At 45.3% G+C, this 72,089-nt stretch overlaps 1 long non-coding RNA gene and 1 pseudogene across 1 annotated transcript; one reads left to right on the top strand and one right to left on the bottom strand.

The window, feature by feature from the left end:
• Window positions 1-16,328: 16,328 nt before the first annotated feature.
• Window positions 16,329-22,023, bottom strand: LOC120976790 (uncharacterized). Its single transcript, XR_005773184.3, has 5 exons — window positions 21,801-22,023; window positions 19,926-20,005; window positions 18,967-19,273; window positions 18,685-18,834; window positions 16,329-18,488 (listed from the first exon to the last, which is right to left on the bottom strand). It is a non-coding gene; the product is annotated as an uncharacterized lncRNA (long non-coding RNA).
• Window positions 22,024-32,519: 10,496 nt separating this feature from the next.
• On the top strand, window positions 32,520-44,483 carry LOC109775635 (subtilisin-like protease SBT5.6; annotated as a pseudogene).
• The last annotated feature ends 27,606 nt before the right edge of the window (window positions 44,484-72,089 follow it).

The raw sequence follows: 72,089 nt of genomic DNA, 5'->3' as shown, positions 1-72,089 counted from the left end.
ATCGGAGAGTAGGATTCTTTTTACTCCTCAGTCCCTTCGTCGCTCTGGTGAGGTCTCCTGACGTAGAAGTTTTGACTATTCTCTCCTCAAATTTCACTAAAAAAATTTTAGGATCACGCGGGTATCTTGGAATCGTTCCGATGGTTTTGTGACGAGAACATTGTTCTTGGTGATTCCTGACATTTAGGGGTTGTGGCAGTGTCCCGGGGAGTTGAGCTCCGAGGTGTTGTCGTCACAATTTTATCGTTGGAGTTCTGGAATACCTGAGTTTCGCCGACATCGAAATCTCTTTTATGCAGTTGTTGGTGAGATCACCTCGACGCCACCCAGTACTGGGGCGGGAGTTCGGGAGTATTGCCATAACTTGTATAACGGATGTTTTTCGAAGGTTGAGGTAAACGATTTCCGAAGATTTATTGGTTATATGTTGACGGATGGATACAGCTGGATCTAGGGATTGCTAGTTTGGGTGATATATTTTGTGTCCCCTGTATCCCCAACACCAGATTGCATAACCGGAAAGTTTTGGGAGTTTATAAGTGGGAATTCAAGTAGCCTTAGGATATCTTTCCGACAGACGCATGATATGAGATTGGGGTTCGACGTCTAGTGGTCCGCCTGTACACGGTTGATTTTAAAGTGGTCTCGTAGTGTCTTAAAGAGTCCATGGCTATGCCGACTCGGGGACGCTTCGTATGTCATGTGCACAGCCTTGTACATGATGGTGCTGTACGATTGAGCCCGTGTGGGCCCCACCATGAAAACTTCGGACAAAACCTCTATCATATGTTTGTTCCGGCTTATTCTGCAAGCCAATACTTTGTGTTGTTTTGAATTGTGGTATTCGAGTTCCTTCGAAGTCATATGTTGATTCCATATCTTTTTCAAGTGGCTTCTCAACTTATGGAAGTGTGATGATTTACTACGGAATTCATTCGTTCATCCTCGTTCGAATGTTTATTGTGAAGACTATATGTTGCAATTTCTATCCGTTGATTCTACTTATCTATTTATCTATCAAGATGCTAACGGATGTCACCCTCTTCAGGATGGCTCCGCCAACGCGTCAGAATCCAGATCACAATGAAGGGAGTCAAGTGAACCCTCCGCCACCACCTCCGCCTCCGGAGGCATGGCAAGCTATCATGGCAGCCACCAACGCCAATGCTCAGATGATTCTGCAACTCTTGCAAGAACATACTCAAGGGCAAGGCAATCAAGGTCAAGGCAACAATCAGTTTCACTTCGCTACACTCAACCAGTTTCTCGCAAATCAGCCCAAGTCTTTCAGCTACTATGCCGAGGCCACGGATGCCGATGATTGGCTCGTGGACATCAACAAGCATTTTGAATGTAACAATGTCAGGCCTGACGACTATGTCAAGTTCGCTTCTTTCCAGCTCAAGGACCAAGCTGCTGATTGGTTTCAGCAATACAAAGATTCCAGAGGAGGTCGTGTGATCACTTGGACTGACTTTTGTCGGGACTTCAAAGCGCACCACATTCCACAAAGTGTTGTTGAGAGCAAGCGTGAGGAGTTCCGCAATCTCAAGCAAGGAAACATGTCTGTGTATCAATACAACATCCAGTTTCAGAAACTTGCTCGCTTCGCTAAACAAGACGTTCCTGATGAAAAGAGCATGATCTATCACTTCAGAGGTGGCCTTAAAGAGGATCTGTAGTTAGCTCTTGTTCTTGTTGAGCCTACTCAGTTTGATCAATTCTACAATATGGCACTGAAGCAAGAGGCTGCTCAGCTCAAGTGTGAGGCTTCTAAGAAGAAAGTCAGAGACACAGTTCAGTCTTCTTCTTCCTCACTTGTGACAGCTAAGCAACAGAAGTTCTGGTTGCCTCCTCCTCCTCCGTTTCGTCAGCCTTATCAGCAGAAGAACAAAGGTGGCCATGGTTCTTCCAACTCTTCCAACTCTGGCTATCAGAACAAGTCTCAGAATCAAGCTCCAAAGTCCAATGCTCCTTATCACCGTCCACTCTCAGAGGTGACTTGCAACAAATGTCAGCAGAAAGGTCATTATGCTAACAAGTGCTTCAACCAAAGGCGCCTGCCTCCTCCTCCTGTCAGATCTTCCAGCAATGCAGTGGTCAAGCATAATCCAAAGTCTGCAAAGGTGAACATGATGAATGCAGCTCAAGCGGAGGAATCTACTGATGTGATAATGGGTAATCTCTCAGTTAATGATATTCCTGCAAAAGTTCTTTTTGATACTGGTGCATCGCATTCTTTCTTGTCATACCCTTTTGCATCGAAGCACAATGTTGACACAGAGATCTTATCCAAAGTTATGCAAGTTGTTTCTCCGGGAAAGCTTTTGTCTTCTAGTTTGGTTGCTCCCGATGTTTCCATCAAGATGGGCGACTATAAATTTCAGTCTTCTCCAATTGTTCTTGGTGACTCGGATATTGATCTAATTCTCGGGATGGACTGACTTTCTAAGCACAAGGCTCAACTTGATTGTGCAACCAGGGAAATTCAATTGACACACTCGTCTGAGGATGTGATTATTTATGCCGCTCGTGATGAAACCATTCGGTTTTTCTCTCTCAATGAGAAGGGCGAATTGAATGCCATCTCTCAAATTCCAGTCGTTTGTGAGTATCAAGATGTCTTTCCAGAAGAGCTTCCGGGTATGCCTCCTCATCGGCAAGTTGAGTTCGTTATCGAACTAGAGCCTGGCACTGAACCCGTTTGCAAGCGTCCATACAAGCTTGGACCAAACGAGCTAAAGGAATTGAAGAAACAGCTCGATGAACAAGAGCGTCTGGGTTTGATCAGACCGAGTTCTTCTCCATGGGGTTGTGGTGTTCTTTTTGTCAAGAAGAAGGATGGCACGGACCGACTTTGTGTCGACTACCGTCCATTGAACAAGAAGACAATCAAGAACAAGTATCCACTTCCCAACATCAATGAGCTATTTGAGCAACTCAAAGGTGCTAAAGTATTCTCGAAGCTTGATCTTCGTATGGGTTATCATCAGATTCGCATTCGTGAAGAAGATATTTCCAAGACAGCATTCAGAACAAGCTTTGGTTCTTATGAATATACTGTCGTGTCTTTCGGCCTTGTCAATGCTCCTCCAGTATTCTCTCGGATGATAAATTTCATCTTCAACCCCTATACCAATGAAGTCGTCCTGGTGTATCTCGATGATATCTTGGTCTTCTCCAAGAATAAGCAGGATCATGCCAAACATTTGCGATTGGTGCTCGACAAGCTCAGAGAGTATCAATTCTATGCGAAGTTCTCCAAATGTGAGTTTTGGCTCGATGAAGTTCTTTTCCTTGGTCACATCATCTCTGCCAAGGGCATCGCTATTAATCCCGAGAAGGTGTCCGCAATTGTGAATTGGGAACCTCCTCAGAATGTCAAGCAGCTCCGCAGTTTTCTTGGTCTTGCAAGCTATTGACGAAGATTCGTTGAGAATTTCTCCAAGATTGCAAAGCCTCTTTCCAACCTCCTCCAGAAGCATGTGAAGTATGTCTGGTCTCCAGAGTGTGACGTTGCTTTCAACACTCTCAAAGAGAAACTAGTCACAGCTCCTGTCTTGACTCCTCCTGATGAATCCAAGCCGTTTGAAGTTTTCTGTGATGCTTCTCTCCAAGGTCTCGGTGCTGTGTTAATGCAAGAGAAGAAAGTTGTGGCCTATACCTCTCGTCAGTTGAAGCCCAACGAGAAGAACTACCCCACTCACGATCTTGAGTTGGCGGCAGTTGTCCATGCATTAATAACATGGAGACATCTCTTGTTGGGAAGACAAGTGGACATTTTCACTGATCACAAGAGTCTCAAGTATATCTTCACTCAGCCTAACCTCAACCTCAGGCAGACTCGATGGGTCGAAATGATTCAAGAGTACAATCCGAGTATTGAATATACTCCAGGCAAAGCAAATGTCATTGCAGATGCTTTAAGCAGGAAGGCTTATTGCAATAGCTTAATTCTCAAGCCTTTCCAACCGGATCTTTGTGAAGCTTTCCGCAAGCTGAATCTCCAAGTTGTTCCTCAAGGCTTTCTTGCCAACCTCATAGTATCTCCTACTTTGGAAGATCAAATTCGTGAGGCACAACTCCTTGATGCCATGGTGAAGAAGGTGAAACGTGGTATCAAAAAGGGTCTTTCCAAATACAAGTGCTATCGCATTGATGACAGAGACACTTTATTCTTCGAGGACCGGATTGTGGTTCCTAAAGGTGATCTAAGGAAAGTCATTATGAACGAGGCGCACAATTCTCTCCTTTCCATTCATCCTGGAAGTACGAAGATGTATCATGACCTCAAGCAGTCGTATTGGTGGACTCGAATGAAGCGAGAAATTGCTCAATTCGTAATCGAACGTGATGTCTGTCGAAGAGTGAAAGCAGAACACCAACGACCAGCTGGTCTCCTCCAACCTCTTGCTATCCCAGAATGGAAGTTTGATCATATCGAAATGGACTTCGTGACTGGATTTCCAAAGTCCAAGCGCGGAAATGATGCTATCTTCGTTGTCATTGACAAGCTTTCTAAAGTGGCTCATTTCCTTCCAATCAAAGAATCCATCACAGCAGCTCAGCTGGCAGAGCTATACACCTCCAGAATTGTCTCCTTGCACGGCATTCCACAATTGATTTCTTCTGATCATGGAAGCATCTTCACCTCTAAGTTCTGGGACTCCTTCCAGAAGGCCATGGGCACAAACATTCGCTTCAGCACAGCTTTCCATCCTCAAACTAGTGGACAAGTCGAGCGAGTCAATCAAATTCTTGAAGATATGCTCAGGGCTTGTGTCATTTCCTTTGGCATGAAATGGGAAGATTGTCTTCCTTATGCTGAATTCTCCTACAACAACAGCTTCCAAGCGAGTTCGGGCAAGGCCCCATTCGAGATTCTCTATGGCAGAAAGTGCCGTACTCCTCTCAATTGGTCAGAGACTGGTGAACGCCAACTTCTTGGCAATGACTTAATCACTGAAGCTGAAGAAATGTGTAAAGTCATCCGTGATAATCTCAAAGCCGCGCAATCGCGCCAGAAGAGTTACTATGATAGTAAGCACCGTGATTTGGCTTTCGAGATCGGAGACCGTGTCTACCTCCGCGTCTCTCCAATGAAAGGCACTCGTCGCTTTGGTATCAAAGGGAAGCTTGCCCCTAGATACGTGGGTCCTTTCAAGATCATTGGCAAAAGAGGCGACCTCGCCTATCAACTTGAACTTCCTTCCAACTTCGCGAACGTGCATGATGTGTTCCACGTGTCACAGCTCCGCAAGTGCTTCAAGACGCCTGAGCGCACTATCAACTTCGAAGAGATTGACCTCCAAGAAGATTTTTCTTATCATGAGCACCCCGTTGCTATTCTTGAAGAAACTGAGCGCAAGACTCACAACAAGTCAATCAAATTCCTGAAAGTGAAATGGTCGCACCATTCCGACCGGGAAGCCACCTGGGAACGCGAGGACCATCTCCGTTCCGAATATCCGGAGTTCTTTCAGTCCTAGATCTCGGGACGAGATCCTCTCGTAGTGGTGGAGTGTTGTAACACCCCGTTTGTAACTTGCCATATTTGTAACTCCGACTCTTGCCATTTCCGGCTATGTGTTATGATATTCCCTCCGTGGTCGGGTTTTGTCTTTCGTTTTATTTTTTGTCATGTCTTGCATTTTCATATCATGTCATCATGTGCATTGCATTTGCATACGTGTTTGTCTCTTGCATCCGAGCATTTTCCCTGTTGTCTGTTTTGCAATCCGGTGCTCCTATCTCCTCCGGCGCATCCCTCTTGTTTTCTTTCATGTGCAGGTGTCAAACTTTCTCGGAATGGACCGAGGCTTGTCAAGTGGCCTTAATATACCACCCGGAGACCACCGGTCAAGTTTCGTTCCATTTGGAGGTCGTTTGGTACTCCAACGGTTAACCGGGCATCCGCAAAGTCCATTTGAGTGTCCAGCAAAAAACCCCTCAAAATCAGCCCAAAACCCCTCCAAGTCATCTCCATGCTCTAGGTCGTTCGATCACGATCGTGTGGGCGAAAATCGCACCTCATTTGGAGCCTCCTAGCTCCCTCTACCTATAAATATGTGGGCATCCCGAAATTACATTCGCAGTCTCCCGTAACCCTAAAATCCCCTCTCCGCGGGCGGACGCGTCCAGAGCCCGCCGGACATCCGCGTCGCCGCCCCGAGCCAGTGGCGAGCCGCCACGTGGCACCCGTCCGCCGCCGCCGCCGCGGCCCGCCTAGCCCGCAGCTGGCCCGCGCGGCCCGCACGCCCGCCGCCGCTGCCTCCCGTGCCCGCGCCCGCCGGCTTCCTCCGCCGCCGTGCAAGCCTGCCGGCCCCGCCGCCCTCGCCGTCCGCCCCGCCGCCGTGCTCGCCGGCCAGTGCCCGCCGTCGTCGCGCCGCCCGGAGCCGTGCCCCCTCGCCGCCGCCGCCGTGCTCCACCGCCGCGCCCTCCGGCCTCCCCTCCTCCTCCAGTGTCGGTCGCCATCGCCGGCCACCTCTCCTCCTCCGGCCGTCGCCGGCGAGGCCGAGCACGAGCCGCGGGCTCGATCCAGATCCGGAGCCGTACGGTTGACTTTTCCCCCGAGCCCCTCAAAATTTCCTAAGTTTTTGCATTTTTCTAATATTATGTGCACTTGTTCCTCGTTGCATAACTCCTTGCTTGTAGCTTCGATTCGCGCGTGTAATATGTCAAATTGTTCGTCTCGTGATGCTCTATATTTTGTCCAATTGCAGCATGTTCATTACGGGTCATCTGGATGCCCAAATCTCTGTTGGAAGAGGGCTAGTTGCTGTTATCTGCTGGTTCTTAGCAGAACTTGGGGATTTGTCATTTTTGTATCATTTATTCTGTGCATCTTACGAGTATGAGATCTACATGTGTTTTGAATTATGCCATGCCATCTTTCCAAGGGTGTATGCCATGTATTTTTGTGATCTATGTGGTGACTAGCATAAGCATGCAAAGTAGGCTCCATAATGTTTCTGATTTCAGGGACAGTGATTTCTCCAAGTCCTTGTCTGCTGTTATTTTGTTGCCATGTAAACTTGATTCTACAGAGGGATCCATGCATATTTTGGAGATGTTCAGTAAGGATGTTTTGTAGCTATAGTTGTAATTGATCCATTACTGCCATTTTTTGCAATTATGGAGTGCCATAGCATGAATCATTCTTGCTCTACTTTTACTATAAAATATTTCTGGCAGATTCTTAACATGATATACAATTTTGCCAAGCTTATTGTAGTTGATCCATACATGCTATGCTATTGTTCTTGCCATTGTTAGCTTCATAAACATGCCATCTTGCTGTAGGTATGATTGGTTTGTCATGCATTGCTCTGTAGTGAGTGCATGAAGCTCACAAAGAGGCCTATATATTATTATTTCTGCCATGCTCTGTTTTCTGCCAAGTCTGAAACCTGATAACGAAACTTGCTATGTTTACGTGCTTGCCATCATATCTTCTGTTCCTTTTCGGCTTATGGTCAGTAAGGGACTTTTGTCATATGCATTTAGTAGAACACTACCATGGCTTGTTTTGCTATGTTAAATTCCTGTAGCATGTTGATTTCGTGCTCTGAACATTGCTACCTGATGCTATTTTCTGCTATGTCCAGTTTTTCACTAAGTCTGTGATCCTGTTATCTTTTGCACTTTTGCCATGCTTGTTTGAGCTTCATATGTTGTGATCTAGCCGTAGCTCAGTGTTCATCTTTTGTCAATAACCTCCTGTAGATTACTCCCATGTGCTTTGTTGCTATGTTGGGGTGCTGTAGCATTGTTGTTTGTTCCATTTTAAGTGCTATCATGCTGTTAATCGCAGATTCGTGTCATTCTTGTTTTGCTTGCCATTTGCAAACCGTGCATCCGTTTCCGGTGATCTTTATATCGATTTCGACCGAAATCATCTCATCTTCCCAGTGGCATGATTGGTTTGCCAAGTTACTGCCTTGTTCATCTTTTTCCTTCCGGAGGACGCATATGCATCACACATCATATCTTGCATATCATACATGTTTTGCATCATGTTGCTTGTGCATTTCTCGTGGTTGATTATGGTTCCGTTTGTTTGTGTTCTTGTCTTGGGTAGAGCCGGGAGACGAGTTCGTGAACGAGGAACCTATTGAGTACGCTTACGAGGATCAAGCTTTCGACAACTCTGAGAACCTTGCATGCAAGATGACCACCCCTCGAAATCACTTCTATCTTTGCTTTGCTAGTTGTTCGCTCTATTGCCATGCTACGCTACCTATCACTTGCTATATCATGTCTCCCATTTTGCCATGTCAGCCTCTAACCATCCTTTCCTAGCAAACCGTTGTTTGGCTATGTTACCGCTTTTGCTCAGCCCCTCTTATAGCGTTGCTAGTTGCAGGTGAAGTTGAAGTTTGTTCCATGTCGGAACATGGATATGTTGGGATATCACAATATCTCTTATTTAATTAATGCATCTATATATTTTGGTAAAGGGTGGAAGGCTCGGCCTTATGCCTGGTGTTTTGTTCCACTCTTGCCGCCCTAGTTACTGATATACCGGGATTATGTTCCTTGAGTTTGCGTTCCTTACGCGGTCGGGTGATTTATGGGACCCCCTTGACAGTTCACCTTGAATAAAACTCCTCCAGCAAGGCCCAACCTTGGTTTTACCATTTGCCACCTAAGCCTTTTCCCCCGGGTTTTCGCGAGCCCGAGGGTCATCTTTATTTTAACCCCCCCCCCCCCCCCCGGGCCAGTGCTCCTTCGAGTGTTGGTCCGAACTGAGTAGACTGCGGGGCCCCCTCCTGGAAACTCGAGGTCTGGTTTTACTCGTAGGATGTCTGATCCGGTGTGTCCTGAGAACGAGATATGTGCAGCTCCTATCGGGATTTGTCGGCACATTCGGGTGGCTTTGCTGGTCTTGTTTTACCATTGTCGAAATGTCTTGTAAACCGGGATTCCGAGACTGATCGGGTCTTTCCGGGAGAAGGTTTATCCTTCGTTGATCGTGAGAGCTTATGATGGGCTAAGTTGGGACACCCCTGCAGGGTATTATCTTTCGAAAGCCGTGCCCGCGGTTATGAGGCAGATGGGAATTTGTTAATGTCCGGTTGTAGAGAACTTGTCACTTGACCCAATTAAAATACATCAACTGCGTGTGTTGCCGTGATGGTCTCTTCTCGGCGGAGTCCGGGAAGTGAACACGGTTGAGTTATGTATGACGTAAGTAGGAGTTCAGGATCACTTCTTGGTCATTGTTAGATGACGTCCGTTCCGTTGCTTCTCTTCTCGCTCTCATTTGCGCAAGTTAGCCACCATATATGATTATTGCCACTGCAGCTCACCGCATTACACCACCCTTTCCTATAAGCTTAAATAGTCTTGATCTCGCGGGTGTGAGATTGCTGAGTCCCTGTGACTCACAGATTCTACCAAAACAGTTGCAGGTGCCGACGATGCCAGTGCAGATGATGGGGTCGATCTCAAGTGGGAGTTCGACGAGGAACGTGGTCGTTACTATGTGTCTTTTCCTGATGATCAGTAGTGGAGCCCAGTTGGGACGATCGGGGATCTAGCATTTGGGGTTGTCTTATTTTCATCTGGATCTTGACTGTAGTCGGTCTATATGTTTGTATTTTGGATGATGTATGATTAATATTTATGTATTGTGTGAAGTGGCGATTGTAAGCCAACTCTTTATCCCATTCTTGTTCATTACATGGGATTCTGTGAAGATGACCCTTCTTGTGACTAAACCACTATGCGGTTATGCCTCTAAGTCGTGCCTCGACACGTGGGAGATATAGCCGCATCGTGGGCGTTACAGCTGTACAAGTCAGATCCTGAGGAAAGTTATGGCCAGCGCAAGACCCGAATCCAATGGATTCGAAGATACTGGGCTGAACAGTGGTTCAAGTATAACTTTGTCACTGCCAAAAATGCAGAGAAGAATGCTATCAAGCGCCCATGGGGAGATATTCTGTACAGAAGTCTGCAACCCAAGTCCAAGTCTGAAGCCATTGCTCAAGGCTTCTACCCATGCATGGTCCGAGGACGACAGCCTGAGAATGCTTATCCGACATCAATGCTATGGTGTCGCGAAGACAATCTCTTCAAGCGCAATTTAAGAACAAGAAGGCATTCGGGCTCGACTTCAACCCTGGTCCGTCTGCTCCGAGGGCTGATGGCACCCATGATGCAAATCCCAATATCACTGGCCCCTTTGACAACTTTGATGGCCTTCCCTCTCATATCGCTGCTCAGAGGGCCACGGTGGATCAATCTGCTGATGACGCAGACTCTGAAGATGCGCCAGCACCACGAAAACAGAAGAAGAAGTCAAAAGCTTCAAAGCCCTCTGCTGCTCCAACCGCTTCAACTGTGAAGCCATTGCGGACTGCACCTCCTGAATCCAGTGTGCATTCTGAAGATCTACCACGGGTCTCCAAGTGCACCAAGAAGACAAAGAAGTCCATGAAGAGTTCTGGGCATGAACTAACTCATGCTGCTGTTCTGCGCAATGAAGAGGAAGCCATTGATCTGTCAAGTGATGAAGATCTTGGTGATGAAGCCCTTGAGATGCTTATTAAGAGAAAGCAAGAGGCGAAGATCTTCAACGATCTGCCCCTCTTTGATGTGGACATTTTGAACAATTTCATTGATGAGTGGTTTGATGACCAGAGCATCAGCATTGATGATCTACAGCTGCCTGTGGACATCAGCGTCACTTTTCATGGAGCCATTGCTAATGAGTTGGCCTTGGCCCAGAAGATAGTCGAGCTCAAGAACAAAATTGATTGTGAGAAGGCTCACTTCAAGAAGAACATGGCCAAGCTCAGCGTGGCAGATGTTCAGATCTTCAAGAAGATGTTGCATGATCTCAAGGAACAGTTTCACAAGAAGCGTGAAGAAGCCAAGGGCTCTCGAGAACGCATGAAGTACTTTGCGCAGAAATGTGTTCAAGCACATAATGAAGCTGAAAAGCGAAAGGCTCTTGGGCGTCCTGGCATCGACCCCAAGATGGCTGCCAAACAAAAGAAGTCTACTGTGACACAAACTGAAGCACCAAGGCAGGAAGAACCTCGCATTGTCTTCCCTGCCAGCATGCCAGGCTCGAAGCCTAAGGTCACCTCAGCAGGTTCAGAGCTAAAGAACACAAGGGCAGCTGAAGCCGAAGCCAGGAAACGCAAGCACAAGGATGCTTCTGATGATGTCCCATCCTAGAAGAAGCTGAAGACAAAGTCTTCAAAGAAAGAGTGTGCTGGCGCCACTGAACCCCTCAATGTTGAACCCATCTTTGTTGCCCTTCCAGCTTCAACCAATCAAGAGCGCCAGCTTGTGATCCATGAGCCTGCTTCCACAGAGGCTCATGAAGATGAAGAAGTTCCAGCTGTTAACCCCATCACAGCCGAAGACATTGGTCATGATGACAATGTTGAAGATGATGAAGTCCTTCCTCAGCTCGAGCCCCAGTCGGTATCATCGCCTGCTCCAACGAGCAGTGAACTTATCAGCGTTTGTCGTCCATTGACGCCAATTGCTCAGGATGACTCATTGGCCAAGCACCCCCAGCAAGACACCCCCATTCATGATGAGACACCCAGAACTCCACCACCTCAAGTCACCACTCCGGTGCTTGACGACGACAACTACATGGTGCAGACCACTTCCTCACCAAAGGCGTTGCCCGCATTTCGCAGGCTTCGCAAAGGCCCCAGGCCACAGGTCACCATGTCGAGCATTCCGGAAGGGGAAGCGCACCAAAGCTTAGTAGCACGTCAAGTGTTTCCTGAAGCCACCCCTATAGCGAATGTCTCTGAGTCTAAAGCTAAAGCTGTTGAAGACATTCCGGCTGCATCAGCCGATGAAAATCAAGGAGAAAGAGAAGAAGAAAGAGTTGCCACACCCCCTACTGTTGATCTAGTCATTCTCGAGGAGAATGTGATCGTGCCCGACCCTCCTGTTATTGAAGAAACAGAGGTTGAAAACACTGAGGCTGCCACAACCAATGCTACTGAAGCCAATGACATTGTCATGGCCGAAGACAATGTGGAGCCTGAAGCTGATGTGGTGCCTGAAGCTCATGTACAGCCTGAAGAAAATGTGAATACTGAAGCCACTATTCCACCTCCAAGGCCTCACACCATTGAACAGGCCCTTGATCATGGACAGGTGGTCACTGTAAAATGGCCTATAATGGTCCCTCCCACTACTCCCGGACCACAGTATGACTACCATGTGGAGCACAGGCCTCAAGTTCAGAAGCCCAACCCACGGCTGCCAAGGCTTCCAGGTGCTGCAACAACGCCCGGTTCTTTCAGTGTGAACAGCTTTAGAGCCCACAAGACCTTCTTCGATAGCGCCAAGAATCCCTACTCGAAGCCAAAGATCTCTTCTGATCGATTCTGGAGCCATCAACAGCGCAGCTACTACTCCTGCATTCTATATAATCAAGAGCGAATCTTTCCTCATATGCGTCTGGATTGTGAAGCTATTGCTGGGCTACCTTGCCTTGAAGAAGCGCTGGTCTGCTTTCGGGATGTTGGTCTTCTACCATTCGTTACGGACAAAGAGCATTGGAATGAAGAGCTCCTGCTGCAGTTCTACGCTACACTTCATATTCGTGGCTACAACAGGGATACGAAGACATGGATCCTTGAGTGGATGACAGGAGATGTGCATCATGAAGCCAAACCTCAAGACATCATCGAGCTTACTTCCCTGCCCACTCCAGGTGAGCTGTATGAACCTGGTTGTCAGCTTCACAGAAATGAACTGCAGAGTATTTTTCAGAGGTCTGAGCCCAATATGAGTGAGATGCTCAGCATGATGAAGCCACTGCCCCCGGATGCTGAATACCCCAAAGAGTTCTTCGTGAAAGACCTCGAGTACTTGCCCCGCACAGTTTATCACATTCTGAGGCGTACTCTATGGCCAATCAAGGGACACTCTTCTGAAGCCAACTTGAAGGAGCCATGAAGACTTTGGTATTTTATATCATCAATGGCATCAGATTCAATACCCAGGATTTCTTCATCACACAACTTGCTGCATCTGGGATTGATCTGTTGGGCTTGAAGTTTTATGCTCCATGGGTGATGCACCTGATCAAACTTCATTCTTCTGTTGACTATCAGCTCTCAGCGCGCAACCATCTTGTCTTTCTGCCTAAGGTTGATCTGTCCGTTGTAGCCATCTACTCCGAGCCTGCCAAGGAGCCGCTATATCTTCATAATGTTGATCACCAAAGCTTCACGCAACCCATCGAAGGCATTCATGTTCCCAATGTTGTAACTCCCTCTTATCCACTTGCTGGCAATATGCATGGGCCCCATCGTGCAAACACCAAAGCCACTAACAGCACTATGGCCCAAAGGCCTCGGAAGCGTTCCTGTGTACTCAATGACCGAGAACTTCTTGTGGCCTTACATCAGAAGCATGATAAGCATCTTGACTGGCTCAAGCGTCAGATGCAGAGTATCTTGGTGGACGTCAATCACATTAGAAACTTGGCCACCAAGAACTCGTTTGTAGCCCATGAAGCCTGTCGGCGGTCTTGGAAGAGTCTCACGCTACTATGTCCTTAAGACGATCTTCGCGAAGATGGCTTCACTGAGGGCTTCAAATTTGATTCCAGACCTCCACGCAATGCAAGCTGGCGCCTCACTCCTTCAATTGAAGATTTTGAGCGTTCATCTTCGGCTGCAACTGTTGTTGCGAGAGTCATCGATGAAGAAGACGATACCACTTCACCAACCATGGCTTCACTACATCTCGACACTGCACCAGGCCCCTCTGCACCACCGAACTCCAACGTCGACCCTGCTCCTTCATCTACTCCTGATAGGAACGAGTAGATACTCTATGTCTTCAAACCTTTTTGGTCATTACTGACTAAAGGGGGAGAAGCTTATGAGTTGATAGTCTTCAAGCGGGTCCTTATGGGTGGTTGCATTATTTTTGCCAAGTATTTACAACTCTCGTCTTTTGATACATTTGGTTCTTTGAGTTGTAACACTTAAACTTGATGGTCGTCTGCTACTTTTTCTGCTACCTTGTGATGCGATGATAAATTCCGCATGAAGCCATTCTGCAGACGTCCATTTTTCATTATGCATGTCATTATCTTCGTTATATCTTTATATGCATGATGAATTGTCTTCATAAGTTGAAGAGGATCTCCACAAAGTAAAACCTGCCATGTGCATTTGCATTCAAAATCAAACTACCTATATGCACATCTTCAGGGGGAGCCTTTTGCTTCTTATGAAGACAATGCCTGAATCCTTAACTTTCACATACTTTTATCCCTGTTGAAAACTTCAATCAGTTTGTCATCAATCACCAAAAAGGGGGAGATTGTAAGTGCATCTAGTGCCACCCCTAGTTGGTTTTGGAGTATTGACGACAAACTTGGTTGAGGGACTAATGTGTTTGTGAGAATTGCAGGATAACACAGGTAGTAGTCCCATATTGATTCGGTTTACCTACCAGAGATGCCCCCTAAAAATGTGTGAAGACATTGAAGACAATGGTGGTCTATGAAGATATTCACATTGAAGATTATGACATGAGAAGACATTCACGTGAAGACTATGGAGTGTGAAGACATAGTTGTTTCATTGTTTCCTCTTCTTATTTGTTGAGTCATAGGAACCACTATACTGTTAAGTGTGGTCCAAGTGAACAAAGTTAGAGTGACTGATGTGATGCTCAACCAAATCCTATGTCTTCGAGCAAAGACAATGAGAGAAAATCTTATCCAGAGCTGGATAAGTCAGCTTTACTTGTAGCCCAAGTCAAGCGGCCGCGTGTGTTTGAAATCTGACCGTTGGACACGTGTTAGTTCCTTAGTGACCTAGGGTCATTTCGGACAAATCAGGTCGGGTTGCCTCCTGGTTATAAATAGCCCACCCCTACACCATAAATTGGCGGCTGCTCAGAGTTAGTGCACAGCTTTTGTCGTTTGAGAGCAACCCACCTCCGAAGCATTTGAGAGAGAGGTCCTTGCGAGGACAAAGCCCAAAACACCCAGAGCCAAAGAGTGTTAGGCATCACTGAAGTCTTTCTGTCCGTGTGATCTGAAGACTTGTTACACTTGAGGACTGTGAATCCTCCAGCAGGTTAGGCGTTGCGTTCTGAGCATCCAAGAGTCATTGTGGATTGCCGGTGAACAAAGTCTGTGAAGGTTTGGAAGTCTACCTTGAAGACTTACCAGAGTGATTGGGCGAGGGCTGTGTGTTCTTAGCTCAAGGGGAATAAGGTGAAGACGCGGTCTTCTGAGTTGAATCTCAGCCTCCCTAACCAGACGTACAGTTGTCACAGCAACTGGAACTGGTCCAACAAATCCTTGTCCTCTCCAAGCAACTGGTTCTATCCTTTACCTCTCTTTACTTACAGTTTGTCTTTGTGAAGTCATAACCTGCCTGCATGATCTGATTGTCTTCACTGTGTGAAGACTGTTGTTGTTTGGCTTCATACTATCTTCCATCCTGATCCATACTACCTAGCTGCTAATAGTCTTCGTGCTTTCACTTCATTGCTTACTTGACTATGGCCTGTCTAGTGTAGTCTACCTTCCGCTGCATATTAATAGGTTTATTTCTACTATTTGTCTTCAAAGCCCCCGTGTTTTGAAGACCTTCCTAAAAATCGCCTATTCACCCCCCCCCCTCTAGTCGATAACTAGCACTTCTCAACCAGTATGTATGTACACGTTCACGACAAGACAGACAACGCTACGTACGCTTCGATCGGGTGGGTCCCAGCTACCAGGGATGATAAGGACGCACTTCCTTGCATGAGAAGATATAGCTGCTGGGTCCCAGCTGTCAGGGGGAGGAATCATTTTTCCCCATAATAAGGACGCACTTCCTTGCATGCGAAGATGTAGCTGGTGCGTCCCAGCTGTCAGGGGGGAGAAAAAATTATTTTTCAGGGTAAAAAGGATGCAGTTGCATGCATGCGTCCATGGGCATGGTGCGTCCCCACTGTCAGCTTCTCACGTACAGTCATCTTTCGATAACTCTCGTTTGTTGACCATGTTGACCACACCGTGCTGAGCGCACCAAAGCCGGTGGATGACGGCGAGGCCCCAGACTGGAACGACCCAGAGATGGGGAAGACGCGGCAGTGGAGTCGCATGGAGAGGAGTGGGAAACTTGACTGGTTCAGGTGCGCGGCAGCACTGCCGCCCACGGGAGACAGGAGCAAGAACAGAGGTTGAAGAAGCAGCACGGCTGTTGGACTGGCGGCATCACAGCCGGCCACGGGAGGAGGGAGCAGGCAGTCCCACCGGCGCTGGTTTGGGCGGCTGGAGCAGGAAGATCAGAGATTGAAGAACCACGGCGGCCGTTGGATGGACAACCAACAATCACTGCTCTGTGTTGACTAAGTTGACAAAGCCTTGTGTACGCGCCAAAAAAAATTTAGGCAGTGTCATCGTCAACCTAGTAGGCCCAGAAGTCAGCCTCCAAATCTGTGGAAATCAGCATACAACCCATTTACCATTATTTTCAATAATTTACAGCCCATTTGCTAATTCTTAAGGGTATTTTGAAGCCCATATTCTTTTTATTAGCATTACAGACCATATTCTGGCCACTTCTAAAAAATTCAACGAAGTTTTGCATATTTCGGTGGGGTCCGAACTCTTTTAATCACGAAATTTCTAGTCACGTTAAAAATAAATTTTAAAAATTATATCAAAATAAAATACAAAAAATCTCCGCAAAAAAATGAATGAAATTTAAAATATTGAAACCCAGAAAAACAAAATTTGAATGTAATTGCCGGTTGGCTTTGGTTTAAAATTTTACAGCCCATTTCTTACTACTTATAGCCCATTTTCTGGGGAAGCCAAATACATCCCTCCATTTTACATACCATTCACTACCAAAAGAATATTTTTTCATCCAAAGTATAGAGTGCATGAAAATTTAGTCATTTTAAGTATAGATGGACAACATACATTATAGCTCAAAGTATAGAGTGCATGAAAATTCAGTCATTTTAAGTATTCGAGCGATTGGGCAAGAATTATCAGTAATATGGAGGCTATAAACTAGGTCGTTGGACCAATATTAAGTGATAAGAGTAAGATTTTTTTCCATTTAAGCATTGTCGGGATTGGTTTATCTATTTAAGTTTCTTTTGTTTCTTAAATCTCAGTCACATTTTTATAATAACATTTCACCAAAATATCAAACCTACAAAGGACCAAGCAAAGTGGATCACCTTTTTCTAGGGCTTTTTCGCCTCTCCCGGCTTCTGATTGAGAATCAGTGGCCACATAAAAACAGTGCCCATGTTAATGAATGTCTACAGTAACCATGCTACAATGTCAATCCACGAAGTGCTTCCTACAACCATTGATTTGGGAAGTCCAATTTCGATCCAAATGGAAAGTTACGTCGTGGATCTCTGTCCGAGTTTGAAATAGGTATGTTAACCAGTCAAATTGAGAATAAAGCAAGCTCCACCAAGTTAGGACACATAAGGCCTCAATTGTTAATCGTGCGTTCTTTAACTCATCATCAGAAACTTAAGTATAAATTACAAATGCTTGGACTGGCCTTCATGCTGCTCAAGGCAGCGTAAAGTTATGTTGAGACAAAGCAAAAGTGAAATGTTGCAGCAATTGTGATGGTCATATACGCCTTAGATGGAAAGCGAATACAAAGTTTAAGTAGGATTATTCAATATAAGACAAAAAAATATTACCAAAAACATAAAATCCTTGATAAATATTTTGGCCATAGTATAGTTATGTAGTGGTGAATTAACTGGGTATGAGTAGCAGGCCACACGGGGCAGGAAAAATAGCACAAACACTCTAATATAGGAATACACTACAAGGTTTTTTGTTGTTTCTAGAAATCATTATTTTTAAAATTAAGTTGAATAGCGGCAAATGTGTGGGCAACAAATTGTTTGAGAAAACAACAAAATTCCATAAGTAATTTTGTTATTAAGTTTTCTATAATCGAAATTATCTATCTAATAGCACAATAACATATTAAAGTATGTATCACAAACAAGAATAACAATTAATAAATCTAGTCGCGCAAATGTGCGTGTCACCCTGCTAGTTCATACATAACTAAGCATCTGAACATAATTCCAAAGGAAGACCATACATAATTGCATATAACTAACATAGTTTGCCCCCAAAAGATCAAGCTCGGAACCACCAACAGTCATTCCTACCACTATCACTTGCATCAAGGTCAGAAGCATAGCATTTGCACATAGATGATCTGTTGCAACACAATGGACACCGGTCTGTAAATGGGTTCTTTGAATGTGATGAGAACAACATTGCCTTCAATAAGAGAAGCGGCTGAGAAGAACTCGTTGAAAGTGTTCTTCTAAATCCCCATCCTCCCATCTTGCTTGCAAATAGAAAATGACGAAGGAGTGATTACATGCACACCCTCATCCATAGCTTCTAGAGTGACAAACGCATTCATAGGCACATCAACAAATGTCTTCAATCTTCAAACAACAGCCTTGGGGAATTTCTAAAAATAAATAAAAAATAATATAATATAAGGTTAAATTGATCTCTAAAGATTCATAAAATAATTAAATAGCAAGATGGACACTGAAAAATATAGACTAATCAGGCACTCATGCTCAACTAGAAAATCAAAAAGTTCAACTAATCAGATAACCCTAAAAAACTAACAACAAAATCATTCACAGCAACTTACCCACCATGATATGCTTGTTGATGTTGGTGACAGTAATGAGATGCACAAATGGGCGGCAACGTAGGAAATTGTCTTGAAAGAGACACCGAAGAAAGAAGCGAGCCTCATGATAGTTAAACTCTATTTGCCGAGAGAAGACAGCAGAGCCAACATACTGTAATTATCATTAGACAAATTTTCAAAAGCTACGAAACAAAACCAAAAAAGTTATACACATATCACAGATAATATTAAGCATGAAAATTTAAAACCCCACTAAATTAATTTGAAAAATTCAAAAACTTACCAACACAAAGAATAGGAAGCAGCCTTTCTGCACCCTGATAAGTGTCCACTTTCAGATCAAAGGTCATATGGTCCAGAGAGAACACTATCCGTTCTCCAGCATGAAGACCATAGTCATGAGTTAACTCAAACCAAGCATTGCCATAAAACTTGGTAAAATTGGGTCAATGCTTAAACAAAGCAAGGTAAGACCTTCCTTCATAAGTAAGAAGAGCAGGCTCAACCTTCTTGTACTGTAACATCGTAGCAGCATCCCTCTGCTCATCAATGTAATAAGCTACAAAAGCTCTAAAATTGCAGGGAATGTACTGCAATATAAAATAAATATAAAAATACAATAAGATACTCAATTACCTAAAAAATGCAAAACAATACTAAAGAAATTGCACAATAACAAATTCAGCAAGCCATAAATTGAAATGAAGCAAATAATTACCAATATCACTCTCGTATTAAACTTCTAATTGAAGAACTAATTATGTTATAAGATGAATAAAAATTCAACTAACAATGATGTCACCTATAAGATTGAATTTACCTAAAGAATGCAAAACATTACTGGATAAATTGCACAAACCCGAAATAGAGCAAGCTCTAAAAATGGGAAATGAAGCAAAGTATTAATGATAACAACCTCATATTAAACTTCTAACTGAATAGCTAATTAATTTATAGGTTGAATACCAGCTGAACTCACAATGACATCACCTATAAGATACTAAAATACCTCAAACATGCAAAACATTACTTCACAAATTGCACAATACCAAATTCAGCAAGCTATAAGCAGAATGAAGCAAAAAATTAGTAATATCAACCTCGTATTAAAATTCTAATTGAATAACTAATTAATTTATTAGTTGAATTTCATATTAATTAAACTCACAATTACATCACCGGTAACATACTAAAACAATAAGAAATTGAAAAATGTTACACTTATCAATAAAATCAACTCACCATGTGCCTAAACTCCTGGAGAACTAGATCACCTGGCTCACAGGGTCCATCCGGATTATGGCAGATAGGGCAAACCATGCCTACATAAAGGAAAAAAAGAAGCCTTAATATAAAAAGGAACTCATCAAAGGGAAAACCACAAAATAGGTTAAAAGGGTAGCATCTAGGTAAATTTATAGCAGCAACAACAATAAAAACTACCTAAAACTAAACAACATCACAAAGCTCATAGAAAAAATAGCAAACAACAAGCAATGCAACTAGCTCTCACCAACTACAGCAACTATCCCACAATAATAGAATTAACTATCACTAGTCAAACTATCAAAATATTAGAAAAACTAATGGAACTATCAAACCATTCAACTGCACAAGAAGGGTTAAGAACTTACACAACATCATTATCAGCAACAACATCTACAGACTGGAGCAAAGCATATTCAAAAGAAAGAGAGCAACAGATTAGTAGGAGTCTTGGCCGAGAACCATTGTTGGTGCAATTGCAGACATTTGGAATACCATAGAAAAAATATTTTGCATATCATGGGATCCAACCATTGCTACCACGGAGTATAAGATATACTAGCAACAAAGGTAAGTATATTCTAATTTACAGCAGTTAAAACACTACCACATCAAGCATACAAAAAATATGCACAAAAAAGACCTAAGCATCCATTCCTACTCTATGTTGCTCTCCTTCTTTAGGTGCAAAAACACCCACCCCTACTATAGGTTGCACATATTGTAACTACATTATTCAGAAAGTACTAGTTGAACATGGTATTCCCAATGTTTACAATATTCATAAAGTACTATCTGTCTTTAGTTGCACATGAAGGGTTCACAAAATACACAACACCAACAAGCTGCGGCAAAGCATATTCTAAAAACACAAAGAGAAAACAATGTGGTAGGTGTCTTGGCTGAGAGCCATTCTTGGAGCAATTCGCAGACATTGGGAATACCATATCATATATTTTGAATATCATGGGATCCAACAATTGCTACTATGACTTACTGCGATGTCATGATAATTATTACAGATTTACACATGCGGGCTGCACAATTTGCACACAAATAAAATCAGCAAGAACAAAATCAACATGGAGTAAAAGGTATATTAGCAACAAAGGTAAGTACATTCTAATTTACAACAGTTGAAAACTGCCAGAAGAATATAGTTTTTTCATGCACAAAAATAAAACTCAATAAATAAATATACATGACTAGTAATTCACTTAGGATTACTGTAAGTACAGGGATACTCGAAAGATTATAAAGCTCCTACAAAACACTCTGAATAAAGAATTTGATGAGCAAGCTAAGCCTACGAAGTTGAATATAGTAACGTTAAGCCTATGAGCATTTAGAAACACAAATTAAAGGGGATTAAGTTTAAAAAAAGAGGACCTTTAACAGAACTCTCGACAAAAGGTCCGGAAAAAAGCTCACTTTAAGAACCACAAAGACCTAGATTTAACATTAGATTAACCATACACACATTAGATTTAACATTTCAAGACCTAGAAACTCACTTCCTAATCTTCAATCACACCAAATCAACAAAAGATCCAGAAGAAATCTAATAAATCTATAGCACAAGCCTACTCAAGCAATAAAAAACCAAACCCTAAAAATCAAACTACCGCACATCTATTCCACAGATATCATAGCAACTTATTCTAAAAGAAAAAAAGGGAAGAGAAGACACAAATCCTAACCAAAAGAGCAAGATTGAAGCAAAAAAGGAAGATTACGAAAACCCTAACCAAAGCATGCTAAACAAGAACCCTAACCATACATCTCATTCTACCACGAAACACTACAAAAGACATAGAAAGACAAAAAGAAAGATTGAGCGGGTAAAAATACCCAAACAAGCAGATGGAGCACAAAGATCCCTAACCCAAGAAATCCCCGAGAGCAAATCCTGCATATAGAACAACAAAAGGTACAAAACTAACATCTGAATAACCATAAAAGTAGAGCAGATCTGACGAGAAAATGAGAGGGGGGACACAAAGGAGAGGAAAACTCGATGAACCCTAGCTCTGGATCAGAAGAGGAGAGCAACTGAGAGTAGGGGAAGTAACAGACAGGCAAACTGGGGAACGCACCGAAGAGATAAGGCGAAGGCAACAAGGCGATGCAGGCTGGGCTCAGCCTAGTAACGGGCGGCGGGAGCCAAAATGGCGCAACCACAAAATAGAGAACGAGCCCAATACGCAATTCGACTGACCAAAAAAGGGGTCAATTGATTCCACACAGCCCAACTCACCACTGAAACGACACAGAGAACCAAACAGCACAAATCTCAAAGCAGAATCGGACGGCCACAAAATCGACTGATCCAAAAAGAATTTTCAGCCGACTCACATGTAGCTAAAGTGCTAGTGGATTATTCTCCAAAATAAGAAACTAGTGGATGCGATATGAGTGTCAGACTAGCTTTTTTGTTGTTGGTGAAAATGCCAAGAGTGAAGAGTATATGTATCGAATCCAGACCAAAATATCCAAGTTAATTAACTCATCACAGCTTCAAGTTGAAGCTAGGGAAGATTCTTCCGCCAAAAGGAAAAAGGAATACAGGGAAGAGAGCAGGAAATTACAAATAATAAAATACAAGAAGCAAAAGATAGTATCGGAGAGTCAAACTATTCCGCCGATGTCCCTTTTGCCCTCTCCATCGCCTCGCCACAGAACCTGTGTCTGTATAGTGGACATATAAACAGCCTCCAAGCCGTCGAAGCACAGAGCGAGCTACGGCGTACCGATGAAGACGACAGGAGGAGGCAGCGGACAACCAGCCATGTCCGGACTTGTGTTCTTCCTCTTCCTCTTTTCCCTCTTCACTGCCTCTGCCTCGACGACCAAGCAAAGCCAGGTCATCCTCTCGATCAATCCATTTTTCGTTGTTGATCAACAGATTTCTCACGGGTTCAGTTTGATTAGATCATGGCCAGCTCCGTCCTGCCGTTCATGATGCTTTTGTATCGTTTAATTTTGTGTGAGCTGCATGCTTTGCGGAAGGGACGGATACTAAACTTTCGTATCGCCGTTGTGGGCAGGTCTATATAGTGTATCTGGGCGAGCATGCCGGAGCCAAGTCGAAGGGAACCGTCCTTGATGATCACCATGCCCTCCTCCTCTCCGTCAAGGGCAGGTCCGTACGCATCCATTAATGAAGGAACGTATGCATCCATACCATGATCGTACATGGCGGCGCGCACGTCCTCTACATTTGCCGTGCGATTCTTGCTGATAATGGACACTAGCTAGTCCGGCTTCGTGTACAAGTCGCAACTAGTCATTCACACGCTCTCTCTGTGGTTCACCAGCGAGGTGGAGGCACGGGCGTCGCTGCTGTACAGCTACAAGCACAGCCTGAATGGCTTCGCGGCCCTTCTCTCGGACGACCAAGCCACAAAGCTTTCAGGTAGTGTCCTACCGACAGGACTGAGGTAGTGTCTACGGTGACACTAGGGTTTTCTCAAAAATCCATACACGATAAATAATACTCTCTCCGTTCCACAATACATGCCTTTCATTTGTCAAAATGTAGATGTATCTAGACATGTTTTAGTATATAGGTACATCCATTTTTGAACAAACGAAAGTCAAGTATTTTGGAAGGGAGGGAGTAATACTGCGATTAATCCACCACTGTTGCCTCTATGTCTTTGTGCGTTCGTTTGGCTGATGCATGTGGCGTGTCCTGCAGAGAGGACTGAGGTAGTGTCTGCCTTTCGGAGCGACGGGAAGTGGTCCCCCCACACCACGAGGTCTTGGGAGTTTGTGGGCTTGGAGGAAGGGCTCAGCAAGGGCTGGCTGCCGTCTGGCGCTCACGCCGGCGAGAATGTCATCGTAGGCACGCTGGACTCCGGTGAGAAGGCTCTGCTGAATTCTACTGAACTGCTTTGGCAAACAGGGGAAATGAAACTGAACTGCTTTGACAAGAAGCGACTGTTTGACGCTACAGGGATCTGGCCGGAGTCGAGGAGCTTCGGCGACGAAGGGCTAGGGCCAGTGCCCGCGCGGTGGAAGGGAGTGTGTCAAGGAGGAGATTCCTTCAATTCCTCCTCCTGCAACAGGTCAGCTGTGTGGCAAGCTTTTTGTTGGTATAATCAGCTATTAGTAGTGTATTCGTGCGCACTGCATCGTGCATTTTGGTATCGTTGGAAGATTGGTTGGTCGGTTTGTTCGGGCTAGTATATACTAGATCGGTATCGCGCCTTGGCGCGAGGGTGCCGGTCCCGACGTTTTTCTCAAGCAGGGATAACGAAAAAAATATTCACATATAATAGGAGCAAGAGATCATCAATGGATACCGAATGATAGTACCAACACATCTCCATAGCGACCAGAACTATAGTAAACATATTTAAAGGATGCAAATGTTCGTACATGGTAAATTAAAGAATGCAATGTTGGTACAAGGTAGATATTGAGTACAAAAGGATGGATAGACGTGCCAAAGAGGCCGTGTTCACAAAAGAAGAGGGAGATCACACGGTAGTTTACACGGTACATCACAAGAGCTGGTGGCATCATGTATCATCGGGTACTTGCCAGAAGTTAGAATAGGTGATCGGTGACGTCCATCGATGATCAAAGCCATGGCCTTGGTGTGAAGAAAACAATTGGTGCAAACACCTCATGCTCTTGTGCCTGAGACGCCAAATGATTAGATAGGCATAATATATTTGGAAACAGAATGTGCCAGGCCTGCGAGCTCAAAAATAAGAATAACACGATAAGTAAAAATTCAACAGTAGCATAAGCTAATCTGCAAGTTGGTGATATTTAGATTGGTAAATAGATTCATTAGGTGAGTATTCGTACTAAATAAAAATAAATGCCACAACTAAATCACAATCAATAGATCTGGAGTATTCTCTCCGAAAAGGGTATTCACTAGTACAAAACAGGGCTTTCGTCACAGGGCAATATTCACATTAGTCCCGGTTCAGTCACGAACCGGGACTAATGTGAGCATTGGTCCCGGTTCGTGCGGCTAAGGCATTAGTCCCGGTTCACCTGGGCCCTTTAGTCCCGGTTGGTGCCACGAACCGGGACTAAAGGGTGCGATGCCCATTAGTACCGGTTGGTGGCACCAACCGGTACTAAAGGCTTTGAGGCATTAGTACCGGTTCATGGCACGAACCGGTACTAAAGGGCCCATTTTCAAATCTAACCCCCCCCCCCACCGGACCGCCTTTTCAGTTTTAGAAAAAACAAAAGAAAATGATGGAAATGTCAAAAAAATAAAATAAAATAAGTTTCCCATGTGATATGTGGTCTAGTTGTTGGGAAAATTAACAAATATGAATTTTGACTTTATTTGCAAAATCTCTCTGGAATTTCTTAAAATGGGCATAACTTTTGCATACGAACTCGGATGAAAAAGTTTTTTATATGAAAAATCATCTACTCGAAAAGTTACATCCGAATTTAATCGGGGGAACCCCGTTAAACATTTTCAAAATCCTCAAAAACCTAACAGAAAAAAAGATACGGGGCTTTTAAGATCTGGAGAGGCAAAAAAATTCAAAAAAAATCAAATTGTGGTCAAACAATGGTCAAACTAATTATTCTAGAATATTAGTGTTACTAAATAATTATTTCAATTTTTTTTGAATTTTGGTCAAATCTGGTCAAACTGTGGTCAAACAGTGGTCAAACTAATTATTCCAGAAATATTAGTGTTACTAAATAATTATTGTTTTTAAAACAATAGTTTCAAACTCAAACAGTGAAATGTGTCACTTCATGCTCAAGCTAAATTCCTGAGGGTTAATAGAATTGACATCTTACTATTGTCAGAAAGCCAACAAGTGCAGACTTGGAAACGAGGGAGAATAGAACCCAGAAGTTAAGCGTGCTCAGGCTGGAGTAGTGAGAGGATGGGTGACCGTCCGGGAAGTTAGATGATTTGGAATGATAAGGGGTGATTAGAGATTAGAGGATAAATTGAGCAGTGATGAGGGGTGGTGATTAGAGATTAGAGGTTAAAATAATTCAGAAATTTGAAAATTAAAAAAAAATTAAAAAAAATTCGCAAAAAAATTTTCAAAAAAAAAATATCATAAAATTTCCTTTAGTCCCGGTTGGTAACACCAACCGGGACTAAAGAACACCAACCGGGACTAAAGGTGGAGCTCCAGGCTGCGTCCACGTGGACGGCCTTTAGTCCCGGTTCGTGTAAGAACCGGGACTAAAGGGAGGAGGCATTAGTAACGACCCTTTAGTCCCGGTTCAAAAACCAGGACTAAAGGCCCTTACCAACCGGGACAAAAGCCCCCTTTTCTACTAGTGATTCTAATGGACCATGAGACTCTCACAACAATAGAACTGCAGCTACTACTGAAAAAACGAGCATTATTTTTATACACGGACCAAGGAACAGTAAGATTTACTCACAAGAACCCTAGATCGACACTACAAAAGTACAGAATTTATAAGTGACCGACAGCTCGCGTTTACCTTGTTCATTGGTGGCAACATGGACTGAATTTTCCCTGTTCCTGTCGCCAGCATAGCGTAGAAGAGCTCCCTCCGTGCGCTTTTGGTCCAGTACAACTGAGACATCAAGTTCAAAAAGGCAGTTCTATAGACCAAGATTAGGAATACATTCGACAGGTCGAAATACCATTTATAATACACATTATTAAAGAAGGACCATACATAATGATAGCAAGGCCTTTATACAAAGACCAACAATAACCAGGTAGCAGTATACACAGGTAAGTGTGCATTGCCCCATTGCTCCTGACGGCAAACAAACACAGAAAGCTTACTGGCATGACTCGTTAACAATAAAATAATATCGGAAATAATCCTTGAAGTTTTCATGAACAACTAATAGCATCGCCCAACCATTATTTATCCCATAATATATATTGGAAGAATCCTACACACAAGTCAATTGTTGTAACCAATGAATAGGAAATGCTGGATACAACTGAGTTGTTATTGTTGGTTAGTATGAGCAGGTTGAGCAGAACCATCATTTTTAAAAGCCTGGAGAATTAGACATCATCGGTAACCAAAACCAAATAGAAACACTTCATACAGAGTAACTGAAAGATAAATGAGCTTCTCCAAACACATTTTGCTACACAAGCATTTAAAAAGTTTTGATTTAGCTACTGACATGGCACCGGGCTAGTTATGTAGGAGAAATATACGATGGCCAGGAGAGAATTTGGAGAAGCGCGGAACAAAAACTGCAACACAAGTTCTACCTAATGAGTACAGGCAGATATGAGCCACTGAAACATGGTGGTGACATCTCACCTTTATAACAAAACTATCATCATATAGTCCCCATCCAGAAGCAGAGCATGTTGAAATACATCAAACTTAGTAAGGCAAGGATGATAGACAAAGATAGGTACACATGCATTGCATAGGACAAAAAAGATTGCCTGGCCTGGTTAGGTATATTTTTAGTGTATACTCCAGCCTGGTTAGATTGCCTCTGCTTACTAACAGGGCTTGTCTTATATATCTTTTGAGTATAAACAACAAACGGAATACCGACGCGGGTAAGAAGAATAAACAACAAACATCCTGTGGTGATGAAGAAATAACTAACAAATCACCGAATCACAACACACAAACAAAGTACAGTCACTATCATACCCGAAAGAATAATCACTATCAGACCCATTAATTTGTCCATACGAGCACGTATAAAACAAATTATGAAACAGCTATGCAGGATCAACAACAGGCTACTGGTGTACATATAGACAATGAAAGAAAAGAATAACTACCTAGCATATGGAGCAATCCCATTGTATCCTCTCAAACAGAGACACCTCGCAGAGCATAGTCCAAAAGTTCAAAGGATTTTCCTAGCTTCCACAAGAAGAAACCATCCAAACACTGCAGGCCAGACACAAGAGTTAGTGCTGCTGCATAAATTCATATAAGACGATCCACACAAATATCTTATGCAGAGTATACTGACACAAGAAAAATACACTGACAATGAGGAGGGGGTCGCCCCAAGATGCATCAGATCATTAGTCGCACACTGAGAAGCTAAACAAACAGCAGAATGTAGTGGCCAAATTCAACAATAAGCTTTTGAATTCTGAATGTAAGATTACGCAGATACATCTTGGGTTGAGGGTATTTGAACAAAATAACCGAAGACAAATCATTATTCATGAAATAAGATTGACAGAGTCTGGATTGCATTATGAAGTAAGCTGTACGAGTACAAATTAATTTACCCCTGAATATAACGAAAAGTGGCAGAAGCTATCTGGTAGGCCATTTTTCAGAACAGACCAGTACAGATTTACGACCCGTAAAACTAAATATGCTTAAAGTCTCTATCTGATTTAGCTAAAGCAGGAGAGCATCTAATATAAAAAATAGCGGGGATCGGCAGCGATGGTCGCGTCCGGTCACCGGCAACCTTGGTATGTACCATCAGTATTACTACCATTTAGACCAAGCCATAAGTTGGGCTAGAAGTAATTAAACGGTAAGTCACATATGTGTTTAGCATTGTAAATTAACAGATTTATACATACTAAAGTGTAGTCGCCAATGTTTTTACCAGTCAAGAGATTACAAAAGTTAATTAGCTGACAGTAAGTTTGGCACCAAGAACATAAACATAGAGAGCAAAAGTCAAACACATTGGTTGTGGAGATGGTAAAACCACAACCCCATTTCCTATAATTCATGGGATAATGCCAACCTGCTACTTGGCCATCATTTCCACATTCTTACATCCGTGAGTAGGCAATAAAAAGTGAGAACTCAATTAGCACATGCTATTTGAATACTAAGAAAGGGCATTGCCCCTATGCAACCCGGCACCGTAGTGTGCACTGCCACAACACAACAATATCTGCCTCAACCACCTCTCGAAAAGCAAAATTTGGAGCAAGAGTTATCATTGAAAAATAGTTGGGAGAATTGTAGCATATATGTCCACATATGCTAATTACAATGTTGGTCATTTCACACTCTTGGGTGGCCTAAAAGGAGCAGTTTTGGTTTATCTACACCAAGAACAGGAGCAAAGGAGCTCCATGACAAATCTTTTAAACAACATTACACCTAAGGAGCTAGCAATATGTGAAAAGAAACATTATAATAATGAGCAAATAAGTCATAATTACTGCAAGAGGATCATGGTCAAATTCAGTATCAGACATGGCTCGAGGCAATGAACAATGCTAAGAAATCAAGTATCACTTAGAAATGAAGTAGACTATAATCTAGTAATGAACATGTGTTAAATCAATCTAATGAGGGAAATCATGGATAACAAAGTGAGGCCACATAATAGAATAAACTGAACTAAGATCAATACTGCAATCTCCACATCTCAGTTTACATAGTAACCACGGCTCTAAATGTTAAACATACAAAACTGAGAAGGAAATGTCAAGTGGAAGGATACAGTCCTGCCTGGGTATGCCAGTGTAGGGTGGGGCCTCATGTCATCTTCTAGAAAGAACTGAGAAAACAAAACTGAATGTTAAACAGTGTAGGGCGGCCCGGTCCTGCTGTTCCTCTTCCTGATGCTCTAGGGCGGCAGAATGACCCCTCTATTGAACACCTCTACGTACATTGCGCCCCTGGCCAAGAGCAGCTGTAATAATAGTTCAGGGGGGGAGGATATATATCAATAAGCATAATGACAAATGCCAATAGATTTGATACAATTATACTGCACACTGTTTCTGAATCCCACAATTTATTGCCTGAGTCAAATCTATAGTACCATTGTATCAAGGCAAGGCAATAAAGTCAAATCTATTGGCAAGTACATGCATGGGCCCAAAAGCACTCCAAAGGATGGTGCACATCATGCGAGGGCCCAAAGCACTCCATGATTTGATACAAGGTAAAATAATAACAGAGGACAAATGAAGTAGAACAATCAATACACATGAAAGCAAGGAAATAGTAACATGCACATCAAAGCAAGGTAGAACAGAGAAGATAAATACCTAACCGAAGGGATGGGATTACTTCTTCCTGCCTTTCTTGCCCGCACTCACTGGGGCAATAACAGGAACAGATGGTTCAGACCTGAAAACCATGGACACAAGGGGAAAAATTATATCAGACAATAAACATGGGTACATTTTCAATGGAAGCGACGTCGACTGGCAGAATAACAGTAATCACCTCATTGCGTCATACTTATGGTAAGAACTGTAGCCGGATACATGACCCCAGATGATGCACCCTTCTTCTCGCCTTCGCCTGGGCGACAACTACATACTTGCCTTGCACTAACACTACAAATAGTAATCTATTCAGGAACTAAAATAAATGAATTCCTTACCTACTGCATTTTGTGAACCAAAATAAGTGGGACCATATCGAGTATCATTCTCATGTTCTACTCGGGCGCAGGTTAATTGACGTGGTGTACATTCGCATGTTCGCCTCGGACACAGGTTAATCGACGTGGTGTACTAAAACTCGGTTATAATTTAAAAGATTCATATTGTGGACTATCGAACCATCCTACCACTTAGTTTGTTAGAAGAATATACAATACAGTCTTGATTTTAAGACATGACCAACAAATGCACAAGGTAAGTATGTACCTAGTAGGCATTGACATGAATATTACATAGCAGCACAAATAAGCAGAGCATAAAAATACAATCGCCGAAGAAACCTAAGGGAAAAAAATACCATGTCTACGCACAAATATCAATAATGTTGCACTACAGATGGGGAGAAATAGAACATGGTACTAAAATAAGCCTGTACATATATACCTAGACACAAACAAAACTCTGAACCTCAGTCCCAACCATGCTATACTAAAAAAACAAAGTTTACAGACGCACATGCTTTGACAAAATACATAACATATATCCACAAGAACAATAGAATTCCTTTTCCCAATGGAAACAAATATATTACCTCAACTTCTTACATGTAGAAAGATTGTTATTGGCTTCAGACCAAGCATCACATTTCCTTGCACAGACTGAATACTCAAGTTACATGTCAGTCCTAGTGCTTGGTTCATGTTAAGATGTAGACCTTGGAAGTACACGGACCGAATACTCAAGTCCCATGGTAGTCACAGTAACTCTTTAGATATAAAAAATATAGGTGTTCTCTTAAGAAAAAAAAGAGGTGCAGACCACAAACTTCACACTGAATACTCCAGTTACATCAAGACCACCACATCAGAACCTCCTAAACTGAAGCAAAGTAATCTACCAGTCAATCTTATCGTGTTCCCATTCCCTGTATGACGACCCTTTTTGTATCTTTTGCCGAGATATATATCTTCAGACACCTTGCTAACGTACAAACGAAAAATCCCCTTTTATCAGACTAAAAGAAGGATATTCTGAAACTACATCACCAGAATCCAGGAACACCGCAAATGGTGTAATTGTAACAGTAATCCTAAATTGGGACATGCATTAGCCTATATAATTATTACTCGGCAAAACACACTTTCCATAAAAATTAATTACTGAGCTCAAGAAAACCTACTCAAGATGGATGGAACCAACATTCTTTGGCTACACACAAATTGATGCAAGATGAATAGCTACCTAGGCCAGATATTGAATCAAAAGTCATTGATTTATCGAGCAGTGCAGAAAGTAAAAAACTGAACATGTGACCATCTCCAAGCTCATAAAGCAAATACGAAGCCTGAAATTTATCTAACATGAGGCCAACAACAGAACTGGCCGAGTAACGATTTATCCACATAGAATTTCCTTCCTAATTAAGCCAAGCCCCAAATACTCTTATCCATACACAAAAGAACAAAAAACATGAACATTCCATGCACAAAGGAACAAGTTTCGGCCCTACCAGGAAGGGACAAAAGGCAAGGCAACCACACAAAAAACTAGTGCACAAAGTGAATGATACTTTTGGTTGTATCAGAAACAAGACAAGAAATAGAAGGATCTTATTCGCCAGCCTATGCACAACCAGCATATCACCATACAACCGTGTACCTAGCTCTGGAAAAGAAGGGGAGCATAAAGGATGGGGAGAAGAAGGGTTGACCTGCAGATCAGTAAACGGAGACGAGCAGGCAGAGATCGAAGGAGGCATCGACCAGGGGATTGAGCCACAGAGGACCAACTGCAGGTATAGGAAGGGAAAAATAGGGATTAGCATCATCCAATCACCAAGAACAGGAGAAAATAGACAAATACCTAGAGATCGACGAGTGCATCAGTAGATCCGGCGGAAAGACTGGAAGAACGAGGGGACCTGCAACCAAACGAGATTCCAAATCAACGAACGACGGGTAAACAAAGGGAACCATGTCCTTCACTGCCTCCTCCTCATCTTCCTGGCTCTCACAGGTGGCGACGTATAAGCAAGAAAAGGTGAGGGGGTGGGCCGACCTAAGATCCTCTCGTCCATCCGTGTAGCGGCACGCCTCTGCAGCTCGAGCTCGGTGACGAGAAGTGTGAGAGGAGATGGGGCGGGGGCACCAGGGGAATGAGCGGCCACCATGGAGCCTTGGCGAGCCCCGGACCAGCTCCGGGTGCCTCTTCCCCATGCGATGGCATCTCACCTCAGCACGAGATCCTGGTCACTCTCCTCCCGGTGATGGCGAGAGGCGACCTCGATGGGAACTGCAGTGGTGGCGGCGAGCTTGGCGACGGGAGAGGAACAGGGAGGAGGGGCGGAAGCGCGGGGGCGATGGCTGTGCGATGGGGAGTGGGGCGGCGCGAGTGCGGGAGGAAGAGGAGGGGCGATGGAGGAGCGAGTGCGGGAGGAGCAGGGCGGCGGCTAGGTTTCCACAGGAGATGTTGCAATATATAGCCACATGTGAAATGACGAAAATGCCCTCCAAGGGGCAAGCTATTTACGTGCGGTGGCACGGTCGAGGTGAAACTATTCATTCCTACAGGAGTGCCTCTTCGATCCGATGAGCGAGGTCGTTCCAGGGGTCGATCCGACGGCCCAGATCCGATCAAACCACCCGATCCGACGGCCGAGAGTGGCTGAGCTCTAAGAAGCCTCAGGTTCTCCCAACTAACATAGTAGTCTGATTCTTGCTGGAAACAGGGGACATACGGACGGCCTCTTGCCGTCCGTCTTCTATCGTGTGACCATATGGATCGATCACTCCGTCTAACTAAAAATCATAACAATATCGAACTAAGGCAACTTACAAAACAAAAGGCAGACATACATGCAGTGCATCGACCTACGATTGAGATGACAAGACAGTGACGACTGACTGATGACCAAACGAGAACCACCACACACACGGTAAAATGGACAAAACTGGCCTCGAGGCGCATCTATTTCACAAACTTCACAGTGGACGAAACAAATTCACCAGCTAACTTTTTTGTGTAGCGCTTGACAGGCCGGCACAGCACTACACTGAGTAGCGCCTGACTGACAGGCGCTACACTCCTGGCCAGCGTGGCACCCAGGGCCAGACCGGGCCCCACCCCTCGTTGTGCAGCGCCTAGGTGAAAGGAGCTGCACAATCGGCATACTGTTAATGTTCTTATTCTTGTCTTAGATGCGAAGGTACTACCTCCGTCCTGGTTTATTGGCCCCCTTTTATTCTGTGCCAAATTTTGACTTTAAATTTTACTAACAAAATGTTAGTGCACATCATAAAAAATAATTAAATTGAAAACTATGTTTAAATACAAACCAACGACATGCATTAATATTTTGTTAGTTAAATCTCTAGTCAAAATTTGGCATATAAAATACAAAAGGGACTTATAAACCAGGACGAAGGTAGTAGTTACTATGTTCCAATGACTTTTGAATATTTTTGCCCACTCTTTGTTTAACACATCGGCATATTACGCTTTACGTAAAGTGACCCCCATTATTCAAACTGATGGGGACACAAAGTGGACGGTAATGGAGGGCCGGAGGGACCAGGATAGTATAACAAAAAAGCAACAACAAAATATCCATAATTGCATATTTGGTACACTGTATGAACACATGTTAAAATGGCATGCTAATTGCTAAAATTCAAGCAAATAATCAGTCAGGTTCAGTATAAGATTTTTAACAGACTGAGATTCTGACATGAGCCAAGAAATAAATGTTTAACTTTTGGACTGAAAAAACTAGAACGTCAGCTAAATGAGAAGTGGTACTTTGTTGTACCTCGAACATATTGCCCACAACTGGCTATAACCAAGAATTATCAGAATGCTTGACCACACTATCAACGCAACCTGTGTCGCTCTCATTGTCTGTAGGAACCTCTGCAGATAGAACAAAAGATAAACTGAAATGCATAACATGAATATTTGCACAAGATAGAACAAAAGATAAACTGAAAATGCTAAGTGGCAGTGTAGCACCTGAGTGCTAGGCGCTACACTGTCTGCTGTAGTGCCTGAGCGTTAGGCGCTACACTCTTTTAATCTGCAGAAACTGCAAATACAGTATGTAATATGTGTGTGAATCATTTTTTTCAATAAGACTTAAACAAATGCATAAGTGATTGTGCAGCTCATTTCATCTAGGTGTTGCACAAGGTAGTGCAGCTCCTTTCACCAAGGCGCCGCACAACCAGGGGTGAGGCCCGGTCTGGCCCCAGGGTGCCACACTGGCCAGGAGTGTAGCGCCTGTCGGTTAGGTGCTACTTAATAGGTCGGCGCTACATAAAAGGGTTAGCTGGGTGAATTTATTCCGCCTACGGTTTAGTGGCTGCCTGCACGCTTTAACCGGGACCAGACCGGGCACGTCCGAACTAAAACCCGAGATGGCAGGCCAGCTCGGGCGCAAGACTCCAGCTTGGCGACTTCTCGACTCACTGCAGTGCATAGCTTGTTTTGTAATCTCTGCCTGCATGGCTTAGCACTGTTAGCAGTAGCAGACGTACAAACACAAACAGTCTGTCATAGAGTAGTTTTCTCTTTATGCAGCAGATTAGGGGCCAGTTCTTTTCGGTCGATTCTGAAGAATCACGGTCCAAGGAATCAAAATCGCAGAAGCGTATATACACTTTATGATATTTGCAAATATAGTGAAAAAATTGTATGTTGCAAGTTGACTTAGTATGAATATGGATGTTGTAATTAAAATGCATATATACACTTTATGATATTTGCAACTCGCTTTCATGTTCATATGAGATATGAAACTGTCTAAAATAACCTAGTGTTAGCAATACAATACTCAGTTTCAATTTAGAGGTGTTACGGACATTTCAGCATACAACTAATACAACAATCTCCCCGCAAAAAATAAAAAAAACTCATACAACAATCTCAGGCTGGAATTACAAAAAGGAACTGGACTGCTGATTATGTGGGCAGGTGACTAAAGAACTGGCCCAAGGTAGAACCCCGTGACGCCTTTTCCTCGCACTCCGTGCAAAACGAGATCCCTGTCAGCCTGACAGCGTGAGATTTTACTCCCTCGATAGTTGTAGAAAATCGATGTGATATTATGCAAATTTGTTTACTCAACTGTTGTAAGAATAGGCCAAATCAGATGATTGTTAACCTGGATATTCGTCACTGTGCTTGTCTCCATACGCATTTTTAGAGAGACTAGAACAATGTCCGTGTGTAATTTCAAAAAAAAAAATCCATGCGTTGCAACGGGATATAAATATTCTAATATGTTAGCTTGTGATTTGCCTGTCAATAATAATGCGATTGTCTAAATAAATGGTCATCGAATTCTGACCATGAATTACCTTATATTTTAATTAAAAGTTTGTTAAGTAAATTAAATTGTAATTGGTTTAGAAGGTAAGTAAATTAAGATGATTGATTATTATATACATGAAAGGTTTGACGAAAGGATGGTGAGAAGAAATGTGAAATGGGAAGTTTATGTTATTTTTAAGTAGTAGAGATAGAGAAGTAGTACAGATTACAGTTCATACGTACACCGGCACGCAGGAAGGTCATCGGCGCGCGGTACTACCTCAAGGCCTACGAGGCCCAGCACGGCAGGCTGAACACCACGAACGCGTGCCGCTCGCCACGCGACCACGACGGCCACGGCACCCACACCGCGTCCACCGTCGCGGGCCGCGCCGTGCCAGGCGTGGCGGCGCTCGGGGGGTTCGCGGCCGGCACGGCCTCGGGTGGGGCGCCGCTCGCCCGCCTCGCCATCTACAAGGTGTGCTGGCCCATACCGGGGCCCAACCCCAGCATCGAGAACACATGCTTCGACGCCGACATGCTCGCGGCCATGGACGATGCGGTCGGCGACGGTGTCGACGTGATGAGCGTCTCCATCGTGTCCTCCGGAAAGCAGCCACAGGGGATTGTTGAAATATGAGATGGGCCTAGAGCCCATATGACAATTTCAGATTTAATCTCTAAGGGTCCATGTAGGTGGCATGACAAGGTGGTGGGAAGTTTAGTCCCATACCGCTAGTGGAAGGAGAGTTTGAGTGGTTTATAAGGGATTCTCTCCCTCATGCTATTGGAGCTTGAGAAGAAAAGAAGCCCTCGCGCACTCCTCCTCCTCCGCTCGCCTCGCCACGCCACGCCACGCCACGACGCGCCGCGGGATTGAGCCAAGCCGAGCTCACTCCTATGCGCCTCTTTTTGCCGGTCAGGAACGGAGAGTCTTTGAGGTTCAGCCCACGTCTCTCCACGCGCGGCCGCACATATATATGTGGGGCGCTGCCAACCCTAGCCGCCGCGAAAACAGAACGCATCTCCATCTCCGCCTCCACGCCCACGTCGTTCCTCTCTTGCTGCTGCCGCCGGCGACTCCATCCCGTTCACCGCGTACACGGTTGACGGGAGAGCAGGCCTTCGAAACCCCGCCTCTCCGGATCCTGTACGAGAGAGGGGCGATTAGGTTTTTGGGTAGCGACCATGCGACTGCTCGCTTCTGTTCATCTACGTCCGCATCACCTTTGTCATCACCATGTCGACCGACGCCGACCGTGCCGCCGCTAAGAAGGCCGCCGAGGATGCCGCGGCTGCTGCCACCACCACCGCCGCCGCGTGGCCGATTGGAGGGTATACATCGCTTATCCCTCTCGTGTTTCTTTCTGTTGTAGCAGTACTAGCGATATGTGTAGATGTTTCTACTATGTGCGTAGTACATGCTCTGTTAGATCGTAATCAGTGTGTTATCAATGTTGTCCATGTCATGCTCATGAGTTATTCATGGATTAATTTAATCGAAAAACTGCCTATTTACTTATCAATCCAAAAACCTAATTTGTGTAGGAGTTTTTCGAATTCTGGTTTTGCTGCTGCACTGAAACCGTCCCCGTTTACGGGGACGTACTTTAAGCGTTGGCAGACTAAAACCACCTTATGGCTCACGGCCATGAACGTGTTCTGGGTCGCCGGTGTGACTCCCACAGGAACGATCGCTCCTGAACAGGAGAAGGCGTTCAAGGAGGCCACTGTCGTGTTCCTCGGGGCAGTTTTGAGCGTGATTGGAGATAAGCTAGTTGACGCATATTTGCATGTGCGGTCTGCCAAGGACTTGTGGGAGGCGCTCGAATCTAAGTTCGGGGCGGCTGATGCAGGGAGCGAGATGTATATTATAGAGCAGTTCCACGATTACAAGATGGTTGAAAACCATCCTGTATTGAAGCAGGCTCATGAGATAATATGCATTGTTAAGGAGCTTGAGCTTCTTAAGTGCGAGTTACCGGGCAAGTTTGTCGCGGGCTGCATAATCGCTAAGCTCCCCAATTCCTGGAGGAACTTTGCCACCACTCTAAAACATCAGAGGCGTGAATTCTCTGTGGAGGATGTCATTGGCCATCTGAGTGTTGAGCAGAATTCAAGGGCAAAGGACTCGCACGGAAAAAGGGTCGAAGGAACTTCTGTGGCCAATATGGTGCATCAGAAGAACTCCAATTCCCACAAGCCCAAGGGAAAGAACGGTGTCCAACAGAATGCCGACTTTAAGAAGAAGGGTAAGAAGACCTTCAAGAAGAACAAGAAGGATGAGGGCTGCTTTACTTGTGGTTCGGTTGAACATTGGGCCAACAAGTGCCCAAACAAGTACAAGAAGCCAGGGCAGGACTCCAAGTCTGTCAATATGATTGTGAGCAACAATGAGAGTGGTGCATCTGGGTACGGTAATTTATTTGCTGTATTTTCAGTTTGGCCGTCCACCGATTGGTGGGTCGACACAGGTGCAGGTGTTCATGTGTGTGCTGACATTTCATTGTTTTCTTCTTACCTGGCCATAGGTCACGAGTCCGTACTGATGGGGAATGGCGCGAGTGCTTCTATTCTTGGTGTTGGCACGGTCAATCTGAAGTTTACTTCGGGAAGGATCGTGCAGCTGAAGAACGTGCAGCATGTCCCCGCCATCAAGAAGAACCTCGTTAGTGGCTCCCTTCTATGTAGAGAAGGGTTTAAGTTGGTATTCGAGTCTAATAAATTAGTTATTACGAAATATGGACTATTTATTGGAAAGGGTTATGAATGCGGAGGCATGTTCCGCCTTTCTCTTGCAGATCTACGTAATAAAGTCGTGAACAATATTCATTTGAGTGTTAATGAATCTGAAGTCTGGCATTCACGTCTTTGTCACATTAGTTTCGGCGTTATGACGCGGCTAGCAAAATCGAATTTAATCCCGAGTTTCACTATAGCCAAAGGTTCTAAGTGCCATTCGTGTGTGCAATCTAAGCAACCTCGCAAGCCTCACAAGGCAGCAGAGGAGAGACACTTGGCGCCACTGGAACTCATACATTCTGATCTTTGTGAGATGAATGGTGTGTTGACTAAAGGTGGAAGGAAATATTTCATGACTTTGATAGATGATTCCACTAGATATTGCTATGTGTATCTGTTAAATACTAAAGATGAGGCTCTACACTACTTTCAAATCTATAAGGCAGAAGTTGAGAATCAACTTGAAAAGAAAATTAAACGAGTCCGGTCAGATCGTGGTGGAGAGTACTTCTCGAAAGAGTTTGATGCCTTTTGTGCGGAACACGGTATTATTCACGAGAGGACGCCTCCCTACTCACCCCAGTCTAACGGGGTTGCCGAGCGGAAGAACCGTACTCTAACTGATTTGGTTAGCGCCATGTTAGATACGTCGGGTTTATCCAAGGCATGGTGGGGGGAGGCTATAATGACATCATGTCATGTCCTGAATAAAGTTCCGACAAAGGATAACGAGATCACTCCTTATGAGAAGTGGACCAAGAGAAGGACAACACTCTGGTACTTACGTACTTGGGGCTGCTTGGCGAAAGTTAATGTGCCGATCCCCAAAAAGCGTAAGCTTGGACCAAAGACTGTGGACTGTGTTAATTTGGGCTACGCTATGAATAGTGTTGCCTATAGATTTCTAGTAGTGAAATCTGAGGTACCTGACATGAAGGTCGGTACAATTATGGAGTCTAAGGATGCTACATTCTTTGACGACATTTTCCCCATGAGAGATGTACAAAGCACTTCTAGATAGGAATCTGAGGAGACTCCTGAACCTGCCATTCCGATGGAATATTATAAACAAACCCATGATGAAAATCCTGAGGAGGATAATGAGGAACCCTTGGTGGGGACAAGAGACAAAGGACTGTAAAGACCTTTGGTGATGATTTCTTCATATACCTCGTGGAGGATAATCCCACTTCTATTTCAGAAGCGTATGCATCTCCAGAAGCTGACTATTGGAAGGATGCGGTCCATAGCGAGATGGATTCCATCATGGCTAACGGGACTTGGGAGCTTACTGAACGTCCTTATGGTTGCAAACCATTGAGATGCAAGTGGGTGTTCAAGAAGAAGCTTAGGCCCGACGGTACGATAGAAAAGTACAAGGCTAGGCTTGTGGCCAAGGGCTACGCCCAGAAAGAAGAAGAAGATTTCTTCGACACTTATTCACCTGTGGCCAGACTGACCACCATTCGAGTATTACTCTCATTGGCGGCCTCACATGGTCTTCTCATTCATCAGATGGATGTTAAGACGGCTTTCCTGAACGGAGAGCTAAAGGAGGAAATCTATATGCAACAGCCTGATGGCTTTGTGATAGATGGTCAGGAAGGAAAGGTGTGTAAGTTGGTGAAATCTTTGTATGGCCTGAGACAAGCACCTAAACAATGGCATGACAAGTTTAATGAAACGTTGACATCTGTTGGCTTTGTTGTTAATGAGGCCGACAAATGTGTATACTATCGCTATGGTGCGGGCGAAGGAGTTATACTGTGTTTGTATGTTGATGACATACTGATATTTGGAACTAATCTCAAGTTGATCGAGGAGGTTAAGTCTTTCCTATCTCAGAACTTTGAGATGAAGGACCTTGGAGTGGCTGATGTTATCTTGAACATCAAGCTATTGAGAGATGATGATGGTGGGATTACACTTCTGCAATCCCATTATGTTGAGAAGGTGTTGTGTCGCTTTGGATATTCGGACTGCAAACCATCTCAAACACCATATGATTCTAGTGTGCTGATTCGAAAGTCTAAAGGCACAGCTATAGATCAATTGAGATACTCTCAGATTGTTGGTTCACTCCGGTATCTAGCGAGCGCAACGAGGCCTGACATCGCATTTGCTATTAGCAAACTGAGCTGATTTGTTTCCAAACCGGGCGATGTACATTGGCGTGCTCTTGAGAGAGTTATGCGCTATCTGAAAGGTACTATGAACTATGGACTTCACTATACCGGATACCCGTCGGTACTTGAAGGGTATAGTGATGCGAATTGGATCTCTGATGCTGATGAGATGAAGGCCACAACTGGGTATATGTTTACTCTTGGAGGTGGTGCTGTTTCCTGGAAGTCTTGCAAGCAAACGATCTTAACAAGATCGACAATGGAAGCAGAATTAACAGCATTAGACACATCGGGTGGCGAAACGGAATGGCTTCGAGATCTGTTGATGGACTTGCTAGTGGTTGAGAAGCCGGTTCCGACCATCTTTATGAACTGCGACAATCAAACAATTATTGTCAAGGTGAAGAGTTCAAAGGACAACATGAAGTCCAACAAACACATAAGAATGAGATTGAAAGCTGTCAGAAAATTGAGGAACTCCGGAGTGATAGCGTTGGATTATATTCAAACGGCTAAGAATCTGGCAGATCCCTTTACTAAAGGGCTATCACGTGTTGTGATAGATAGCGCATCAAGGGAGATGGGTATGAGACCCACATGAGTTGCCATGATAGTAACCCAACCTATGTGATCGGAGATCCCGTGAAGTAGGACCTGGGAAAAACAAGCCAGTGGTGAACTGAGGAGAGTAACTTTACTAACCCACTCCATTGGAGATGCAATACTCTCGGAAACTGTATGGAAGGATGACTACTGTCTTAATGTGTTCCAAGGCTTATATGTATAAGAAAGATGCTATCCGACAGAGCGATCTTTGGAGGAACACACCTATATGAGGCCGACTGCTGGTCACAGTCTATGAGATTGGGGTGATCTCTAGCAAGCTCATGAACAGGCCAGGAGTGTGACTAATATGCTCCACCCAAGGGGTCGGCCTTCGGCAGCCTCGTATCAGTGAGACTTGTGGTGAAACTTCTTGACGCCAAACTGACAATTCAAGGCATAGTCCATTGTTCAGTTGTGAAGGAGTGTAACTACTTGGTATAGGTGGAGCTCAACCTTAATCGGTCTCCACTGAGATGCTGGTATATCAAAACAGCATTTGGAACAAAGGACAAGTGGGCCCCTGAGATCTGGTGGGGGATTGTTGAAATATGAGATGGGCCTAGAGCCCATATGACAATTTCAGATTTAATCTCTAAGGGCCCATGTAGGTGGCATGACAAGGTGGTGGGAAGTTTAGTCCTATACCGCTAGTGGAAGGAGAGTGGAGTGGTTTATAAGGGATTCTCTTCCTCATGCTATTGGAGCTTGAGAAGAAAAGAAGCCCTCGCGCACTCCTCCTCCTCCGCTCGCCTCGTCACGCCACGCCTCGCCACGACGCGCCGCGGGTTGCCGGATTGAGCCGAGCCGAGCTCACTCCTATGCGCCTCTTTTTGCCGGTCAGGAACGGAGAGTCTTTGACAGGTAGGGCCACGATCCGAGACGTCGGATCATGGGCTACCGACTTGGACGTGGGTTCAGCCCACGTCTCTCCACGCGCGGCCGCACATATATATGTGGGGCGCTGCCAACCCTAGCCGCCGCGAAAACAGAACGCATCTCCATCTCCGCCTCCACGCCCACGTCGTTCCTCTGCTGCTGCTGCCGCCGGCGACTCCACCCCGTTCACTGCGTACACGGTTGACGGGAGAGGAGGCCTCCGAAACCCGCCTCTGCGGATCCTGTACGGGAGAGGGGCGATTAGGTTTTTGGGTAGCGACTACGCGACTGCTCGCTTCTGTTCATCTACGTCCGCACCATCTTCGTCATCACCATGTCGACCGACGCCGACCGTGCCGCCGTTGAGAAGGCCGAGGCCGACAAGAAGGCCGCCGAGGATGCCGCGGCTGCTGCCACCGCCACCGCCGCCGCGTGGCCGATTGGAGGGTATACATCGCTTATCCCTCTCGTATTTCTTTCTGTTGTAGCAGTACTAACGATATGCGTAGGTGTTTCTACTATGTGCGTAGTACATGCTCTGTTAGATCGTAATCAGTGTGTTATCAATGCTGTTCATGTCATGCTCATGATTTATTCATGAATTAATTTAATAAAAAAACTGCCTATTTACTTATCAGCTACCGGACGACGGCATCGCCGTCGGCGCGCTGCACGCCGCCAGGCGCGGCCTGGTTGTCGTGTGCAGCGCTGGGAACTCTGGCCCCGCGCCGGCCACTGTGTCGAACCTTGCGCCGTGGGTACTCACGGTCGGCGCCAGCAGCATCGACCGCTCTTTCAACTCGCCCATCAGGCTTGGTAATGGCATGGTGATCATGGTAAACGCCTAAGAAAATTCATGTCATTTAACGCACGTTATCCTTGTTTTTTATTTTAATTAAAATGGACTGACGCGTGATTTACCGTACTTTCATATCAGGGACAAACGGTAACACCATATCAACTGCCGGCGAACAGGACGTATCGAATGGTTTATGCAGCACACGCCGTGGTTCCTGGCACTCTCGCCAACGTTACCAAGTACTCTCTCTGTAAACTTTTGTAAGACATTTTAGATCACTGTAAAGTAGTGACCTAAAAGAGTAGACAACATTAGCACTCACTATCACTCAGCGGACACACTTGCTAATCGAACAAGGTTCAAATTTTGTGTTTGGACGCAGCCAATGCCTGCCAAATTCACTGTCGCCGCAGAAGGTGCGAGCAAAATCGTGGTGTGCTTGAGGGGGAGCGGCCTTGGGCAAAGGCCTGGAGGTGAAGCGGGCGGGCGGCGCGGCGATTGTGCTCGGCAACCCGCCGATGTACGGCAGCGAGGTGCCCGTCGACGCGCACGTGCTCCCGGGAACGGCAGTCTCCATGGCCGACGTCGACACCATCCTCAACTATACATTAACTACAGCACGAACCCAGCCGCTTACCTGGAGCGCTCGAGGACAGTCGTGGACGTCAAGCCGTCGCCGGTGATGGCGCAGTTCTCGTCGCGTGGCCCCAACGTCCTCGAGCCCAGCATTCTCAAGGTATTTGCATCTTCTCTAGATGGATATGTCTTTAGTTACTACTGTAGCATCTGTGCTAATAATGAATGTGTGCATGCAGCCTGACGTGACGGCGCCAGGCCTGAACATCCTGGCGGCGTGGAGCGAGGCGTCGTCGCCGACAAAGCTTGACGGCGACAATCGCGTGGTGAAGTACAACATCATCTCGGGGACATCCATGTCGTGCCCGCACGTCTCCGCCATCGCCGTCCTCCTCAAGTGTGCCCACCCCGAGTGGAGCGCTGCGGCAATCCGATCAGCCATCATGACCACCGGTAATGCCTGCTTCGGCAACGCGATTTGCATGCCATAGGGCCAAGTTCTGCTTTTCTTTACATTGATTGAGAATGGTGGTGGAAGTGGGCCCACGTGATCTCTTTGTGTATGGTTTTTACAGCAACGACCAACAACGCGGAAGGCGGCCCAATAACGAACGCTGACGGAACGGCGGCGGGGCCCATGGACTACGGCTCGGGCCACATCAGGCCCAAGCACGCGATGGACCCGGGCCTGGTGTACGACGCGTCCTTCCAGGACTACCTCCTCTACGCCTGCGCCAGCGGCGGCGCGCAGCTCGACCGCTCGTTCCCGTGCCCGGCGAGCCCGCCGCGTCCGCACGAGCTCAACTACCCTTCCGTCGCCATCCACGGCCTCAACGGGTCCACCACCGTGCACCGGACGGTGACCAACGTCGGCGAGCACGGGGCGCATTACAGCGTCGCCGTGGTCGAGCCCATGGGCTTCTCCGTGAAGGTCTCGCCGACGAGCCTCGCCTTCGCACGCACCGGAGAGAAGAAGACCTTCACGATAAAGATCGCCGCGACCGGGAAGAAAAGTCGGCGTATGAAGAGGAAATATCTTGCAGGCTCGTACACGTGGAGCGACGGAGTCCATGCTGTGAGGAGCCCCGTCGTTGTTCTCGTCGCGTGATCGTTCGTTCTTGCCATTACTGGCCAATTTGAAGAATAGATGAACACGTACAAAACTATTGTGAAATCTATCGAAGTCACGAGTCAAAACTACTCCGTCGTTGTGCATGTGCTATACGCCAAAAGGATGGTGGGTTCGTGTCCCGTTATGGAGTCTCGGGATGCCAATGGCTGCGCGCATCGGCATCCTTATCCACACCGTGCGTGCACCACCGTCAGTCTTCACCGGCGCCCGTGGCCTGCATGCCAACCACACCCATTGTCCAAACCCGGCGGCGTTACAGGTGTATGACCGGCAGCGGTGGTTCACGCAAACACGACACAGTCCGCGTGCTTTCGTGAATGCTGCCACAGTAGAAAGACGTCGACGCGGGAGTCCTCGCTAGAGTCCAGGGTCGCAGGATATACCGCGAGCCCACGCATGTACGGAGCGCTGGTAGCCTGTCTTTTTCCACTCCAACGCTGAAAATCCAGGGGCTGCTTGGATATTCTCTATCGACATAAAGTTCACGAAAACGATGGCAAGCGTGATGCTCCACTTTGTATTCACTTGCACAAGATTTCTACCAACCAAGTTTATATACCTACTAGCATTGCACTAAGAGCTTATCTAGTCGATCCCTTAAAAGATAGAGTAAACCGTCGAGTAAAGCTTAGTGGACTTTTTTTTACTCACTAAATTTTGGCCGGACCAAGCAGCAGATCTCCTAAATGTAGTGGAGTAATTTTTTTCAAATTTATTTCATTATCGGCCATTGAAATAAATTTCATTGCTTTTTTCATTTTATTGAACGACATCTTGATACACCGGAGTACATAATTCATCAATTCTTCGCAAAGAGAATCGATCCAAAGAAAACAAGAAGCACAAATAAGATAATTTAATAGAAATCCAACTTCCATAACTGTCCGATCTTGCATGACGGTGTCGTCCATGCCAGCTTAATCATAGGTCGCTAGCGTGAATGGCGATCGACGGTCTTGTCTTTGGGTCTTCTCGGGATCGTAGACAGCCGCGGTTGTCAGTGTCAAAACCGGCAGATCTCGAGTAGGGGGGGGCCCAAGCTGTGCGTCTAAGGATCAATGGTAACAAGGGGACAATGGGGACACGATGTTTACCCAGATTCGGGCCCTCCTAAAGGAGGTAAAACCCTACGTCCTCACCCGCAAAAAAAAACCTACGTCCTATTTGATTGTATTCGATGAGTATAGGGGTTACAAGAGTTGATCTACCTCGAGATCGTAATGGCTAAACCCTAGCTTCTAGCCTATGATTATTCTGATAGACTCTACGGACTAAACCCACCGGTTTATATACACACCGGAGGGGCCTAGGGTTATACAGAGTCGGTTTGCAGAAGAAGGAAATAGTACATCCGGACACCAAACTTGCCGTCCACGCATATAGGAGTCCTACCCGGACACGGGGGATAGCCTTCTGCTTTATCTTCACGGCCCATCAGTCCGGCCCATATCGAATAGACAGGACACCCGAGGAACCCCTAATCCAGGACTCCCACAGTAGCCCCCGAACTTGCCTTCAATGACGATGTAGTATCCGGCTTATGTCTTCGGCTTTGCAAGGCGGGTTCTTCACCATACTCCGGATTGACGACAGTACGGTTTTGACCTCCATGTTCTGCCTTTATGATTCCTTCCTGTTGTCGCCTCGATTTCCACGCGTCGGGAGAATGCGAACGGTCCATAATTTTTTACAGATAAGCCCCTTACCATGCACGGGCGGCATCTATATAAGGAGGTTAGATCCCCAAATGCCGTCCCACATCGCGCAAAGAGCATCGGAGCAAACCACGAAAAAACTTCGAAACATGGCAAGCGCTCCTAGCTCTTCCTCGCACCCTCATGTCCCTCAAGAGTGTGATTGGCGAAGCTGCTCAGTGTCTCACCTTCAGCTGAATCGACTTCAGACACAGGGATATCTCCCTCCCGCAGATCTAGTCTGCGTGCGGGCGGAATTAGCCTTGATTGGCAATGATGTGCTAGCAGAGAATTTCCCCAACCCCAACAAGGAAGAGTGGGTGTGCTTTGTCTCGTTTCTTCTGAGGGGCTTAGGATTTCCGATCCACCCCTTTCTTAGAGGTCTATTGGAATTCTACGGGATCCAGCTGCACAACCTCACACCAGGTTCTCTCCTGCATATCTCGGGTTTTGTCGCTCTCTGCGAACTGTTTTTAGGCTGCGAGGCTCATTTCGAATTGTGGAGAAAGTTCTTTTGCCTCATCCCTCGTCATCAAGGGGATTCCGTATTAGAAGTGAGCGGCGCCGAAGTATGGCGCATAGCCGGATCAGTTTACCTCGTCGGAACTCCCAAGGAGGCATCCCAAGAATGGTCTTCGGAATGGTTTTATATTGAGGATGTTCCCCTTCCGGACCTAGTTCGTCGTGGACTTCCCGAATTCTCCAGCGCTCCTTTGAAGAAATACCTCAATTGGCGCCCCCGAAGCCCCAAGGAAGAAGACAGTGCGGAAGTAAAGAGGTTGGTCAGCAAGGTCAGATTACTTGCCCATTCCTAACTCTCGATAATCGAAGTTATGGCCATCGCAATAAAGCGATGCATCCAGCCCCTTCAGTCTAGAGTGACCCCTTTATGGTGTTACAACGGAAAGAACGACGCATCTCGTTATAAGCGCAAGGGCCCGGATACCCCAACCACTCTGGCCGCCATTCTGGCAGATCTTTATAAGGGGGAGAAAGAAGAATTCATCCGTGATAATCCCCAAGTGCAGGGAATCATCGTAGCAATTCCCAATGGTCGAAGTGATAAGTATGGAGTGTCGAACCCACAAGGAGCTAAAGGTAAGATCAATATTCTCTCAAGTCCTATCTGCCACTGATACGATTCTACGTACACCGAACGTTTGCTTCCAACTAGAAACGAGAAATAAAACTACGTTGTGGGTATGAAGAGGATAACTTTGCATGATATCGGAGAGCTAAAACATAAAAGTAGGTGCTGTTATCATAAAGTTAGAATATATTACTAAATATTATAAATAGCGCGTGTGGAATAATGATGGGTCAGTGTGCGGAATTATCCTAGGCAATCGTTAACAAGACCGGTAATCGTCATTGCAATTTCATGTGAGGGAGAGGCATAAGCTAACATAGTTTCTCTTCTTGGATCATATGCACTTATGATTGGAACTTTAACAAGCATCCGCAACTACTAAAGATCATTAAGGTAAAACCCAACCATAGCATTAAAGCATCAAGTCCCCTTTATCCCATACGCAACAACCCCCTTACTCGGGTTTATGCTTCTGTCACTCAAGCAAACCACTATAAGAGAATCATGAACGTATTGCAACACCCTACAGCGGGAATCCCTCACGCTTGCGCGACACGGAGGGCACAATAGGACAGCACCAAAATAAAACATACAACTCATACCAATCTAGATCATCAATCAACCCAAAGACAAAGGATATCTACTCAAAACATCATAGGATGGCAACACATCATTGGATCATAATATGTGGCATAAAGCACCATGTTCAAGTAGGGATTACAACAGGGTGCGGGAGAGTGGACCGCGTAAAAGAGATGAGGATGGTGATTATGATGGTGATGTTGATGAAGATGATCACCGCAGCGATGATTCCCCTCCCGATGGCACTCCGGCGCCACCGAGAGAGAGGAGGAGAGGTTCTCCCCCTTGTGCTTCCTCCTCCATGGCCTCCCCCCTAGATGGGGAGAGGTTCTCCCTCTGGTCCTTGGCCTTCATGGCGATGATGACCCCTCCGGGATCCTCCTCCATGGCCTCCGGTGATGATGGCCCCCTCCGGCAGGGTGCCAGAGAGGGCCTAGATTGATTTCTCGTGGCTACAGAGGCTTGCGGCGCCGGAACTTCCGATCTAGGTTATTTTCTGGAGGTTTCTATATTTATAGGAATTTTTGGCGTAGGTCTCACGTCAGGGGGGGTCTCCGGGTCGTCCACGAGATAGGGGCCCACGCCCAAAGGGGGTGGGCGCACCCCCCACCCTCGTGGACAGCCCGGGACTCTTCTGGTCCAACTCTTTTACTCCGGGGGCTTCTTTTGGTCCATAAAAATCATCAAAAATTGGCACGTCAATTGGACTCCGTTTGGTATTCCTTTTCTACGATACTCAAAAACAAGGAAAAAACAGAAACTGGCACTGGGCTCTAGGTTAATAGGTTAGTCCCAAAAATCATATAAAATACCATATAAATGCATATAAAACATCTAAGATGGATAATATAATAGCATGAATACTTCATAAATGACGGATACGTTGGAGACGTATCAGTATCCCCAAGCTTAATTTCTGCTCGTCCTCAAGTAGGTAAATGATAAAAGAAATAATTCATGAAGTGTGAATGCTAGCAGGTGCACAAGTTTGATCAATGATAATTTCAATCACCTCTAGCATCATTATATGTCATAACAGCAGCTCATCTCATAAAACTTTTCATGATCAAGTAACAAGCTATTCACATGTTAAAGTATAGATCATAAACTTTCTTGAAAACTAACAAACAGTGCTCTTAGTCATCAAACAATTGCAATTCATCTTATTTTCGGGAAGGTTCTATGTAAGAGCTTTGATTCAGCAAACTCCACATACTCAACTATCATTTAATCTTTCACAATTGCTAACACTCGTGTGATATTTATGGGTTCAAAGTTTTAATTGGACACAGAGAAAGATAGGGGCTTATAGTTTCGCCTCCCAACCCTTTACCTCAACGGTAATGTCAACAATAATAATTTATGAAAACCTACATCCAAGTGGATATATATATATATATATATATATACGGATCGCTCCAACACAAAGTGCTTGCCAAAGGAAAAAGTGTAAGAAGGAAAGGTGAAAATCACCATGACTCTTGTATAAGGGTAGAATGTAAAAGATAGGCCCTTCGCAGAGGGAAGCAGAGGTTGTCATGCGCTTTTATGGTTGGATGCACAAAATCTTAATGCAAAAGAACGTCACTTTATATTGCCTCTTGTGATAAAGACCTTTATTATGCAGTCCGTCGCTTTTATTTCTTCCCTATCACAAGTTCGTATAAAGCTTATTTTCTTCGCACTAATAGATCATACATATTTAGAGAGCAATTTTTATTGCATGCAACGATGACAACTTACTTGAAGGATCTTACTCAATCCTTAGGTAGGTATGGTGGACTCTCATGGCAAAACTGGTTCAATGGATGTTTGGAAGCACAAGTAGTATTTCTACTTGGTGCAAAGAATTTGGCTAGCATGAGAGGGAAAGGCAAGCTCAACATGTTGGATGACCTAAGACAAGATAACGTCTCGGATATAGGAAAACATAACCCATTAAGTTGTCTTCCTTGTCCAACATCAACTTTTTAGCATGTCATATTTTAATGAGTGTTCACAATTACAAAAGATGTCCAAGATAGTGTATTTATATGTGAAATCTCTCTTCCTTCAATATTCTTTCATGAATTGTTCAAGTGACCAATTATGCATTTGCTTGCTTTCAATAAGTTTACTACCTATACTTATTATGTGTGAAGTCATTACTCCCCATGTTATAAGCATATGAAATGTATATAAATTCAGATATATGATATTCAATTCATTCAACCATTTACTCATAGGATATACGTGAAGCACATGAGTAAATGACAAACTACTCCAAAAAGATATAAGTGAAGAACACTGAGTAGTCAAATAATTAACTAGCCATGGGAGGATTCTTTTTTATTCAAGATTTCAGATCCAATGATTTTATTCAAACAGCAAGTAAAATTAAAAATACGCTCCAAGCAAAGCACATATCATTTGACGAATAAAAATATAGCTCCGAGTAAGGTATACCGATAGTTTTGAAGACGAAAGAGGGGATGCCTTTCAGGGCATCCCCAAGCTTAGGCGCTTGAGTCTTCCTTGAATATTACCTTGGGGTGCCTTGGGAATCCCCAAGCTTAGGGTCTTTCCACTCCTTATTCTCCTCATATCGATATCTCACCCAAAGCTTGAAAACTTCAATCACACAAAACTTAACGGAATTTCGTGAGATAGGTTAGTATGATAAAGAGTAAACCATTCACTTTGGTACTGTCAAAGACAAGGTTCATAATTTTTCTCACACAATGCCTACTGTACCATACCATTTCTATAATTTATATTGATAAATATAAGTCATAGAAACTAGAAAACAAGCAAACTATGCAATGAAAACAGAATCTGTCAGAAACAGAACAGTCTGTAATGATCTGAATAGAAACCATACTTCTGCTACTCCAAAAATTATAAAATAAATTGGTGGACGAGAGGAATTTGTCTATTAATCTTCTGCAAAAAGAATCAACTCAAAAGCACTCTTCTGTAAAAAATGACAGCTAATCTCGGGAGCGCAAAGTTTCTGTTTTTTACAGCAAGATTACATTAGCTTTCACCCAAGTCTTCCCAAAGGTCTTACATGGCACTTTATTGAAACGAAAGCTATAAAACATGATTAATACAGTAGCTTAATCATGTAACACACAAAAATAGTAAGGGTAAATATTGGGTTGTCTCCCAACAAGCGCTTTTCTTTAATGCCTTTTAGCTAGGCATGATGATTTCAATGATGCTCACATAAAAGAAAAGAATTGAAACATAAAGAGGGCATCATGAAGAATATGACTAGCACATTTGAATCTAGCCCACGTCCTATTCCTAGGGATTTTGTGAACACATAATATATAGGAACAAGAATCAACTAGCATAGGAAGGCAAAACAAGTATAACTTCGAAACTTTGAGCACATAGAGAGGAAACTTGATATTATTGCAACTCCTACAAGCATATATTCCTCCCTCATAATAACTTTCAGTAGCATCATGAATGAATTCAACAATATAACCATCACATAAAGCATTCTTTTCATGATCTACAAGCATATAAATTTTTCTACTCTCCACATAAGCAAAATTATTCTCATTCGGAATAGTGGGAGCACTAATTCCTAAAGTTGACACTCTTCCAAACCCGCTTTAGATGATAGTATTATTCATACTCCAAAATATATAAGTGAAGTTCATGGAGCATTCTACAATTAATATAGACTAACCAATATCCAAGCTCAAAATATATAAGTGAAGCACACGAAGCATTCTATAAAACCATACTCAAAAGATTTAAGTGAAGCATAAAGAGCATTCTATAAGGTCATACTCAAAAGATATAAGTGAAACACATGAATCATTCTATAAATTGATGAAGGGACATCTCATACTAGCATGGTTCTTAAAGGGAAAAAACACAAAGGACACAAATCATGTGAACAAAACAAAAAACCAAGGTATACCGATAATTGTTGAAGAAGAAAGATGGGATGCCAACCGGGGCATCCCCAAGCTTAGATGCTTGAGTATCCTTGGAATATTTACTTGGGGTGCCTTGGGCATACCCAAGCTTGAACTCTTGCCTCTTTTTATTCTTCTCACATCGGTAACTCCTCGTTCTTCGAACACTTCATCCACAAAAACTTAACAAAAACTTTGTGAGATCCGTTAGTATACTAAAGCAAGTCACTACCTTTAGGTACTGTTGCAAAGTCATTCCAATTTCATATTAGCACTTTATCTACTGCATTCCGACTTCACCATGGTTCATCCCCCCCCCGATACTACCCATAGATTCATCAAAATAAGTGATCAACACATAGAAAACAGAATCTGACAAAAACAGGACAGTCTGTAGTAATCTGGAAGTTTAGTAAACTTATGTAACTCCAAAAAATTCTAAAAAACATGAAAATTTTAAAAAATTTACAGAAGTAATGTGCGAAAAGTTTCAGACCCATTTGACTTTCCAGTAAAAAATATAAATTCACGCACTACAGCCAAAGTTTCTGTTTTTGTACTGCACATAGCAAACAAGCAATCTAATCATCCTAAAACCAAAGCTTGGCACATTATTTTTATAATACAATGGATATATACAAGGGGATAATTATTTTCAGATAAGCTTCCATGAAATTTTTTACATTGTTTCCATGAGCATGAACACAAGTGTCCAAGGTCGACCCTCACTTCTCCAATGCATAACCTTCCAATCACTTCTCTTATTGAAAAAACTTTTTAGGCATGAGAGGCAAGTGAATTTTTTTTGTATTTTCATTCTTAATTTTTTTTGTATGTTTCACCCACAATTAAACAGAAACAAAAAGGAAAAACAAAATCTACTTAGTGAAGAAAGCAAACAAGCACACACGAGAATATCAACCCCACGCTATTGCTCCCCGGCAACGGCGCCAGAAAAGAGCTTGATAATCCCCAAGTGCAGGGAATCATCGTAGAAATTCCCAATGGTGGAAGTGATAAGTATGGAGTGTCGAACCCACAAGGAGCTAAAGGTAAGATCAATATTCCCTCAAGTCCTATCTGCCACTGATACAACTCTACGTACACCGAACGTTTGCTTCCAACTAGAAACGAGAAATAAAACTACGTTGTGGGTATGAAGAGGATAACTTTGCATGATATCGGAGAGCTAAAACATAAAAGTAGGTGCTGTTATCATAAAGTTCGAATATATTACTAAATATTATAAATAGCGAGTGTGGAATAATGATGGGTCGGTGTGCGGAATTATCCTAGGCAATCGTTAACAAGACCGGTAATCGTCATTGCAATTTCATGTGAGGGAGAGGCATAAGCAAACATACTTTCTCTTCTTGGATCATATGCACTTCTGATTGGAACTCTAGCAAGCATCCGCAACTACTAAATATCATTAAGGTAAAACCCAACCATAGCATTAAAGCATCAAGTCCCCTTTATCCCATATGCAACAACCCCCTTACTCGGGTTTATGCTTCTATCACTCAAGCAACCCACTATAAGAGAATCATGAACGTATTGCAACACCCTACAACGGGAATCCCTCACGCATGCGTGACACGGAGGGAACAATAGGACAGCACCAAAATAAAACATACAAGTCATACCAATCTAGATCATCAATCAACCCAAAGACAAAGGATATCTACTCAAAACATCATAGGATGGCAACACATCATTGGATCATAATATGTGGCATAAAGCACTATGTTCAAGTAGGGATTACAGTGGGGTGCGGGAGAGTGGACCGCGTAAAAGAGATGAGGATGGTGATGATGATGGTGATGTTGATGAAGACGATCACCGCGGCGATGATTCCCCTCCCGATGGCACTCCGGCGCCACCGAGAAAGAGTAGAAGAGGTTCTCGCCCTTGTGCTTCCTCCTCCATGGCCTCCCCCTAGATGGGGAGGTTCTCCTTCTGGTCCATGGCCTTCATGGCGATGATGGCCCCCTCCGACAGGGGTGCCAGAGAGGGCCTAGATTGATTTCTTGTGGCTACAGAGGCTTGCGGCGGCGGAACTTCCGATGTAGGTTATTTTCTGGAGGTTTCTATATTTATAGGAATTTTTGGCGTGGGTCTCACGTCAGGGGGGGTCTTCGGGTCGTCCAGGAGATAGGGGCCCACGCCCAGGGGGGTGGGCGCGCCCCCACCCTCGTGGACAGCCCGGGACTCTTCTGGTCCAACTCTTTTACTCTGGGGCTTCTTTTGGTCCATAAAAATCATCAAAAATTGGCACGTCAATTGGACTCTATTTGGTATTCCTTTTCTGCGATACTCAAAAACAAGGAAAAAAACAGAAATTGGCACTGGGCTCTAGGTTAATAGGTTAGTCCCAAAAATCATATAAAATATCATATAAATGCATATAAAACATCTAAGATGGATAATATAATAGCTTGAATACTTCATAAATTATAGATATGTTGGAGATGTATCAATCCGTTTAAATTGTCAAGAAGGTTTCTGCATGTATAACCCCATTGAATGGGTAAGTTTTTGATTATCAGCATTGTTCTACCTCATTATCTAGGTATGTTAATCAAATTGTCTGGTTGTATTAAAACGGACATGGAGGAAGGTGGTCGAAAATGTTCATTGCCCCTTTCTACATCTTGAGCTTGCGTTGGTTTTTCCCTTGAAGAGGAAAGGGTGATGCAGCAAAGTAGAGTAAGTATTTCCCTCAGCTTTTGAGAACCAAGGTATCAATCCAGTAGGAGACCACGCGCAAGCCACCGAATACCTGCACAAACAAACACCAACTTGCACCCAACGCGATAAAGGGGTTGTCAATCCCTTCACGGTTATTTGCCACGTGAGATCTGATAGAGATGGATAAATGGTAAAGTAATATTTTTGGTATTTTTTATTTATGGAACGGAAAGTAAAAGATTGCAAAGAAAGTAAATAGGAAACTGAAATTGTAGATCAGAAACTTATATGATGGAAAATAGACCCGGGGGCCATAGGTTTCAGTAGAGGCTTCTCTCAAGATAGAAATTATTACGGTGGGTGAACAAATTATTGCCGAGCAATTGATAGAAAAGCGCAAAGTTATGATGATATCTAAGGCAATGATCATGAATATAGGCATCACGTCCGTATCAAGTAGACCGACTCCTACCTACATCTACTACTATTACTCCACACATCGACCGTCTCCTGCCTGCATCTAGAGTATAAAGTTCATAGGAACAGAGTAACGCTTTAAGTAAGATGACATGATGTAGCGGGATAAACTCAAGCAATATGATGAAAACCCCGTCTTGTTATCCTCGATGGCAACAATACAATACGTGTCGATTCCCCTTCTGTCACTAGGATCGAGCACCGCAAGATTGAACCCAAGGCTAAGCACTTCTCCCATTGCAAGAAAAACCAATCTAGTTGGCCAAACCAAATCGATAGTTCGAAGAGACTTGCAAAGATATCAAATCATGCATATAAGAATTTAGAGCAGATTCAAATAATATTCGTAGATAAGCTGATCATAAATCCACAATTTATCGGATCTCGGCAAGCACACCGCAAAAGAGTATTACATCGAATAGATCTCCAAGAACATCGAGGAGAACTTTGTATTGAGAATCAAAGAGAGAGAAGAAGCCATCTAGCTACTAGCTATGGACCCATAGGTCTGTGGTAAACTACTCACGCTTCATCGAAGAGGCAATGGTGTTGATGTAGAAGCCCTCCGTGATCGAATCCCCCTCCAGCAGGACGCCGGAAAAGGACCCCAGATGGGATCTCACGGGTACAGAAGGTTGCAGCGGTGGAAAAGTGGTTTTGTGGCTCCCGTGGAAGTATTTGGGATATCTGAGAATATATAGGAGGAAGATCTAGGTCAGGGGGTCACCGAGGGGCCCACAAGGTCGGGGGGAGCGCCCTACCCCCCTGGGCGCGCCCTTCACCCTTGTGGCCGCCTCGTGGCTCTTCTGACTTACAGTCGAAGTCTCCTGGGTGTCTTCTGGTCCAAGAAAAATCATCGTGAAAGTTTCATTCTGTTTGGACTCCGTTTGGTATTCCTTTTCTACGAAACTCTAAAACAAGGAAAAATAGTAACTAGCACTGGGCTCTACGTTAATAGGTTAGTCCCAAAAATCATATAAAATAGCATATTAATGCATATAAAACATCCAAAACAAATAATATAATAGCATGGAACAATCAAAAATTACAGATACGTTGGAGACGTATCAAGCATCCCCAAGCTTAATTCCTGCTCGTCCTCGAGTAGGTAAATGATGAAAACATAATTTTTGATGTGGAATGCTACCTAACATATGCATCCATGTAATTCTCTTTATTGTGGCATGAATGTTCAGATCCGCATGATTCCAAACAAAATTTTAATATTGACATAAAAATAATAATACTTAAAGCATACTAACAAAATAATTATGTCTTCTCAAAATAACATGGCCAAAGAAAACTTATCCCTACAAAATCATATAGTCTGACTATCCTTCATCTTCATCACAAAAAATATTTAAATCATGCACAACCCTGGTGACAAGCCAAGCAATTGTTTCATACTGATACGTCTCCAAAGTATCTATAATTTATGAAGTATTCATGCCAATGTATTATCATTCTTGGGTGCTTTACAACCATTTTATAGCAAATTTATATCATTTTTTGGGACTAACCTATTGACCCCGTGCCTAGTGCCACTTGCCATTTTTTGCTTGTTTTTACATCGCAGAAAATCAATATCAAACGGAGTCCAAACACCGCGAAACTATTTTGGATTTTTTATGGACCAGAAGGAAATCAATCGGCCAGAGCAGCACCTGGGGGTGCCTCGGGGGGGGGGGGGCACAACCCACCAGGGCGCGCCCAGGTGGGTTGTGCCCATCTCGGTGGCCTCCCGCACCCCTTCTTTGCACTATAAATTCCCAAATGTTCTGAAACCCTTCGGGGTACCCCTAGATCAGAAGTTCCACCGCCGCAGGCCTCTGTAGCCACTGAAAACCAATCTAGACCCGTTCCAGCACCCTGTTGGAGGGGGGAATCATCTCCGGTGGCCATCTTCATCATCCCGGCGGCCACCACGATGAGGAGGGAGTAGTCCACCCTCAGGGCTGAGGGTTTGTACCAGTAGCTATGTGTTTAATCTCTCTCTCTCTCGTGTTCTTGAGATGTCACAATCTTGATGTATCGCGATCTTTGTTAATATAGTCGGATCATATGGTGTTTTCCCCTCTCTATCTTGTTGTGATGAATTGAGTTTTTCCTTTGAGATTTCGTTGTTATCGGATTGAATACTTTTATGGATTTGAGAACACTTGATATATGTCTTGCAATTGAATACTCATGGTGACAATGGGGTATCGTATTGATTCACTTGATATATGTTTTGGCACTCAACTCGCGGATTCCCGAGGTGACATTGGGGTAATCTATGCATAGGGGTTGGTGCACGTTCTTGTCTTTGTTTCTCCGGTAGAAATCTTGGGGCACTCTTTGAACTTCTTTGTGTTGGATTGAGTATTATGAATATGAATTTGCTTTGGTGTTGTTTTAGTACGAACTCTAGGATAGATCGAACGAAAAGAATAGCTTTGTGTTATTTTAGTACGAACTCTTGAATAGATCGAACGGAAAGAATAGCTTTGAGGTGGTTTCGTACCCTACAAACAATTCATTCTTATGTTCTCCGCTAGATAGGAACTTTGGAGTGATTCTTCATCGCACTTTGAGGGATGGTTATATGATCCAATTATATTAGCATTGTTGAGAGGTTGCACTAGTGAAAGTACGGACCCTAGGCCTCATTTTCAAGCATTGCAATACCGTTTTTGTGCCCGTTTACTATTTGTTACCTTGCTGTTTTTATTTATTCAGATTATAAAAATATATTTCTACCATCCATATTACACTTTTATCACCATCTCTTCACTGAACTAGTGCACCTATACAATTTGCCATTGTTTTGGGTGTGTTGGGGGCACAAGAGATTTCTTGTATTTGGTTGCAGGCTCGTTTGAGAGAGACCATCTTCATCCTACACCTCCCACGGATTGATAAACCTTAGGTCATCCACTTGAGGGAAAATTGCTACTGTCCTACAAAACTCTGCGCTTGGAGCACTACAAAAAAAAGACACATCCGTGACATTTTGGGCCGAACGGAAAAAATTTCTGTCATACTTATGACACTTCTATGATGATAATTGTGACAAAACCCGGTATCATCATAGATGTGGTGGGCTCCTACTTCTATGACAAAAAATCATGACAGAAAATGGGCTTTTCGTCCTGGGCGGGCCGGAGACGCAGCTGCATGACATTCTTTGGGCCGTCCATGACGGAAAAAACCGTAGTAGAAGCGAGGGCGAGGAAAATATCGGGGTGTTCCCGGTTACGGTGGGTGGTCGGGGCCGAGCGATGCACGTTTCTCTCGTACACGCACGCGCGTGGGTGCGAGGCGTTGGGCTCTAACTGAACCCGAGCGATTGCACTGTAGGCTACGCATTACTGAACCCGAGCGATCGATCGATGGCTGTTAACTGAACCCGATCGAGCAATTCCTTCGCTACTGCTGCTAACTGAAGCCGATCGATGCTGCCACTGGATGAACAGTAAGCGTTGCTGGGGGGGTTTGGATGAACTGTTCCCGGTGGGGGTGGATGAACAGGACCCCATGGTGTTGCCTCTGGATGAACAGGACCCCGATCGATCGAGCCGGTTGGGGCTGGATGAATAGGACCCCATGGAGGGCTGGATGAACAGGACCATCCCGTGGAGGGCTGGATGAACGGTAGACAGTGGAGGGCCGGATGAACAGTAGCCCATGGAGGGGTGGTTGAACAGGAGCCCGTGGAGAGGGCTGGTTGAAAAGTAGCCGGTGGAGTAGCGCACGGTGGAGGCTGGATGAACAGGAGCCCGTGGATGAACAGTCACAGGTGGAGGCTGGAGGAGGTTGACGGTGGATGAACAGTAGCCCATGGAGGCTGGAGGGGGTCGACGGTGGAGATGAACAGTATCCCGTGGAGTCCCGTTTTGTGGTACGCCACACCCCTCCCGATGAACATGACCCTCGTTTCGACCGTATTGCTCCAACACAAGTCCGTTTCCTCCGTTTTTGCGGTACGCCACACCCCTCCCGATGAACAGGACCCCCGTTTCGACCGTAGCGCTCCAACACAAGTCCGTTTCCTCCGTTTTGCGGTATGCCACACCCCTCCCGATCAACAGGACCCCCATTTCGAGCGTAGGAGGTTCGTTTCCTTCGTTTTGCGGTACGCCAGACCCCTCCCGATGAACAGGATCCCGTTTCGAACGTGGCCGGTCGAACACAAGGCCGTTTCCTCCGTTCTGCGGTACGCCAGGCCTCGTTTCCATCGGCTGGGTTGGCTCCCACGCGTTCCGTTGCCTCCCGATGAACACGACGCATTCCGTTGCCTCCCCATGAACACGACGACGACGCTGTTGTTTTTTTGCGGGCGGCGACGACGCAGTTTCTCCGTTCCGACCCAGCCATGTACACGAGCCCTGGCCGTACGTATGCGCGAGTAGGCATTCGAGACCCCACCTGTATGTACGTACGTGGCCGTATTTACTTTTTGCACCCTGGCCGCTGTACGTACGTGTACATGCTACGTGCGCACCTCTACTACGACACGTGCGCACCTCTACATCGACCAGTATGTACATACACGTTCACGACCAGAATGACAACGCTGCGTACGCTTCGACCAGGTGGGTCCCGACTGTCAGGCACTTCCTTGCGTGCGAAGATATAGCTGGTGGGTCCGAGCAGTAAGGGGGGCGAATCGTTTTTTTCGCCCGGACGCACTTCCTTGCGTGCGAAGATGTAGCTGGTGGGTCCCAGCAGTCAGGGGGGAAACGTTTTTTCACGAAATACGGTGGCCCGTTCGGTGGGTCCCCGCTGTCAGGTGCAGGAATAATTATTTTGCGCGTAATAAGGAGGCACTTCCTTGCGGCTGGCATGGACCCAGCTGTCAGCCTCTCCACGTACAGTACTCTTCCGATGAAAGTCGGTCGTTAACCACATTGACCACGCCGCGCCTAGAGCACCAAGGCGGTGGACGACAGCAAGGCCTAGGAAGGGGACGACGCAGAGTCAGGGAAGATGTGGCAGTGGATGCCCACGCGGAGAGGAGTACGAGGGTTCACTGCTTCAGCTGTGGTGGGAGGCTGCCGTCGCCGTAGAATAACAGTGGGTGTGGGTGAGTAGAGGGATGGCCTGGCCAACGGTGGGATTAGTAGGGGGCGGTGAGGCCTCCGCGGCATCGCAGCCGACCATGGGAGGCAGGAGCACGAGGCACGACCGGCGCTGCTTTGGGCAGCTGGAGCAAGAAGACCAGAGGTTGAAGAAGCACTACGGCTGTTCGATGGACATCGTACGGTCACTGGAGCTAGAATCGTGCATATTGACTAAGTTGACAAAGCCCTCCGTCCCCGTCAACTTAGTAGGCCCACAAGTCAGCCTCCCACTATACTGGGTCCCAGCTAGCAGGGGGAGTATTCATTTTTTGTGCGTAATAAGGAGGCACTTCCTTGCGTGTGAAGATATAGCTGGTGGGTCCGAGTTGTCAGCGGTGGTAATGTTTTTTTCGCGAAATACAGAGGCCCTTTCGGTGGGTCCCAGATGTGAGGTGGATGAATCATTATTTTGCGCGTAATAAGGAGGCATTTCCTTGCGTGCGGTCGTGGACCCAGCTGTTAGCCTCTCCACGTACAGTCCACTTCAGATGCATGTCGGTCGTTGACCATGTTGGCCAGGCCATGCCGAGAGCACCAGGGCGGTGGACGACGGCGAGGCCTAGGAAGGGAACGACACGGAGCCAGGGAAGACTCGGAAGTTGTTTCCCACGCGGAGGGGAGTACGACTGCACGAGGGTTTACTGGTTCGTCTGCCGTCGCCTGAGAATAACAGCAGGTGTGGGTGAGTAGAGGGATGGCCTGGCCAGCGGTGGGAGTAGTAGGGGGCGGTGAGGCCTCCATGGCATCGTAGCCGGCCACGGGAGGCAGGAGCACGAGGCACGACCGGCGCTGGTTTGGGCGGCTGGAGCAAGAAGACCAGAGGTTGAAGAAGCACTATGGCCGTTGGATGGCCAGCAATGGGAGTACGGTGGGGCGGTGAGGCCTGTGCGGCAGCACAGCCGGCCGCGGGGAGGAGGGAGCAGGCAGTCCCGCTGGCGCTTGTTTGAGCGGCTGGAGCAGGAAGAGCAGAGATTGAAGAAGCACGACGGCCGTTGGATTGACATCCAACAGTCACTACTTGTGCGTCAACCTTTTTTTTGGGAAAGCCTCAAATCTGTGGAAAACAACATACAACCCATCTGCCATTATTTCTAATAATTTACAGCCCATTTTCTAATTCTTAAGGTTTTTTGGAGCCCATATTCTTTTTGTTAGCATTACAACCCATATTGTGGCCACGGTTAAAAAATTATACGAAATTTTGCATATTTCGGTGCGGTCCGAAGAGTTTTTAATCCCGAAATTTCGAGTCACATTCAAACTGGTTTTAAAAATAAATGTATATCAATATAAAATCCAAAAAATTGTCCACGCTTAAAAATCAATGCAATCTAAAATCTCGAAATGAAAAAAATAAATATGAAACTAATTGCCGGTTTGATGTGTTTTAAAAATGTACAACCCATTTCTCATTACTGATAGGCCATTTTCTCGGCCAACCGAATGAAGCTCTCCTCATCTTGAAAGATTTGTAGCCCAACAGGCCTAACAAAGCGACTTATTGGCAAATCACAAAAAAACTGGGCTATGGCCGTGGACCCAGCTGCGGCCGTGGACCCAGCTGTCAGCCTCTCCACGTACAGTACTCTTCTGATGGAAGTCGGTCGTTGACCACATTGACCACGCCACGCCAAGAGCATCAAGGCGGTGGACGACAGCGAGGCCTAGGAAGGGGACGATGCGGAGCCGGGGAAGACGCGGCAGTGGATGCCCATGCGAAGAGGAGTACGAGGGTTCATTGGTTCGGCTGCGGTGTGAGGCTGCCGTCGCCGCAGAATAACAGGGGGTGTGGGTGAGTGGAGGGATGGCCTGGCCAGCGGTGGGAGTAGTATGGGGCGGTGAGGCCTCCGTGGCAGCACAGCCGGCCACGGGAGGCTGGAGCAGGCGGCACGACCGGCGCTACTTTGGGCGGCTGGAGCAAGAAGACCAGAGGTTGAAGAAAAACTGTGGCCGTTGGATGGACATCGTACGGTCACTGGAGCTAGAATCGTTCGTATTGACTAAGTCGATAAAGCCCTCCGTCCCCGTCAAGTTAGTAGGCCCACAAGTCAGCCACCCACTATGGTGGGTCCCAGCTAGCAGGGAGTATTCATTTTTTGTGCGTAATACAGAGGCACTTCCTTGCGTGCGAAGACATAGCTGGTGGGTCCAACCTGTCAGCGGTGGGAACGTTTTTTTCACGAAATACAGAGGCCCTTCCGGTGGGTCCCAGCTGTTAGGTGGAGGAATCATTATTTTGCGCGTAATAAGGAGGCATTTCCTTGCGTGCGGTCGTAGACCCAGCTGTCAGCCTCTCCACGCACAGTCTACTTCCGATGTTGTCGTTCGTTGACCATGTTGACCACTCCGCGCCGAGCGCATCCAAGGTGGTGGACGACGGCGAGGCCTAGGAAGGGGACGACGCGGAGCCGGGGAAGACGCGACAGTGGATGCCCACGCGGAGAGGAGTACGAGGGTTCACTGGTTCGGCTGCGGTGTGAGGCTGCCGTCGCCGCAGGGCCTGGCTAGCGGTGGGAGTAGTAGGGGGCGGTGAGGCCTCAACGGCAGCACAGCCGGCTACTGGAGGCAGGAGCAGGCGGTCTCGCTGGCACTGGTTTGGGCGGCTGGTGCAAGAAGAGCAGCGATTGAAGAAGTAGCAGGATCGTTCGTTTCAAATCCAACGGTTACTGCTGCTAGAATCGTTTGTTGACTAAGTTGACAAGCCCTGCGTACGCGTCAACTTCGTAGGCCCACAGTTCAGCCTCCCAATCGGTGCGCCCCAGATGTCAGTGGGAGGAATCATTTTTTTCGCGTAATAAGGAGGCAGTTGATTGCGTGCGGCCAGGCCAGCGGAGGGAGTAGGGTGGGCCGTGGAAGCCTGCGCGGCATCACAGCGGGCCACAAGATGAGGGAGCAGGTAGTCCCGCCGGCACTAGTTTAGGCGGCTGGAGCAGGAAGATCAGAGATTGAAGAAGCACGTCGGCCGTTGGATGGACATCCAACAGTCACTGCTACTAGAATCGTGTGTTGACTGACAAATCCTTGCGTAAACAAGTCAGCCTCGAAATCTGTGGCGTGTACAACCCATTTGCTATTATTTTTATAATTTTTACTCATTTTCTAATTCATATGGAATTTGTTGCAGCCCGTTTTCCATTTTTAGAATTGCTGCCCATTTTCTGGTCAGTACCAGGGTTAAAAAATCTAACTAAATATGTGGGAAATTTTGAAAAGTCACAAATTTTTGCTGGGGAACAAAATATTCTTAATCCAAAAATTAGTAGCCATACTAAAACAATTTTAAAAATAAATTAGTACTATTTCATGTTAAATCCAATGAAATACTCCCTTCGTCCCAAAATTCTTGTCTTAGATTTGTCTAAATACGGATGTATCAAGTCACGTTTTGGTATTAGATACATCCGTATCTAGACTAATCTAAGACATGAATTTTGGGACGGAGGGAGTATAAGATATCAGTGAAGAACAAAAAACAAAAAGGAAACTAATATCCCATTTGCTATTTTTTTTTTGGAATTTTCAACCTCTTTTGATATTACTTTGAACAGACACTGACCATACTCTTTGGCCAGGCCGGAATGCATCCCTCCTCATCTTCAAAGATTTGCAGCCCAGTAAGTCAGAGAAAACAAATAGGCCTAGCTTGGGTATTGTTCAAAAAGAAATACTAGGCTATCTATTTTCCCAAAGAAAAAACTGCTGGGCTGGTCATGTTGTTAGACGGGCCACAGAGACCGCACAACCCAGTTTATAGCCTGCTCCTCCGAATTACTACTCAAAAAAAAGTTGTGCAATTCTGTCTTTAATTGACTATACGTTGAAAATGATGTGGGTCCCAGATATCAGCAGGGTGGATTAGAGTAAAAAAACGAGGGGTTCATCTGAGTAGTAAAAGAGGCGCTTGCTTGTGTTCGGGAGTGGACCTGGTGGGTCCGTACTGTCATACTCATAACTACAGTCCTCTCCCGATTCACTATGTTGATAGGGACCGTTTTGAAAAAAAACTATGTTGGCAGGGCCGGACGGTGGCGCCGCGGCGAGCGCACCAAGGCGGAGGATAAAGTGCTGTCACCAATGTGCTGGGCTAGGTTGGACATTCTTATTGAAAAATAAAAATGGACTGGAACTATTTACGACGTTGACTACGATTTGCATGGGTCCGCTGGTTACAGGAAGAAAATGCTGGGAGAAAGAAGACTGGTCGCTATCTTTGCCTAAGAATAATATCGACTGAATGTAACGACACTATCATAGGAAATAATATCCTCCTGTTAAATCATGAATTTAAAGAACTGGTGCATGAGCATTTAGCTTTATTTATTTACTTACTTATTTATGTTTAGGGGACCATGAGCATGTACCTGGGCCGGATTCATGTGAGAGCCTCCCTTTCAGTTAATTATGGGATTCTCTATTGGGCCTTCATCACTGGGCTGCATGTTATCAACAAGTGGAAAATGTGTTCTGTACGAAAAATAGTATGCGCTACGTACGGTACGGGGCGAACCGTGCAACGACTTCCAAAACATTGTGTTTGTCGTTCTAACAACACATTTATTCAACCAACAGACGAAATATACTACTGATTGTACATTGAAAACAGCAGCAGCAGCAACCAGGGCTGGGGGTGCAACAGAAGCAGTAAGCAGGCCAAAAGAGTGAAGACGCAGCTCTCTCTTCCAAACCAAACATCAGCCATCATTACAAAAGGGCTACCAAAAAAGAACATGTGTATGCATCAAACTAAATAAATATCCTACTACACCAAGTGTACGCATCTAACTAACTGGCTCAGTTAGACGTTACTATTTATTAAGCTGTGGAGATTGGCTGACGGCTTGAACCAAATGGGTGCCTGACGGGGGAAACTCCAGCCAGCAGGTTGAAGTCTGATACTTGCGACTCTCTCTCCTACTTTGGGCTGCAGAGCGTGACGGCACATATCAGGGTATGGTGCATGCAGAGACGCATGGTACGCTGTGTACACACAGTTTTGCCTGATGAACGAAACCGCGCTACCATCATGATCCTTGCCGTCGGTTATCTCCTGGTTAACCGGATAATTCAGTCCGACAAACAGAGAGCGTGTACCAAGGCTACTTACTGACCTCCAGTCAAAAATTCTTGAAGGCCCAAGGAAGCTGGGATCCTGCTCAAAGACCTTGCAGTGACTGTGATTGTATTCCGCAAAACAACACGTCTGGTACGTGCGAACGATCATCAATCGTTCGCCGTCATCTGATCGAGCCAGGAACCACCTGCAACTGCCATGCCGCTTTTCTTTGAAAGGTTCTGGGATTAGGAAGGGTAGGGACACCAGGCGGCCTACAACATCATATCAAGTTGGAGTCAAATAACCCTAAAAAAGTTGGAGTCAAATAAAAAAGGGCTCTTGATGTAGTCAATATTAAGAACAGCATGTTATGAGCATGAATATTTTTTCAGTAAATGCTGACAGTAATATAAGCAAGCCATCATGATATCATAGGAAAGTAACATATTGCTGTAACAGCCGTTTGTAGCGGTGACTGGAGTAGGCCAGCAATACGTCCAGCCATAGAAGGAGTCGACATCGTAAATGAAGCCCTTGTGTTCAATGGCATCAGAGAACCATGGAGGATGTATGATCCTGCGATGGACGTGCAGATTTATCCACTTACCGCAGTGACCTGTCAGATAGGCGAGACCGCGGTTGAAGAACGCAATTAGCCTGAAGTCTTTATAATTCGCAAATCTTGTGGACACTTGGCAGATTACAACCTTGAGCAAATCAAACTTGGTATCATGTTGGCTACTGTAAGATTCCGAGTATTCTGGGCCGCGGTGCCAAAGCAGTGCAGTGTTATTCGAAGGAAGGGGGATCAATCGCGGGGTGTAGACCTCCACGAGCATCCAGCTGCCGCGACCGTCGACGAGCACCATCCAAGATGTGTTCATGCCGACCCAGTACATACCGTTAATGTAGTTGAGGGTGACGGGGATCGGATCGCAGTCAAGGGGGTTGATGCTCGCCACCCTACGATCGTTATGCTGCATGACACGCCGTTTCTGAAGATCAGGCAGCATCAGCAAGCAAGGAGCTGGCTTAAAAAGCTCCGGCCCGAGGGCTTTGAGTAAACGGTACAGCCCCGACGAGCACGCGGCGAGCGGAATGGTACTGAGATTGTTCACACGTGAAACAATGAGCTTGATTACCTCTGTGGGGAGCGAATTCCAGCCACTCTTTCGACGGACGCTGCTCGGTTCTGCCATTGTTAGTGCTTGGGTTTCGGACGAGGGGGGGGGAGGCACCTTAGCGGGGATGGAAGATTGGACGAGGGGGAGGCGCCTTAGAGGGGATGGAAGAGCGGACAATGATGGAGAAGCGAATATGTGCTGCGGGAAGTGGACAGGTGATGATGACTACAACACGCCGCTTGACTTACGAGACACATACCAGCAGCGTAGGGTCATATCGAAGTCAGACAACTTGCTTGAGTGATCATAGTACTGGTACTCCCTATAGTACCTACTACTATGCCCTAACTTGCTTGAGTAGAGTAGTAGTGGAGTAGGACTCCGCTCTACTACTAGCACCGGAGGAATAGTATGTTCTAATCTAAAATAGTTACAAACTTCAATGCCTGAGCGTGGAACGACTACGAACCGCCATCGGTGCTAACTCCAATCCCCAGCAAACATTTGCTGGGAGACATGGCAGTTGCAAACGCCGCGATGCAGTTACAGTATGTGTGTAAGGGTGGCGGTTTTGTCAAATACTATGGCTTAAAAATAGGCCACCGTCGGATGGAAATCTGACGGTTACGTGGGATTCGCCAGGATTGAGCTCGTGCTGAACAATCGCCAGATATCATTACTAAAAAAGGTTAAAACACCCGGGGCTATAAAACCGGCTGACCACTAACAATGATACTAACATAGTTGTAAAATGGTCAAAGACCGTGTCTACGTGGTGTTTGGAATTATATGCAAAAAAAATTAGCAAGATTCCCGTGCATTGCACGGAACATCTAGATGCATTCTTTTTACAAAACACCTGTTGTGATTCAGCCATGCAGGAGTAATCCCATGTGTAAAAACTAATGATATCTTGAGAGAATTTTATCGGAAATGGTATGTCGACCATTTCCTCGAAAAAATGATATGTCGAGAAAGATGATAGAGGTGAGGAGGAGTGGGGCGTGGTGGTGACTGGTGTTCGGACTGGGCGGAGGCATGGGGATGGACGGCGCCGGCAGCGGCTCATTGTTATAAAGGTTTATCTCTTGCATTCTCCGCAGCCAACACCTAGTGTACTGGTCCGGGCCGGATGCTCGCAGCACGATGACCTGAGTTCGAATTCTGTCCTAAACTTTAGCTTTTTATATTATTTTTAATATATACTTCTTTCGCTACTGTACTGGCAGTGGAACCCACAGAGTACTTAGAATACAAGATTAAGGATGGATTTGTTTCTTTTTAACTTTCTGTACGAATCTGTAGCCAGCCTGCAAGTCATGTACACTGTACTGACAGTGGAACCCATAGAGTACTTAGAATACAAGATTAAGGATGCAATTAACTTTTTATAGAGGGAGAATCATACACGCAATTAACTCAAATGGATTGGACGTGACTCTATTATTCTCCAACGGCAACCGGCAAATTTCCTCCCGCGGGCCGGAGTAGGTTTCTCGGTTTGCATGCGGGTTTAACAGAGGGGTTTGATGGAGGCGAGGAGGCATGTTCAGCCGGGCGTGCAGTGGACGGCGCAGTACTATTCGGTTTGACAACTACAACTAGTATATTCTCTACTCTTATAAAAAACAGAGTTGGTGATGATGGTGTGCCTGCCATCCTGCGATATAGGCCGTCCGATCTATATCTCATGGATAGGAAGGAAACTATGGCAATTTTACAGAAAGATACCCGCACCCCTCTTCACATTTGAAGATAAGGCCTTCCCTCGTTCATCCTTATCTCCCACAAGATAAACTACTCATATAAATGCATCTTGATGTTCCGTGCAACGCACGGGCATCTTGCTAGTATAAAAAACAAAGAAGAGTTGTAGAGATAGAGATAATAATAGAGACTAGGGAGGAGAACCATCTACTACTTCGTGGGCTACTCCAGCGCTCCATTCGGCGGCCGCAACGTCCCCTACAGCCACTCCCTCCTGCGCTCCATTCGGCGGGCGCTATTGAAATTTGGGGAGCGCACTCTCGCGACTGCTAGCAGCGACGACTTCACCGACGACGACTTCTTCCCCGACCTCGGCAACCTCTTCCTCAACGACATGGGCGACAACCTCAACGCCAATGGTGCTGCTCCCGTTGCACCGTATGTGTTTCTGTCCTTCCTGTTCGAAATCGTGGTAGAATTCATGTTTCTAGTCTGTGTCCTAGATTCAATCTGTTCATCTACTATGCTAGTCCGCATGATTAGTTTAATCTCTGTTATAGCCGTCATGATTTATTTTGTGCTTATTCGGAATAAATCTCGTAGTAAATTTCTCATATATTCAACTGGCGAAACGTCCCCTACAGACACTCCCGTTTCATGGACGGCCTGGTCGATGCCTCCAAGGAGCCCTTCGTCTACTGCTATGAGTGCCCGGTCCCGTTTTGGGGCTCGCCAACGGACATCGTGCATCACCACACACAGGCGTGTGACGATCACTACTGGCCCTTGGCGAAGAACATCAAGTACGAGACGTGCTACCCGTTCACCATGCCGGAGTCGCTGGAGGATTACCGCCGCCTGCTAGTCTCGGAAGAGGACGGCAACGTCTTCCTCTTGATCGTGGGCATCGGCGAAGCCCGCGCAAGCCGCCGCCCCGTCTCTGTAGTGTGCGTCAGGGGTGATGCCGCTGACGCTGACACTGACATGAGGCCGATGTACGGGCGCGTGCTCACTATTACTACCCCTCGGGGGTACGTGGGCGGCGACACTGGCTACGTCAAGCTGACTTGGACTCTGCCGAGCTGGGACCTTCCCGCTGATGTGGACATGGAAGACGCACGGTATTATTTGACCCCCAACAATGTGCACGGGGACTCCAAGGAGGTTCACCTGGACATCTGCATTACCAAGTTAAATGTTGATCATTAGTCTTCGCTCAATGTAATCCGCTGTCTAAGCATGTGGAGACTTCCATGCATGATCTTGCTCTATTGGAGTATCGCGCATGAATAAAAGTGTATCCATTTATGGTTTAGTCTAGAATCTTCCATGTATGAATTTTTACTACAGTACTGGTGAAAGACTTATGATGAACCATTTCTTACATATCCGCTGCCCCCTTCCAAGTCATCCTGATTTAATCCCTCCGTCTAGGTGTATAAGGGCATGGTTAATACTTAAATAGTATAGCCAACTGTTGACTATAAGAAAGTGCCATGCCATCTGTAGCCAACATGTATAACAATGGATACTCAAAAACTAATTCTTGAAGATCATTTCTTGCAAAGCACAATAAGAGTTATTTCTTCACAAGTTTTGGATGCAGGTTGAACAGTTGAACGCTTTTGTTTGCAAAAGATACTTTTTTTATCTATTTCACCCGGATGTTTGTGAGCTCTAGAGATGAAATAATATCCGAAGAAACCTATCGATACCCGCTACACATGAGATGACCCCCACATCCTTTGTCAAAATAAACAAATCCGCGATCAATGCATTTCACTCTTCCGTGCAATGCACGGGCACCTTACTATAGATTAGTACGACCAAAAATTCAACTAACATTATATATAGTACGATAAATGATGATGCATGTCACCTAAAATTATATCATTAAAAACTATGTTCAAATACGAATCCAACGATATTGTTTTTGTTGACATGCACTAACATTTTGTCAGTTAAATCTTCAGTCAAATTCAATGGGGGATAAACCACAACTGATGTAGTACTAGTGTAGAGGGCGGCGCTGCACGGGAGCCTCACCCTGCTCGTGGCGTGGCAGTAAAGCCGTCATATCACAAAACCCAACCACTCCCAATAATAAGTGGCCTGGTAAAATAAACGGACAAGCAACCATCACATCCCTCCGTCTTTTTTGCATTTCATCTCTCTGCATTTACTTTCTCCGGTTCATCTCGCACACTCGATCCCTAGCTACTACTCCTAGTATCCCTAGCTACTACTCCTAGGGCCAGTTCTTTTGGCGGCTTCCCCAGCTTTACCCATAAGACTAGTCACAGTGGAGAGTAACATTAAGGCGCCTCACTCATTTATTTGGGCTTCTAAACTACTACTAGTAGTACCTCCGTCCTGGTTTATTCGTCACCATTGTAATTTGTGCTAAATTTTGACCAAAGATTTAACTGATAAAATGTTACTCCCTCCGTCTAGGTGTGTAAGTCACCTTACGAAAACCAAATAATCCCAAAACACTTAGGCACCGTACATTAACTCCCTCCTCGTTTCTTGTTTTGTGACATATCGACCAATAAGAGATGTGGCCCATGCATGCTTTCAATGACTTGAGACTATCAAACATGACATGCAGTGGTTAGTTCATTGCATGCACTGATATTAATTAGCAAAAAGATATTAAGTTTCTCGTTTTCCTCTCCGCCTTGGTCGCGGTGCAGAACGTAAGATGACTTACACACCTAGACGGAGGGAGTAGTGCATGTGACATGCACTAACATTTCATTAGTTAAATTTACGATCAAAATTTGACACAGATTACAATGGGGACCAATAAACCAGGACGGAGGTAGTAGTTATGGGATTACTAATCTAGAAGCCTAAAAGAACTGGCCCCTGGTACTCCTACTAGTAGTAGTACTCAAGTTGGAATTCCAATTGCACGACACGACTTGTTAGGCAAAAAATTCGATACAGGGTGTAGGAAGCGGTTTAGGAATTTGCATGCCTTTCCGACCAGTGAGATACTCTGTACAAAGTACGACAGAGAAATAACCACAGAGAAGGAAGTTAAAAGTAAACAATCAAACGAGCATTTTTGCATTTGTTTTGCATTGAATCGTTTCACAAGCTTGACTAGTGCTGTTTTTCTACTTTTACAAAAACCACATCGTAATGTTAAAACGTGCATTTCCACGTACATAAGTAATAGTAGTACTCCCTCTGTCTAGGTGTATAAGTCTTCCCTCCTTCTTGGTCACGGTGCACAAGCAAAGATGACTTATTGACCTGGACGGAGGGAGTAGCATAGTCTGCAAGCATATATAGAGAGAGACGTGTAGTGCGATAGTATATAGTAAAGTTTGTGCTATATGCACGTACTTACAAAATGCGTACAAATACACAAGGTTTTCAAACTTTCCCTTTTCCATACTTAATTAAGGATGCTAATAATTCCTGAACGTTCGGGATTTATCATTTGCGTCCCAAAACTAATGAGATCGCCTTACGAAACAAAAATTATACTCCTACTAAAAGCCACGGCGCTCGCAGGAGTGCTTGCGGCGCGCCACGAGTGCCCTGGTGCGCGGCCGTTTCCCAGCGCGCTGACACAACGCCTCTTCCTCAGGCTCGAACTCGCGAGGTTCTGATTGGTGGCTTGCCGGCGGGCGAGCGCGATCTCACCGGTGTGGTGATCCGGCGCTAATAGGTACTCCTCCTCGCTGGAAGCATGCACCCGGTCCACGTACCGCCAAGCGTAGATGAGGCGCTTGGGCCCGACTGCACTCAGGGCTTTGGCACGGGCGTCCTCCGCCACCCTCACGGCCCTCGCACGAGCCTTCTACCAAAGAGCCAATTGCCTGACTCTCTTGGACGCGACATAGGCCTGCCAGGCAGCTTGTCCCGCGGTGCGCTTCTCTTCCTCGACCTTCTTCTCCGCCTCTATTTTGGCGCGCTCTGCTGGAGGCAAAGCCTCCCACAAGGCGACATCCATTTCTTTCCAAAGCTCCTCAAGGCTGGGGGGCTCGGCGGGCGGCGGGGTGTTCTCCTCGTAGCGGGGAGCCGACGCGTCCTCCGACGCACGTGCTGGCGAGATTGGGAACACCAACGCATCCACCTCGACGCATCGCGGCGAGGAGCGGAACGCCGACGCGTCCTCCTCGACTAGTGGCGGCAAGGAATGGAACGACGACGCATGACCGTCCGCGCGGTGCAGCGAGGGGCGCCTAGGGCTTGGGAGGGGCGATGCTATGGTGGTC

Source organism: Aegilops tauschii, chromosome 3 (assembly GCF_002575655.3).
Source record: "Aegilops tauschii subsp. strangulata cultivar AL8/78 chromosome 3, Aet v6.0, whole genome shotgun sequence".
Taxonomy (NCBI): domain Eukaryota; kingdom Viridiplantae; phylum Streptophyta; class Magnoliopsida; order Poales; family Poaceae; genus Aegilops; species Aegilops tauschii.
Note: the sequence above shows the minus strand (reverse complement) of the source record. Positions and strands in the feature narration are given on the sequence as shown.